The sequence below is a fragment of the Protopterus annectens genome, chromosome 7.part0 (genome assembly GCF_019279795.1).
Source record: "Protopterus annectens isolate FY-2018-M chromosome 7.part0, PAN1.0, whole genome shotgun sequence".
NCBI classification, from domain to species: domain Eukaryota; kingdom Metazoa; phylum Chordata; order Ceratodontiformes; family Protopteridae; genus Protopterus; species Protopterus annectens.
Window position 1 is genome coordinate 1,783,391,257 of NC_056739.1, and position 72,089 is coordinate 1,783,463,345.

Consider the following 72,089-nt stretch of genomic DNA (forward strand, 5'->3'; position numbering starts at 1 on the left):
GGTCTTGGTTTTATTTGGGATCGCATGATCCATGCATTCCTGAAGGTGTTCATAGAATGCGTTTATAAAGGATTCTGCGGTCTGGGCCGTATTTTCCACAGGCCCGGGGGCTTTGAAGGATTCCACCTCGGTTTTGAGGAGTGTGAAATTTGCTTTAGAGAAGATTTTCACTGTGGTTTTCTGGGCAGGGGGTGGGGTCGGGATGTGAATATCCAGTGATATTAGTTTATGGTCTGATCTTACCAGTGAGGGATACACTTCTGGTCTGGAGCATAGAGTCTCCATGTTGGTGATGATCAGGTCCAGTATGTTTTACCCTCTTGTGGGAGTGGTAACAAGTTGTTCCATAGCATTTGAGTTTATAAATTCTAGGAACCTTTGGGCTAGGGTGTTGGAGCTAGAGTAATGCTCCCAGTCTATGTTTGGGTAGTTGAAGTCGTCCAATATAATGGTGTTTGGAGAGACCTTCATATTTTCCAGTGTTCTCAGGAAGGCCGAGTAGGGTTCCTGGGTTTGGGAGGGTAGTCTGTAGCAGGCTATAAACTGGAAGGCAGTTTTACCCACTGTTAGTTGCACATGGATAGTCTCTGATGCTTCGTGCTTTGCCACCAACCTGGAGGTGTGGGTATCTTTGATGAATATCGATACTACCCTCCTTTTGTGGTTCAGTCCAGGTTTTGGGGCCGAAAAGCATGGTATGAGGTATAACCTGGTAGTGCTGGGGTGCTCTCGGGAGCCCTGAACCAGGTTTCTGTTACTGCACAGATATCGATGTTCTCCATGCTAAGGAGAGTTTTGAGTGCGTGCATCTTGAGGTTTAGACTTCTGGCGTTGAGTAGCATTACTCTTAGTTTCTTATCCTTTGTGATACCTATGGAGGTGGGTTTGTCTTTTGAGCCTTGCCTAAATAAGGCACTATGGGGTTAGCAAGAGCCTTTGCCAATATCCGAAAGCCCAGGGGTGACAGGTGCAAGCCGTCCCTAGTGAAGCAGGTGGTTCAACAGAAGGTGAGTATGTGAGGGTGTAGTGCCTGTGATTAGTTAGCACTGGCATATATGACTGCTCACATGGACAAATGCCAGGTAAGTCATATGCAATGTGTCACAGGCAACGTACATGTGAACAGGACAAACAGTGACGTTCTGTCAAGTGAGACATGGACATACATATAGTAAGCTATGCAGATGTCACTAGGAGTCCACAGAAGCTCTGTAACTCTGCATTGCAGTTGGGTCAGTGTTCCAGGGTAACTGCAAGCAAACATGCATGCAAACAAAGCTACAGTAAGCAGGGCTGCATGTAGTCCATTGTACAACAAATAAGATGTACCACTTCCAGTAGGTAACAGTGCAAATATGCAGGCACTATACACATGTATATGGAAATACACAGGTCAGATGGCTAGGGTCCAGTATCAGCGCACACAAGTGTACAGACCATGTACCGTCAGGATGTACAATAACTGGATGGAAACCCAGGTGCTCATACCTGCAGTAATACACATGTCAAATAACAGACACTGAGCCTTCACTCAGTGGTTCCATACTTAGTAGGATGTATGCTGCCTGGCCTGCCACCACAGTATCCCTGACATTTATGGGGACTCTTCCTCCTGTGAAAGTTAGTTTTGTGTGTTGGGGCTGTCTAGCATGGCATGAGATGTGAGCTTGCAGTGCTAGGGTGCTCCTGTGTGTCCTGTACCAGTCGTGTAGTACTGCACACATATCAACATCCTCAAACATCTGCATTGCAGAGTCCAGTGTGGGCAACATGCCACTTGCAGTTTACATGTCCATCATTGCGTATCAATACTTTCATTACCTTATCCCCTGTGCTACCTATGTATGTAGCCTTCTGTTGACATCCTTACCACCAGTATGCCAACATGTGCAGATGATACACTATGGTACTTACCATGGGTGTAGACAACAGTACAAGACAAATCATACACTTACTGCATCAGGCATGCTGGGATATACCCACAATTATATCAGCACACAGTACTGTTAACAACATGATACTATTACTACACATCTATGTAGTCACCCTGTGCATCAGCAACATGTTAACCTGTACCTGCACTGATGTTACAGATTGCAGGAGGTGGCACAGTTTCATCATATGCACAGGGTGTGAACTTGGTATGCCTGAGTCTGCCACTGATACCACCAATTGACATGTATGTGTATGTGTGTTGGTGAGGGACAGCAGTACAAGGTGGGGCAATGTTGGTGCAGTGTGTGCGTGTATGCGGTAGCCCTAGGTGTTGTCAATTTGCATGTGTGTATGGATGCACACAGTTTCACCTCATGGCTGCCATATACTGGTGTTTGTGGACAGCCACAGACTGTACCTGCCAGGTCATACAGATCAGTGTCTCTGGCCAGGGACACAGTACCTGTGCCTTGCAGGGGTGCTACGGACCGTATCCGGTATCAATCCAGACTGGGTACTGTCATCAGAAGCAGGTGTTCGTTGACTGGACACAGATCCCTGTCGGGCCTGTCCAGAGCCACGTGCAGATGGTCTCCTGGGGTGGTCTGATGACAGCACAGACCCAGCATTGCTGGGGCTGCTGCTGGCACTATGGGGCAGACGGCCCTGTTGTCATCCGCGACGACTGCCAGCTGCTGCTGTTGCTGGCATACGCCCACATCGACGCCTCATCTGTCCACCATTGCCCTGGCTCATGGACATGTAGTTGTGGAACCGATCTAATATGTCCCCACAATGTCTGTCTATGACTTCGGTGAAATTACGGATGGCAGCCGCAATGTCACGCATACTGTCAGTCATGGCTGTGTGACATGCTGTCAGCTCCCTCAGACCCTGTCTGGTGTACCATTCCATACGTGACTGTGCCTGCATGACAGCCCGAAACATAGCTGAGGTTGTAAGACCTCTGTGGGCACGTCTGACAGGGGCAGTACGCCCACGGATGCTCCCACGAGAACCCCTGGACATCTGTCTGTGTGGTACCATCTCAGGGCCATGCCCATGGCTGCTGTGTGGGGAAGCATGTGCCACAGATACCACATTACCCTGGTCAATGCCCACTGTATCCTGTCCATCACCTAGGGACATTGGTGACAAAGGGTGTATTGGCAGGATAACTGTGTGCATTGATGGGGTTGACAGCTGTGTACTGTCAATTGGCTGACCAATGATGGACACTGGCATACCTTCCTGTGCCATTACACAGATGTCATCTTTATCAGTACCCGTGGCACCTGATTCAGGTCCCCTGCTGCATGACACCAGAGCAGCACCAGAACCCGTGGGAGGGAAACAGGAAACACAGTTTACAATGACTACACAATGTTACCATTGATGCACACATGCACACATGCACAGGTGCACACATGCACACATGCACACGTGCACACATGCACACATGCACACATGCACACATACGCAGGTGCACACATGCACACATGCACACATGCACACGTGCACACATGCACAGGTGCACACATGTACACATGCACAGGTGCACACATGCACACATGCACACAGTTGCACACTTGCACACTACTCAGTATGCGAGATACCAACACACAGACAAAGACACACCTGCATTCATACACAGAGCACTACTCAGTCAGCCTAATATTACTATTACTATCAAGACTATTAAAGGTATTGTTAATACACACTCACCAGCATGGATAGGCTGCATTGCTGTTACACCAGAGGGACCTGCAGAAGTGAGGAAATTAATGTCAGTGGGCACAACTGTGCCATTGTTACTGAGTATGATACAGGTCAGTAGTACAACAGTCACCTTTCACAGGTCAGCTGCTGATATTGAGAATATCACACTTGCACATTAAATACTATGATGACAGCTACAAACCAAGCACACACCTCACACATGCATTAACTACCAATGTACACAACAGTCAACTATACATATGGCATATTACCTGCACGCTCGTAGTCTTGCTGCTGTGTGGCTCCATCCTCCATCATAATGCAGGTCTGCTGCTGTTGTTGTGTTTGGCGGGCTGGAGCCACAACACTTATGAGTAGTCCCTCCAGTCTGGTGAGTGGGGGATGTGTAGCCACCCCACCACCTGTGGCAACCTGTTGCCTGTGGATATACAACGCACACTGACGGACATTTCTGATTAAATCACTGCAGTGATGTCGTACCTACTCATATGTCCTATTATGCATGCCTATGTCATTTACCCGACGGACCAGGTCTTGTCACAGTGCAGCCCTCTCCTGCTGATTCTGGCTGGTGCAGGAAAAGAGTATTGCATAATCCTGCACCAGGCTCTGGTGTATCTCCTCATCCTCAGCTGCAGAGTACGCTGGATTGCACTGGGGAGCCATGGTCCTGAAAAAGGAAATAACATGATATCAGCAAAATATGTCAGCAGAATTTGGCACACATACTACACATGCTACTCGACTGTTGTGATACAACATATCTCACATATATAGCATCTGTCTGTCTATTGGTGGATACACATGTAAATGGCCAGGTATCAGTGCTCAGCCAACAACTGTGCAACAGTACCTGGCACACTCCATATGACATACTACCAAACCCCAGCAGTCAGAACACTGATTCAGGTCCAAAGCACCCCCTCACTCTGGGGGTTTGTATCGAGGTACTGTATGGGGTACATCATCAACTACTGTGAGCTGACTACAAACTAATTGCTCTGGATATACATATCCCACCTCCACCACCAGCACAAACGACTACAGTGAATAACATTTCAAATGCAAACTTTACACTTCATAACACTGACATGGTATGCTTTAAGCCCACTGGGCCAGTGGAAGACACAACCCACAATGCTGACCCCTTCGCAAATGATTTCTACGGACATCTCCGAGAATGCATGGATCATGCAATCCCATATGAGACCAAGACACTCTCCACAAAGGGACAGTATCCTTTCTGGTGGACCCCAGCCATAGACAGATTGTATAACAAAAGATGGAAGCTACTGCAAGACAGAGCATAATTCCATAAAGGGAAGGCATGTCTGATCAGCACTAGTAAGGAGCTATTTTCTCTCATACAAACATCCATGGGCAACTTTGAGAGGGAAATCAACGGGGACACTACAGATAACCACAAGGCCTTCTTCAGTTATGTTAACAACCTGGTCAGAAACCCTCCAATATGCTCATAGTTAGTACACAACAGCAAATAATTCACTGAACCCACAGATATTGGCAACATTGTGGCAGACAGGTTCAGTGCAGGTTTCCCCCCTCCCTCTCCCCCAAACTAAGACATACTTATCCCAGCTGACTGTAACCTCCCTGTCATCACAGATGTCTAGGTGAGAGCCGTCATCAGAAAAGCAGAAAACACAACATGAATGGGACCTGATGGTATCCCCGGTTGCATGCTACATGAACTCCAAGAGGAGCTAAACACACATATAGAAGTGTTATGTAACACTAGCCTGACTACAGGATATGTACCTGTACATTGGCGTACAACAGCAGTGGTTCCACTCCACGAAGGAGGCACCTCTACATACCAATACAATACAACACAATACAATACATTACAATACAATACAATACAATATGCTATTGCCCCTGGGACTACAGCAGCATACTGTTCTGCTACCCTGACCATTGTGACACGTGATGTGATCGTACCTGCTCCTGTCAAACAGTTACACAGGGAGACTCATATGACATATTACCTATCTGACTAACATTCAGCAGGGGTATGTGTGACATGTACTCATGGGGAGGCTTGCTTCTTAATGCTGTGTGGTTTATTGCAGGGTATGTCTTATCTGTGGGTAGGAACCTGTACCTCCGCCATGTGCTCTCTACTGCAGTGTCACGGACGACACACAGCAGTCCTTTAGGTTGTGGATGGTGTGAGGTGTTACTATGGTTGTTGGACATCTGTCTTGGGTGTGACTTAAGTATGTAAATCCAAGAGTGGTAACCTCTATATGGGTAGTATGTGTGTACTCTGTGGTGTTGTCAGTCACTGTGCATTGGTAATGTGTTTGAGTGCATTGTCACAGTGTTGTACATGTCACTGTGTCCTTCTCCATATCTGTAGCTGTCATGTGAGGTACATACCGTGGCAGCCATTGTGTGGTGTGGAGGGGTACACTGACCTACATGTCCATAGCTGACACACCATGTCTGCTGACACATACCATGTGCAGGTATTCCAGGAATAGTGTGCCACTGTGAATATCATTGGGGGACTATTGTACACATTTATGACCCTGTTCACCCCTGACACATGCAGTGGTGGGCAGCCAATCACATATCTGGTGGTTACTGGTGTAGGTGATTTGAAATGGGGTATGGTACTCCAGTTTTGACACTGGTGTTCACTCCATGCCTTTGTCACCAGGCACCTGTTGCAATACATCTGTACACATGTGCCTCACTCAGAATATATATACATCTCTCTCTCTCTCTCTCTCTATATATATATATATATATATATATATATATATATATATATATATATATATATATATATATATATATATGTCTGTATACATGTACACACATATATATATATATATATATATATATATATATATATATATATATATATATATATATATATATATATATATATATATATATATATTGATGTAAATATATTGCTATAGATATGGAGAGGGGGGTTGTGACAGAGAGGGGGTGAGAGTGACAGAGGGGGTGGGACAGGTGGAGTGTGAGATCGTCATATACAGTCATACCTGTAGATAGTCAGATCTGTCTGTCTATGTATATGTATCTACATATATCTATATCTGTATGTGTGTATTACATATATATGTTTGTACATATTCTATCTATCTACATCTGTCTATGTATTCCTACATCCCTCTCTATGTATGTATACATATATGCATATTATATAAATATATACATACATACATATATTGACATACATACGTATCCATATGATAGATAGGTATATCAACATGTTTGTTTACAAAACTGTATACACACACTAACATACTGCTAAACATACATAACTGTGAAACCTACTTTGTATATTGCACTACAACCTACATTCAACCTACATTGATATGTGCACATAGATGCCCTCACATACATATGTATGTATGTACAGCCTTCACTGATAGTTGCTGTATGTCCCCTGCCCTATGCACATCTTCATATACATATGGATACAGACCAATGACACATATGGAGGGTTCGCAGTATGTAGACTTTTAAAGTATTACTTTACATTACCTGTGTTTGTCACAGCTGCTTGTGTTGCCATCTGGTATGGTGTCCTGCTGCTCCACTTGCCAGTTGTCAGCTTTCAAGTGGTTGTTGCTGACTGGTTTTGTTTGTGTATGTTTATTTATTTATTTCTATCTCTCTCTCTGTCTGTCTCTCCCTACCTCCACAGGGTGCAATGAAAGTATTGCATGTGTGGACTGGGAGTACAGCATGCTTTTGTAGGTATCTGCATATGTCCATGTGATGGCCTCTGCACCAATTGTTAGCCAGCATTTGCTAATTGCATGCAGCCAGTTGTGTACTGATTGCAGTTCTCACTGTGATTCCAGGACAGTGCTATAAAAAAGGTATGTGATATAGGCAAGGCCTTTCAGAGTTTAAGGGCAGGGACCATGCTGGTATGCTGTGGACACTGTTCTTTGAGTGTAAAGGTTAGTATCCCTCTCATATTTCTGGCTGTGTTGTAGATTAACATTTCTCCATTCATTTCTCCAGTTTCCTGTACTAAGTGTGTATGTACACTGACACCTAAGACTACTACTACTGTTAATGTGGGTGTGTGTGCTTTCCTGTGGGATATGTGGTGTAACTGGTATATAGCAATGGCTCTTGCACTTTGTTGCTATGGCTTCAATATTTGCCCTTTACATTCACTACTTATATGCCTGCTAGGTGTCTTGACTGTAGTGTGTTTCTGTGGCTTTCCTAATTTCCATGTACATTCACACCTTGGAATGCTTGCTATATCTGCTAGGGTGTTACTGCATGCAGTGTGGTCTGGCCATGGTGTGGGCCTTGACATCTATTAGGGTATTTGAGTATGCTGCTGAGCAGGCCCCATAGACTCTCAGGTGCATCTTTTATCTGCCTCATGGAATGGTACATATCAGTGGGGTACACCCATTAAATTGTCTGGTATTCTGCAGTTGTGACTGTGGGATAGCATGAGCATATGTATTACTACACTATTTCTGCCGTGCAAGTGGTGCATACTTTCAGTACTTCATAGTTATCATTGCATGTGTTGTAACACCTTTCTGCCTACTGTTTGTACATTTCACAGGGAGTTTGTGGGGCATCCCTGTAACTCAGTCACTGTTGCTATGTCTAGGCTCTTAACTATTCAAATATGGCAGTGTCAGACCTCTCAAGTGTACAGATATTTGCAGGTCGTCCACATTTTTGCCTCATATTTTGGTTAATATATCATAAACAGCTTTTTCTGGCAAATCACTCTGGGCTCAAGTCAGACTATAGTGACAAACATTTAAGTTTCAGACTTCATACCCTTCCAAACATCCAACAAAATGCAGAACCTGTTACTCTCTGAACTAAGTTTGTTGTAGCATTATTTGGAATGTGTCCCTGTTTTTGGGCCTTTGCTCCACATTTTTTATTACTTAGTCTGGATGTGTTCCTGTAAGAGGTTGTGGGGTATGGGCAGTGATTATCCTGCTGTGAGTATGTGTGTGGCTTGCAAGGTGCTACAGTGACATTATTACCTACTAGCTACCAACTAGCATGGTTGTTTCTGTTCACACACTACTATTCTAGAAATCCACTACATTTGACAGTAAATATACATGACATGCTTTGTGTACTACACATCCTATATTCCCTTTACATTCATTCCTACTATTACATGATATATTTATTGTAGCACAATGTTCTTATATAACAGTCATGGCTTAGTGGTAAGTCATGCAGACTACTGTTTCCTGGGTTCGGGACTGACAGTGGGATTTTATTTTGCTTTTGAGCAGACTACAGGAATTGTCATTCAGAGTGACTAAGGCACTTTTAAGCAGTTGTAACCAGGTTAGTGCTGGTTTGCGCGGAGCTCATGCATGCGCACTGGCATTCAGCTCCGCGCACACCCGCTTACAACTGCTTAAAAGTGCTTACTCTTGCACACACATGCGCTATTTTCTTTGAAAGAAATGAAAATGGGGAAATAGGAAAGTGGTGAAAAAGGGGTCACAAAGACGGTAAGACAGTAGGGAAACAAGCTCAGGTTTTGCAGGAGGGATGTAGGTAAGGCCCATAGCTGCCCATTTCTTCATCAGCAACATCTGTGCATATGTTTCTAATTTGGTGTGACATTTGAAACCTTCCACCCCTGAGAGAGGTGTGAGGACAACAATAACACTTGTACAGCCAATTGTAATTGACAGTTTCCATGTCCAGCAAACATGTGTGCGAAATGGGCAGCTATGTATTGGGCGTCATTTTTTTTCAGGTGAGAGTGGTATGTCAGGTACAGGAAGTCGGTATAGCTGGGGAGGTAGGTTGGGTAGGTCAACAGACAAGACAAACAAGACGCATACAGGGGCAGTGTATGACACATGTGGGGGGGGTTACACAATTGACGGGGACGGATGTTTGGATATCTAGAGCCCATGAGCCCACAGATGGCAACAGTGGAACTGATATCCCCACCCATGGGCAGTTGCCAATGTGCCTTCACAGCCCAGGACGAGACTGTGCTGGGGGCTGTGTAGGCCGGGCAGCAGGCACACCCGTTAGTTGTTCCACCTGTGCTTCAAGCTGGCGTAGGGGCCCAAGAACAGCTTCCTGGATCTCCCTACGCACCACAGTCCAGACACTACGGAGGATGAGTGGTTGTTCTCCTCCGGCCACACTTGCAGAGGGGGGATGAGCCTCATCCCCTGCAGCACTTCCACCCGCAGGTGGCACAGGGCCATCGGAGAAGGGTCCGGACTGGGCATTACTGCCAGGTGCACTCGCCAGCTGAGGTGGGAGAGGTGGGGCCACTGGAACCCACCTTCCCTGTCGTCCTATGTTTTGCATTATGTCATGACAGTTTGGGTTAGTAACGTACAATACCATTCACAATTAGTTGTAACAGCATGCATTAGTATTGCCATTAACCAAACACCCAGATATTCAAACCATTGAACAGCAAGCATAACACATGCATATTTTGAACAGCAATACACAGTCCAACAACATGCAGGGTTGATTGATGGCAACAGGCCATCAGGTTTGGATGTATGAACAGGGCAGATGCATCAATGTACATGCAAATATGTATGAACCAACAGGACAAATGTCCAGGGGTGTTAATTGTGATTGCACATACAAATTTCACGTGGAATGGATTATATGTGGTTATAGGGTAGGGTGAAGAAAATTTAATTAACAACTTCAAATACCAATGCATATGCTGTACATTTCTAATTGCTGCAGTTATATACACACTACAGTTCTGCCTACAGTTTCCATTGTGATAACTACTTCAAGTTGGTGATAGGAATGTTACTGCTACATCAATATACATTTTAATTTTTATTCATACACATTCATATCTGGCTTTGTTCAGCTACATCATCCTGCTACATTTGCTTTATATAGCTATAGACAACTGTGGATGTTTGGTATTTTAGGCAACCATACTATCTGCATATTGCAGACTGAGAGCAACATATCCAGATTTTGGGATACACATTCCAGCTGCGGTGACATTTTCAACACATTTTACAGTTTGGTTCTGCTTGTCACATTCATTTCATTCTGTACTGACTGCAGTATACTTTATTCAGGAGTTATTACTACTTTATTGGTGGATTCATAACTCTTTCTCACACTCTTTCACTTGTTTTATTTTTACAATTCAGGATGGTACTTAATTCTAGGCTTTATTGACATGTTTTACCTGTAGTTATTACCATCCTTTCCAACAGTCTCACTTCTGTCATGTTTCTGTATTTCAACAGGGATATATTTCACGCATGTGTTTTACTCAGCTTATGCAGCTGTACTTTTCAGCCTGCTGCAGGTTATGTACTATTATATTACAGGTGGGACATCTTTATTTCAGACTTTATTTCAGACTTTTTCATTTTTCTGTTTGGATTACAGACTGCATCACACTTTTGTAATCAAGCAATACTTGCAAACCCTCTTACACTGTTACTTGCACATTTTATTACTTAGTGACTACACTGTACTCTTTTGCTAACTGTCATACTTTTATATTTATTTACAGTTACAGGGAGAGGATTACTGACCTGCCTGGTGGCGCAACTGCACCAGCCTATCGCCATTGGCTCTACGGTTCACAGAACGGACACCTACAGCTGTAATATAAATAAAGTAATATTGGAATACACATCTCCGTAATATCAGCTAGGTTAATTTCTTACATAAATAATTAGATGTAACTTACTCAGTAGTGGGGCATTGGGCATTTGCCGGGCCTCCTGGATCCAACGGTTCAGTTGGTCCTGCTTCCATCTCTTCAGGTCCACATGGTGGTGATGGACCTGCTCACCAGTCCTTGGTATCCCTGTGGCACTGGTGAGATCATGAGCCAACCGGTCCCACACCTCAGCCCTATATGCTCCCCACAGGACCTGGCCCTGCATGAGTTGGGCCTCATGATTGTGGACAAGGAGCCAAACCATATATTTGGACTCCTCAATGCCCCACCTCTGTGCTCGAAAGCAACTACCCTCACCTACACCTGACATTCTGGCTGCAAGTTGGTTCTACAATTGGTTATGCTGTGTATTCCTGCCTATGGGGCTTATATATGCCGTTTTACCTGCACTTATCTGTGATTGGCCATTTTGGAATTGTATCAGCTTCACAAAACCTGCTTTGTCATGCTCCTCTTTCTATTCATTCCTATATATTTGCTATTACTGCATTCCTAAGTTCAACTGTCATGGCTTAGTGGTTCAGTACCTTGACTATGGTGCATGGTATCCTGGGTTCGAACATGGCCACTGCCTTTTATATTTTATGACTGTCTACACAGGCTAGGAGGTGTGTCTGTGTAAAGGCAGTTTTGTTACAGCTTGCTCAATGTTGCCCGTCGGTTAGCTTGTTGGCGCAATGCGCAGCTCTGCGCAAATGGGTTATGCTGTTTTACGCCTCATTTGGCTGTCAGCATGCATATTACGCTCAGCTCAGCTAGGGGCACACAGTTTCAGCGTGTTAAACCACTGCTCTCCTACAGGCACTCATTTTACACCTGTTAAACCACTGCTCACATTCGGGCACTCATTTTACACTTGTTAAACCACTGCTCACCTACGGGCACTCATTTTACACCTGTTAAACCACTGCTCACCTACGGGTAGATGCACTCAACCTGTTAAACTGTAGCTCAGCTATAGGCACATCTGGCATTTTTTATTATTTTGTTATCTCACATTTCTTCAAAAATAAATGGCCCATTTCATTACATTTTACATAAAATATAATTTTATATGTGTACATATATGTCAGGGACTTGTTTTGTGCTTATTTCACTAAAAATAAAAATTGATGTTGGGGGGGCTTGAACCATGACTGCCTGCTCTTCAGCCGATGTCTCTACCGCTACGCTATTGCTTCTTGGCTTACTTTGCATATGTAGTTCTTATATGCTTTTCCACTGACTGCTAACTGTGGCTAAGCTACGGGCACGCCCGCACAAACAAGCGCACTCACAGGCAAACATCTTTACAATTTAAAAAAAATATATAACATGTTCATTTATATATTTTATGGTCATAGTCTGTGGGGGCATGTGTCGTTTTGTGTTTATTCACATTTACATGGACTCTGCCATGGGGGTTTACTTTCGGGACTTTTACTCTTCTGGGGGTGTCCGTTTGCAGGGCTTGGCCTACGGACACGCCCCCTACTGTCTTCCACGGACCGTGTAAGCCTTAGGTGTGATTCAGCATGCCCTCATGCATATGCATGACATGCTGACATCACACCATTTAACTGCAGCCTCCGTGTAAGCCTTGTAACTCTTACACGGAGGCTTTGTGAATCCTGCCCTTAGTCCTTAAGCCCTGGTGGTTTATGTGCTGCTAATGATATAATCCATCTCAATTCTTTTTGCTTTGTATTATTGGTTATGTCTCCAAGCCTATGGGTCTCCATTACTGTATCAATAATCAAGAAGTTAAAATAATGACTATCACCCTTAAGCAACACATGCTTAGCTATAGCACTGTGTTCCTGTCTTTTTCTAAAGCAATAGTAGTGATCTTGAATCCTATCTCTAAGCCGTCTGTTGGTCTTGCCAACATAAAATGCATCACAGCACATGCAGGAGGCTAAATAAATCACATTCTTGCTCTCACAATTCGCTATCACCTTAAACTTATACAAGCTATGTGTTATAGGATGGACAAAATTATTACTAGTCTCCCCTAAATCAAGCATAGGTTTGTTCACATATTTATCTGTGTAGCAAAGAATTTGTTTGAGAGATTTCTTATTCCCTTCTACTAGAGACAATCTCCTTACTGGATGGACTTGAAAAGTATGGTTTACCTATTTTATCTCGTTGGGTTACAGCTAACTCAGATGCTTTAAGAATCTTTTTGTGTCGATAGCCTCTTCTATGGAAGTCATTTTCTAACAAGTTCAGACTACATTCAAAGTCCTGTTTTCTCACATGTAGCCTGGAAGTACATATAGCTTGATTGGTTATAACATTTTTAAAAATATGGGGTGGGTGCATACTCGTCCTATGAATGTAGCTGTTCCTATAGCAGTCCTTTCTATACAACTAAGTGTATATTTTATTGGTTATGTCAAACAAGTGCTTTGCTACACAGATAAATATGTGGACAAACCTATATTTGATTTAGGGACAAGAAGATGTAACACTTGTTTTTTTTGTCTGTTTATTGAGACTATTAATAATTTTGTCCATGCTATAACACATAGATTGAATAAGTTTAATGTGATAGCAAATTGTGAGAGTAAGAATGTGATTTATTTAGCCTCATGAATGTGCTGTGACACATTTTATTTTGGCAAAACCAACAGACAGCTTAGAGAAAGGATTCCAGATCACTACTATTGCTTTAGAAAAAGACAGGACCACAGTGCTATAGCTAAGCATATGTTGCTTAAGGGTGATAGCCATTATTTTAACTTTTTGGCTATGGATACAGTAATGGAGACCCATATGCTTGGAGACATAACCAATAATATAGAGCACAAAGAACTGAGATGTATTATGTCACTAGCATCACATTAACCACCAGGGCTTAATGACTATACATCCTTGAAACCTGTCCTTAAAGGCAGGAAGCTCAGGAAGAGAATTGCCTAAGCTCCTACCTAACACTACAATTAGTTTTCTATTTTCTATTTATTCAACACTATATATATATATATATATATATATATAAAAAAAAAATATATATATATATATATATATATATATATATATATATATATATATATATATAATATTTTTTACATCGGGCATATATCTAATGTACTTGTATGGCCATTTAATGTTTTGGTATGTGAAGTTAATTATTTTCAAATGCATTTTTATATGTAATTAATATCTTTATATGCCTTTAAGCTAGTTTTGTTCTGAATACTAATCATTGATAGGCTGTTTTTAAATATGAACTGTTTTTTTTTTTTTTTTTCAATAATAATTCTTTATTTTATTTTTTCCAAACAACTAATACAGTACTACCAACTACTTACAATATGTACATGAATGCTTCCAACAGTTACATAGAATCATTATACATACCTATACACTTCTAAAAAAAAAAATAATGAAGAAAAAAGAACTAGTAACCATATAAGACTTATCTCAATAAAATTCAACAGTTATTCAGTTTTTCCCAGCGAATAGTGGAATGGAACTTTAAGCTAATACAATGTTAAAGATTTGTTCCCATATTTTTGTATTGTTTACATTTTTCTTATGATCACTAATTAGAAATTTATGTGCTAGAATATGTTTGGTGGCTACTATCTTGAAATTTTGCCATGATGTCTGTAAAGGGTTCAACCAATTGGAAGCTATATATAACTTCATCAACAAAAAATATTGACTAGTATAATTCTTTGGGTTCTTTCCAAGTTGGGTGGTGGAATATGTAAAATCGTAAATTCCCAGGAGAGTGTGGAATGTTGATATCCCATTTTTGTAGTTGAAGTTTCAAGGAATTCCAGAGTTTGAAAATACATTTACAACTCCAAAACATATGTAGGAGGTCGGCTGTTTGATCTATACAATATGGGCATTTTGGTGAGTTATTTGAGTTAAATTTGTGTAGAGTGAGGCAGCATAATACTGCGTTATTAAATATCATCAATTGGGTAAATAATAGCTTCTGAAGGGACACAGATTTTATGGTTAAGTGAATTGCTTTTAGTATTTTACTTTCTTCAATTGTCAACAATTTCTCTCTCCAGTATTTGGAAATTAATATTTGATTATTATATTTTATTTCTTTAATCAAACCATATGCTGCAGTTATATATTTACATTCCTGTGTAAGGGTTTGCCATAAGTTCAGACACATGTTTAAATCTTCTTCTTTAATTATGTCATTCCCTTTGCTAAGGTAACTTATTGATAGGTCTTTTAATTGTCTTATTATAATTAGATACGATTTGGGGAGATTCAACTCTTCTAAAATATTGTGCATCGGGATACCTAAAATAGGATATAAATCAAGTAGGGTTATATTAATTATAAGTGGGAATTTCTTAAGGTCTATCAGCTGGTTACCAATTTTCAGATTTGGATTTTGTGAAATGGTTGAAGAATTATCATACTTTGCAAAAGATTTAATGAGTTAAAGAGATTTTGTACTGAAACTATATATGTTTTGATATGTTCCAACACGAAGTACACTTTAAGAGTATTTTGTTTAAAAAAGGTAATGCCTTGCAGTTAATATCCAATTCCTTGACATGTTTATGATTAAGAACCAGCCATTTGGGAACCCATTTCGAGTTACACCCATCAAAGTTAATTATTCTTAAAAGTCTATTGGTGTTTATTATTAAATAATATGTTTCGAAATTAGGTAGATCCAACCCTCCCCTATTTTTTGGAGCCATCAATTTATCATACGATATCCTAACTTTTCTAGGTTCCCATAGAAATCTAGCTAGTTCTGTATGAAGCTGTTTGAAGAATTTTTTGGAGATTTGAACTTGTGATGCTCTAAAAATATATAGTAATCTAGGAAGTATATTCATTTTAATAATTGAAGTCTTCGCCATTATTGGTAATTTCAGAAATATGAACTGTTTTAAAGATGGATGTCTTGTCTTGTTGTTTGTTACTTGGTCTGAAGAAGCAACCAGGAAAGGTTGCGAAAGCGCTTACCTTTACAATAAACAGTTTTGGTTTTTGTATTATTACTGCCTCCTCTACTTGATTACAATGCCAGGAATTTACTTATTTCCTTTGATTTGTCTGGTGTATTTTTATTCTGCATCTTTTTCAACTGGGTTTTCTGTTTTGCTGCTTAAAACACCATATGCTCAACTCCAACACTAGTCCCTGCCATGACCCAATGTAAGCACCTTTCACTCTCCTTAAATCACTATTTAAGTTTTTTTTTTCTCACTCTTCTCATTTCACACAACTCCATGCATGATAGCCAATGCCAATTGCTTTTTAGCAATTAAGATGCATAGTTTTCTCTTGTAAATACATTATTGCTTTGTATAAATATTGTATTTTTTTATCATGTAAGCTCTCTATTTTTTTATTCATACTGTATTAAAAAATTTGTTATTTTGATCTTTGTACTATCTCTCATATATGTATGTGCTTAAAAAAGTTTTAACTGCAATATGTTTTTCATGTAACTTGTTTTTTTTTTTTTGGAGCTTATCTCCTCGGGTCTCCACTGAAAATGGACCTCAAGCCCTGTTGGACCAACTCGGTTAACAAATGTCAATAAATAAATAAATATATAAATAAATAAATAAAACATGAAGGCTTTAGTGTAGAAAGTATAATACAGATTATATCACAGCACGATAAAACAATTCCTCCTAGTAAGAAGAAACAGGAGAACCAGGAGACATCTAAAGAATTATGTGATAACATAATTGTCTGTATAAATACAACTTAAGATATGTATGAGTAAAATCTATCTGTCTATCTGTCTATCTATCTATCTATCTATCTATGGATCTCCCATATTCCATTGAAGTACCGTTTTATCGAATCCTGTTTTATCAATTCCATTCCACCGAAAGCTCATTCAGTCGAATCCGCATTTAGTTGACTGTCATTCCATCAAAAATAATCTTCAGAAGCGACTCCTGAACTCCTCACTCTTTATTTAAACGACTTTCAACAAAAGTAACTTCCAGGTGCCAAAGCACGACATTCAATCAGCAGAAGTAAAGCTAAAGTGAAATAGTACAGAGAATTCCCATAAATCATTGTGATTTTAAAGAGATACGGCTCACAAAACAAAATGACACCACTTTCACAATTTTTAACACATTTTAAACAGGTAAAGCAGAATACAATTTTTAGCACTGCAGCTATGTCAGGAGTAAACTCTGCACAAGTGTAATCCCTGTTATGCTGTAAAATGTTTTTAAATTGCTGATGTCTTTGCATTAGATTTCTTTCCTTTGGTGAAGGAAGACAACAGGTATTCATTCGTTAATGCACTTCATCTATCCTATTCTGCTCACATTACAGAAATCCAAGCAGTGTTTCCCAATTAATAATTTCAATCTACGGTGCCACACCTCCACTGTATTTTATGTTCTAGGTAGGAAAAAATAGTTGAGTAGCCACATTCCAGAAGTGAATGGGAAACAGAGGAGGAAACCATGTGACACAAGTGGATCTGGTGGTACACTTTCTCACTTTGCCCAATATACACCACTATGCAAAGTATTTCACCAAAACTTTTCCTTCAGATGGGAAACCATCTTTCATTTCATTAAATGTCATTAATACATCGGACTCTGGCAGAAAGGCTAGAGCAGCAAGCTTCTTAACAGCCATTTGAAATGTCATACTTGAATTCTAAACAGATGTCAACCCAAAACTCTGCACTTTCCTCCACAAGTTTTGACAGAAATGGAAAAAGCAACCTTTAGGTACAGCACTGTTAATTTTAACTTTGTGCACTTTTCACTGTCACGATTCCAAAGTCACACAAAATGAAGTGTACATTACATGCCAATTGATCAAAGATGCAATGCCACATGTAGTTATAACACTTTAATAACTTCTTAGTCATGAAAGAGAACAGCAATGGTACAGACTTCTTGTAACCCCCGTAGTTTACCAGCCCGTATATGCAATATAGTTGTCAGTGGTTTATCTTTATTAATATATGTCCCGTCCACGATCCATACAGTAGCACGACATAAATCAAATAAATTCTGAACCGTGGTTAGCAGTGACACTGCATTCTCACCGCTTGCATCAGTTAATTTCTTGTGAAATCCTTTAAGAGGATACTCTTCCAAATGCACATCTAAGAAATCTACAACTTGTGTACTCTGACTAAGCATGTATGCGTTCCTAATTATGCCCACTCTATGTAACAGTGGCATTCTACTGGGCAAAGTAGCTGCAACCTCAAGGGAAGCAGACACAAGAGCATCATCCGCTATGACACATGGAGTGACACTCGATACAGCTGTCCTTCGCTTCACATCATAGCACACTTTATACTTCTCAACATCTGCTGTATCTGCAGGATGACCATGACCTACAGATTTCAGTAACACCTCTCTGTCTACTACACAGGTTTTCACTGCCATACCCTTACATTTTTCAGTCAGTTTCAACTTACATGCCCAGTATTTCTATTCCCTCACTGTCTTCTCTACATTACACATGTAATTCTCAATAACAAGCATGTCTTTCCCTCTTTGCAAAGGTACCATTTTGTAAACAAGTCCAACACTTCCAGGGGTGTATACTGGTGCATCCACCATTATTCTTCTGTGGTACCTTACACAGTAAAGTCACAACACATTCTACATTTTATACAGGTGCTAATTAAGAACACTACAATGTGCAATCAATGAAATGGCACTCGAATAATCAAGGATTCAATGGAATGAGCTTTTGGTGGATTGGTGTAGATAACAGAAGATTCAATAAAACAGTACATTGATAGAATGAGGTAGATCCATATATATATATATATATATATATATATATATATATATCGTGGGTCTATATTACAACAGCAAAGAGGTGTTTAATCGAATGCTTCTTCGCTGACACATATAGAAAAAAAGCACTAAAGTGTGAAGGCTCAGAACACCAATTTCTTTCCCTGGGAAAGAAATCGCTTGGCCTTCCCCATGAGTTTGCCCCTTTCCCCACCGTAGTGCGATCTTGGAATTGGTATATTTAGTTAGGACACAGCCCCCCACATTGTAATGTTTGAAAGTGTGTGTGTTTGTGTGGTAGTACTACTGATTTCTTTCCCAGGGAATGAAATCGGTGTTGTGAGCATTTGCGCTTTACTGCGTTCATTCTATATGTGTCGGCGAAGAGGCGTTCGATTAAACGCCCCTTCGCTGTTGTAATATAGACCCATATATCGCTATATATATATATATATATATATATATATCTATATATATATATATATATATATATATATATATATATATATATATATATATATATATATATATATATATATATATATATATATATATATATATATATATATAGAGAGAGAGAGGTGTCTGTTAATCACAGATATGCATCTGCCTAAGGATACTTAACAACTATCTTTTTTTCATGTATATAAATTATATATTTACAAAAAAAGCAAAAATAAATGCATTTCCATATAATTTCATTTAATGTTATACTACCTAAGGTAGTAGTTAAAGTTAATGCAGACAGTTTTTGTAAAAAATGGATTTTATTTGTGTAGGCCAGAAAAATATTTATTAGTATAATAACTGTACAAGACAATCATTTCTTCTGCAATATTAACTACGAGTGCAAGGTGACTCAACTCTCATCAGTCAGGCACACATCTTCGCCAGAGTGGAGGTTAGGGGAAGGGGGTGGGAGTTGCAGTGTCATCTGAATGACAAACACTTACTTTAGTGATTAATTACCAGCTGTATTACTTCTGTGAACATTTGTGAATCATCCCCTTATATGATTATAATTAGTAGGCAGAAAAGTAGTAAATCACACATTTTTGTACAGCTAAGGAATTGAAAACTTCCTTGAGTTGCTACATTTTTCTGTGTGTACACTTTCTGCCTGAACACAGTTTACAATTTATAAACTGTTGCATGGAATTCTAATGTTATGTATTAAAACACCGTTTCATCAAAAGTGTAACAGTTTGTTTATAACTTGCAGTAAAGGGAAGATTGGCACACTATGAAAATTCAGACATTAATACATTTTTAAACAAATGCATAGTAAGCAAACACAGCAAATAATGAAGTGCCTTGCATGTTAGCACTAGTCTTATCAGTAATGTTAAGGAAAAAAGAGGTGACATGCAGGTGCTCGATTGTTTAATGTCTTCTCTTTGTAGCTGATGAGGAAATTGAGTATAATTGGTGTCACCAGGGTAGGAGAACAGCTAGGCTGGTTGAAACCTCTTGTAAACATGAATAAATCAGTGAAATTCTATTGTGTGTTAAAATGATGTCATTAATACAGCAAAATAAATAATTTATAAAGGATAATAACCAAAGCACTACAGTGCATTCAGGGCATTACTGCAACCAAGTGTAAGAGCTATGTCAGTATATAAGTGCAGAATTTTGTTTTTAACTGATTTCATTAATGTACATAAATAATTATGTATAAAGGATGGTAAGTAAAGCATTATAGTACATTCAGTACATCACTACACCCAAAAGTAAAAGATATGTCACTATACAACTGCTGTATTCTGTCTTTTACTGATTTCATAAAATTTTAAGTATTTATAAATGTTGTTTTTAGTACAGTATTGCAAACAAATGCATAACAGACACAAATGTGGCCATTTATGTTTGTGTACTAGACTGCAAAATGTAAATCCCACCAAAACTTGATAGCAATACACTCTTTTTCCAAGTACGCCTATGTACTTCCCATATAATTTCATTCAAACTATGCATAAGTACTTCTCCTACCAGTCTTCCCATGTGCGTATGAACACCTCCCAAATCAGTAGTCCCATGGCAACACAAACACTTCCTTTGCATTCTGTTTTACTTAGATAAAGATCTATAATAATAAAAATGTTTTAAAATCAGAAATTGAGTCCTATGTAACATGATGTGAGATTTTGTGTGTATTTTCTCTTATGTCTGTCCCCAACTGCAGTGGTGTTGCTGCAGTAGTGCTGTCGCCTGACAGTAAGACATTGTCCCGTTCGATTCTCAGCTAGAGCATCTTCTGTCTGGAGACATGTGTGAATGGGCGCACCTTCGTTGAAGGTTGTGCATCATGGCTAGCAACTCGGCACATAAAAATCTACTGCCAATCATTAGCTGACCAGAGTTCCGCTGTGGCGACCCCTAACCGGGAAAAGCCGAAAGACACAACAATCAAGCATTCCTTTCTCCTTTTTAGTTTTCTTTCTCTCTGATTTCTGTTCATTTTTTTACAAATTCAAATTCCTCAGGAGAAGCCCATACACATACCTCCCATGATAGGGCACATACCCCATTGCCCAGCTAGAGATGTCCTTACAGGGTTTGGGCAGTGGTACAAATCCTACAGGGACCCTAGCATGCAGCAGCTTGGCAAGCCTCACTAAGTAGGGGTTTCTTCATGCTGGAGCAAGTCATGGACAGGCAGATTCAGCCATTTGAGACCTCTCTTTAGTGGGTTCAAAATCTGCTGTTCTAGAAGCTTTCAACCACTGCACCATCGCAGACTCCTACCCCTTGACATTGGAACTCTCCAGTGCAACATCATCTGACAATATGTGGACTGGGCACTCTTGCTGGTGCCAAACATTTTCATCGCTTCGTTGCTTATCCTTTCTCCTACATCTTCTTACCTTCTTCCCACTGACACTACCCTCTTATATGAAAAATATCTGAAAAAAGCAGGGAGTCTATTCTCTGTCAGAAACATAGTCCCCCTCATTACACACCTCTATAACAACCCTCATGATGTGTTCCTGCTCTGTCTTCCTCTTTGTTGTGTCTTCCCTTCATCAATCTTTCCTACATCCTCCTCCCCTTTCCATTCTTTAAGGTAACCACCAGGGTATCCACACAAGGATACTCCTATATAAAACATTTTAAACCCTTTATTTTTTTTAAATATTAATAATAGAAAATGCACAGTCCATCACTTGCCTTACGTTTTTCATGTATGACTGCATAGCCAGGAGCGTCTGCAATATCTGAATAGATATAATGTAATACGAAGCCTATGCCTGTCACACAATACTTCATATGTACTTACTGGTTAACTTTAGGTACTTTGTACTTTTGCTGTAAATATGCATGTTTTTCAAAAATGCCTTCACGTTTCCTTATTCAGCATGAATAACCTGCACTTAGCTTATTGGCATATAAGCATAGCAGCCCTCTTCACAGTGAACTGCTATATATCTGCAAAGTCCCAGACAATTAATGCCACCCTTTAAACCAAAGTCTTGACTGCTTGCATTGGCTGAAACTCAAGTGGATGTTATAGATCTCAAAGTACTTACCAAAAGGAAAAAAAAAGTACAAAGGTGAGTTCTGGCCAAATAACCCTATTCATTATGAATACCACTTCAGTTCTCCTATGTAATACTCCTGCTGAAGGTAATCCAGACATGACAGTTACTTCTGGATTGCTTGATAACATGGCTGCCTCAATATCTGATACATCTTTATCAAGTATAAAAACTGTATTGATGAAATAGATCACAAACTACTAGAATGTATACCATTTAATGACAGCATATGTCCTTCTGTACAATACTATAAACATATAAAAAATAATATTAACAAAACAAAACAATTAAATACATTGAATGAAAAGTAATTCTGATATCCCGATTCCTTGAAATTATAGCACACTGGTAACTAGACGAAATACTACAGCACTATCAGCCTAAGTATGCATCCACCTCCAGTTACTCAAGTCAAATAAGTATACCTGTTCCAAGCAAAAAACACTAAAATTATTTTTTGTGTGCATTTTCATTCACTGTGGTACATGGCAGTTTGTGTTGCTTAACCATTTTTAGTGAATGCACTATAATTTAAATGTGGCATAATTATAGGTAACCAGAATCGGCCTGCATTGTGTCTTCTGTTACCATGGCAATAAAGAAAACTGTTTTGAACTAGGAAATGGTCACTGCAGGTATCTATCCACTGCTTGAACTGCTTCAATAAATGAAAATTGTGTTTATTAAGGCCAATAACTATATTAAAGAAAATATGCACTTTAAAAATCCTTTAATCTTAATAGGTAAACTAGTTTTCTTAAATCAGAAGCTTAATAACTTGTACAACATGTGAAATTCTGCCTAAAAATAAGTATTTTCCAAAAAGCAATGGCTGTGAAATGAAAGATTTTGCAAAACTGCTTCAAGTATTTCTGGAAGTGTCTGCATGCATGCATGCATGTATGTCTATATGTATGTCTGTATATATGTATCAATTTATTTATCTATATCTGTCCGACTTTTTAACAGTATTAATAACTCCATCTAACAAATGATAAATGTACAGTGCCCCACAAACATGCATTCGTTTCTTTGTAGAAAGATACTCAGCATTTGGAATGACAATCATTTGGATTTTAACAGCAAGGGTTAAGAAAAGGTGCAAGAGGCAATGATGTCAAAAGGACTCTTACTGTGTTTCTTAATGTTTAAAGTAATATAAATGGAGATTTTGGCATTGCTTATCAGTATGATCTAATGCATGGACATATGACTATCAACCAGAAGTTTATTTGTAACCCTGACCTGATAACATTTATCTGAGTCAAAAAAAAATCCTATTCTTGTGACTGCACTAGTCCTGAAACTCCCTGGACAAAAGAAATGTTGTTGGCTGGACTCCCAGCTTTAAATTGGTAATGTCTGAGATCACCGCATGCCCTGAAAACCTGACTGCAGTAACCTTCAATGCTAAACAGTACCTTAGACATGAAAGTATTCTTCGGTTCTGTAATCATGACACAAGGTCTGTCAGAAATCTAATTTTCACTGACCAGAACTAATATTCAAATACACTTGCCACTATATTACAGTTCAAGTGTGAAGTAATAATTTCTATCATGAAAAGAAATGCCAGTATAAGACAGTGCATACAATGAAATGGCTGTCAGTATGCAAAATGAAAGACATAAAGAGAGTGATTACAGACTGAATGCAGTTTCATTTGTACTAGTGAACTGTGCCTTTCTATATAATGCACAATTACAGAAATGTTATCAGTTTCATTTGTGAAACTCTACATTTGATAAAATGTGCTTTTGTAAAGAGGTATGTCTTTTTTCCTAGAAGTTGCAAAGGCTAGGAATCATGGGTTTTATAATGTGGATAAAGAGTTCCTTTTCTTGTTTATTCTCCATGGGGCTATGACATTTAATTGCAGAAGAAAGAAAGCAATTGCAAACAGTGCTTCTTACTGCTAAAAAATAAAACATTTGTCAAAAGTTTACTTTTAAAATATCCAGTCACAGAATGAATGTTGCAGATGGCTAATTTATTCCCAGATGACAGTGCTTGGTAATTCATTTGTTGCTGTTATGTTTGGTCAAACTGATTGTTTTTCAGGACAGATATACATAGACATTGTTACTGGATTAAAGGCATTAAAAGGATGAAAAGGTAAATCATTTGAACATAATTTGACACTGATGATTTAAAATTTGTAGCAAATAAGCTGTTTATTCTTGCTGAACGCTCAGCTTGTATAACTCCATTTGGTGTCTTTCTTCCACAGACTCTTTGTATTCATCTTTCAATATTTGAATTGATCTAATATTTAGAATATTTCTGATAGATGCAGTTTAGCATTTTATTTTCACTGTTTATTAAATATGCATCTATTGGAAACAAACAGTTCAGCTGTAAAATGTGAAAGTTTACGTCAACCTGAGCAGAAATGTCACTGTCACTGTATGGGCAGCATTTATGATTAATGAGATGCTAGCTTTTGTTGTGGCAATTGTAAAAGGACAGATGACTTCCATATTTGCTAATATTACTGAAAACAAGTGATTTTTAAAATAATGCCTAACATTATCTGAGTAATAAATCATGATATACAAAATTGTCATGGATATTTAATGTACACCATCAATGTTTATTGTTGCATTTAAAATATTTTCAGAATTATGTGAACCTTTCAGTATTCTTAAAATTCAGTAATATTTCAAAAATTTTACCATAAGTGTGTAAAAGTACTAAACATACCGACAATGTGTTTTTACTGGGGACCAGACATTCTGAGTGATCTGATTTTGCGGTTCGTGGTCACTGACTGCATAACCATTTAATCAGATGCTTTAGTGCTTTTTTAACTTTTCCCACAATCCATTCAATGTCTGTATTTAATTCTTGGATACTTTATGTGGCACTCAGTGTTCATAATGTCTAATGCTTTTTGACATCTGTGCCTTGCACATTCAGTCACCCCTAATGCTTTATTGTCACATCATCTTTTTTTTAGTTGTAGACAGTGAGGCTTACTATGCATAAACAGCTGCATTGAGTTAACTGGGAAATATATTGCTGGGGTAGATGGGCAAGGCAGTTTCACATCATAAACAATCTTATTCTTGGACTATTTACTGCACCCCGGACTAATGCACTTATGCCGAGTGTTGAGCCATGCCTATAACTACACTTTTCTAATAAATTAATATAATCTGTGGTAGAGTTTAATTTGAACCACTGACAACAAATGACAAAGTAACCTATTTGGAGTCTGTTTTGAAGATTTATATTATATATATATATGAAACTGATAAGAAAGTGTTAAGAACAGTTATGGCTCTTTTCATGCTTTTGCTGTTGACTTTGTCCTCATAGTGCAGACGTGATTGTAATCACTCAATCATCGCAGCAAAAGCAGAAGCATTCCTCTTATTTCTTTAGAGAAGTATTTTTGAGGATTCAGTCATTGATGACTCATTTTATGTAGTTATTCCTGCTGTCTATCAGTAAGTAGCACTGGACTGTACTTAAATAACAGTGGGCATAGGTCTCAACCTCTTAAGAGGCCAATGTAGAACACAGACCCTGGCAATGTGTGACAAACAGTCAAAATGTGGAACACCCTATTTTCTACTGCGCGAAAACCCACCAGTTCCATGGGACCTAGCTGAAGTGAGCTTTCTGCAAGATGTTAAGCTAGTGAATGTATTTATTTGAATACATTGAGTATGCCTATCTATACCACAGAATATCAGGCACTGGATAAAACTGCAGCAATCCAAATATTTCAGCACTGCATCGACTGTGACCAATGTATTTACTATCTGCTGTCCCCTATCTTCATTAAACTAGAGCCCACTTACCTAGACCATTTTAAAACCATCCCTTTACACTCGTATCACTTATAGGAAACAGGCTTGATCAAGAAACAAAGGAAGTCTTAAACAACAAAATCTGGGGACAAAGGTCCAAAATTAGGGACATATTTTAAATATTGCTCTTATAAACTTAGAATGTGACTAGAGTAACAGGGCTTGTTTTAACATACATTTTCTGAAGGATCTGAAGTCTGAAACTCAAATGTATGTCATTATTTAGTGAATTTATTCCTCAGATAATCCCATAGCTCTTAACCTCCTAGCAAGAAAAATCTAGACAAAGCCAAACATAATGGTGGTAAAAGGCTCAGAAAATATAGAAAATTTTAAATACTGCTCTTATAAAAATATCTGGAAAATTACAAATTTTATGAGGAACAGACCAAAAAAAGATACGAAAATCTGGACATTCTGCAAAAGTTTGGACATTTGAGAAGTATGTCATCCCAGTGATTTGCCAGAAAACCAAAAATTTTCTGAGGAACAGACTGAAAATATAAGCCAAAAATATGGAAATGCTGCAAAAATTGGGACAGTTGCGAGATATGCCTTCTAGCACCAGGAGAACACACCACTGGTAATAGATCTGGGTTGAACAGACCCTTGAAATGATCAGAGTGAGCTATGCCAAAAAGTCAGACACTTAGTAAAGCATACAACACTGATTGCATGCTTAGGACATTGTTATTAATGTGATAATTTGTTGGAACGTGGGGATGATGCATTTTTTTGGTATTCAGCTTGAGGCCATGTTTTTGGCACCAGTCATTTATTTCAGTGAGACCCTCTTGGAGGCTGTCCACATCACTAGAGGAATCAATGACAGCGCCCAGCTTGCAACCATCTGCAAACTTGGTCTGCCATACCCCATTGGTTTTGGCTTACACCTCAGAAAATTATATCCCAAATAGCAGAGGTCCCATTGCACCCACAGTTGAGGAATTTTTAAACTATTGTGGAAAATAAGTTAAGACAAGTTGTAAAGAAAAATAAAGTGGTTCCAAATCTAAACAAAGATGAAATTAAATTATTAGAAGAATTGAAGAGTAACCAATCACTAAGGGTTATGAAGCCTGACAAGGAGGGATGGACTATATTTATGGATAGTATAATGTATGAAGGAAAGATGATGGAAATTTTAGAGGACAATATGAAATCTAGGAGAGTGTCTGTCAATGAGATAAACATAGCTTACAAGAAGATTTATTTATGTTTAAATGATTTGCTATTGGAAGGACTCAGTGACTTAGACACTTTTCAATTTTTACACAATTTTTACACAATGAAAGACCTAGAGACCCATCTATATTCGGTATTTTGAAAGCGCACAAAAACCTAAAACCCCACCCTTAGACCAATTGTGGCTGCAGAAGGCTCAGTTACAGCACCCTTAGCAAACTTTTTAGATGTGACACTTAAATTTCAGTGGAAGGTAGAGATACCTTTAAAGATTCTTGGGACCTATTGATGAAAATTAACCCCACACTGTATAGGGAAGAAATTATTTTTGTAACAGTAGATGTGGTGGATGTGTTCACATCCATACCACATTATCAGGGATTGGAATGGTTTGAAGAGGCCCTGGCTGAATATATTGTCTGACAATGATTTTCATACTTGTCTTATGTTAATGGATTTGGTGTTGAAAATTAATTTTGTGTATTATGAAGGGAATTTTTTTCAACAACTGAGGGGGTTGGAATGGGGGAAATATTTGCTGCAACCTCTGCAAAGATTATTTTGTCTCATCGGGAAAGAAAATATATATTTAACTCAATATATGTGAATTGTTGGAGTTTATACAGGTGTTACCTAGATGACATTTGTCTATTCTGGGTAGACACAGAAGAAAAGTTTATAGAATTTTTTAAATACATTTGTGACACCACCGATTTTTTGAAATTTACTTACCAAATTGAACAGGATGGGATGAATTATCTGGATCTTACTATTCAGAAGGTAAATGGGAAATTTACTTCTAGAGTTTCCAGAAAAGAAACCTATTCTAACTCTTACTTACATGTTTCTAGTGGGCACCCCTTTTACCAGAAACAAGGTCTTGTTAAGGGTCAGTTTGTAAGAGGTAGCAGAATGACCTCAGAAGATGAATATTTTAGGTTGGAATGCCAGTTTTTATATATGTTTACAACTAGGGGTTACCCTAGCAATTTGTTGTTAGACATTCAGGACAAGGTTTCAAACGGTAGAAAAAACAGGTTTGCACCTCTGTTGGGTAAAGAAAATTTAATGAGTGACCAAAATAAAGAAGAGGCTGAGGTTGCTAGTAATGTGAGTGAAAGTGCCTTCATTTATAATTATGATGGTGATGCTGGCTTCATAAAAAGGATAGTTGAGGAACATTTGCCAGTATCTCGGGCCTTGATATCATTTTTAAGAAATCTTTTAAATGTATCTGCAAAAAAGGTTACAACATCAAATACATTTTGGAAAATATGGGTTCACAGGTTATGTGTGTTAAATTAGGTAAAGTGGGCACATATAAATGTGGGTCTTGCCTACAATGTCCCTACCTAGTGGAGGGTGATAGTTTAGTTTTGCAAGCAAGGCATAAATGCATAAGAGGTAAATGTTACGCTAATTGTAACACTAGTGGGGTGGTGTACTTAATGGCTTGTAAATGTTGTCAGAGACTTTATATATAGGTAAAACAGAAAGAAAATTTAAGGTCAGAATATATGAACACAGGTACGATTTGAAGAACAAAAACCTTAATGATGCCCTGTATAAGCATTCCAGGTTATGTGTAACAGCTGATTTTAATTTTTTTTTATTTTGAGGTAGTACCTACTGACTTGAGTGGGGGACTGCGGGAGATGAGAAATGAATACCCGAAATGGTATTGGTAAGTATTTCTAGAGGCCAATAGATTCCCAGGTTTAAATGACACAGTGTTCTTGGTCCTATTGCTTAAGCTCAGAGCAGCTAAGCTATAATGTTTTTTAGTAATTTTTTAATATTTTAGGACCACTAGATGGAGATAGTGAACCATTTTCTCTGTCTACACAAAGGTTCCATTTCGTGTAAATTGTGTTTCTAATACAATTTACTATGTTTTATTATTGAAAAGGATGATATTTTATTTAATTAGTTTAATTGACTAATTGGTGGTTCTTATTTATTGGTCAAGTATATAAAGGGTGTGTGGATTATGATATGATGCATCTGATGAAGTTTTGTTTAAAACAAAAAGGTGGTGTATTGTTAAGTGTTCTTGCTGTGCTCCTTTTAATACTTTGTTGTTTCTTATTAAAGATCTACTTCTTCAGGACTGTGGGCCATCTTTCCTGTGCCCTGTTTTGGTTTTCCGTGTACTAGATAGCTTCAAAAATTGGACGTAATGTGGGGGTTCAGAAAAGTGTGAAAAGGGGGTGAATCAAGTTTGAAAATAGGGGCATACCTCCAATAATAGGTGCATCATGTGTAGGGGTAAATTGGGGCTGAAAAAAAGGAATGTTATTAAAAAAAAGGACAGTAGAAAGGTATAAATATCAGCAGTATTTTTAAAACATCTGTATTAATTTTAAAAGAACAAACAATATCATATTATAATTGCATCATATAATACTATATTGTGTGCCACAGTTTCACCCTCTTTCCTACAATCCTGTATTAAGTCAAAATACAGTCTCACTATTAACCTCAGTTACCCATTATTAATTATGCAGACTAAACAGAAGTCTAATCATTCCTCACGCATCTTTTTCTTCCTTTCCACTCTCACTCAGTGACAGTAAATTTAGTTTTCCTTACTTTTCTTAGGGGATTGCTGCAATAATAGATCAGGCTTGCTGCAGGTGTCATTGTATGCATATGTGCACGGAATGGTTCTAGTACTACTCTGGTGTCATCAGTTTCACTTTCCTCCCATTTTCATTTCTCCAATCTTCCCTTGGATCCCCAAATTTATTACACTCTATCCATGCCCACATTCTACCTAAATGCCACATCCTCTTTTTGATACATCTCTAAAGCACAAAGTGCAGATTGTAAAACATCATTCTCCCTGTGCTGCACTGGCAAATAGACAATATGTCCCTCCCTTATTCATGCATTTAGTTGCAGACTAGTGTCTATACCCCTCCAATCCTAACCCTTCTTTATCAGTACTGCTTTACATATTTCTCATAGACCTTCTAATTCCAGTTTGTGTCCTATACTGATATTTCCATTAACTTTCAACCTTACAATAACAATCCAATAACCTTCTTCTGAACACCTAACATGCTTAGTATTATTCACACCTGATACTTTATTTTATCATGCCAGCTGATCACACATTCTGTTGTACCTTGTTTTTACTAATTAATTATTTTACTAATTAGCTCCTTAACTCACTTCCCACACTACTCACACTACTTTATATACCCAACATATCCATGCTTTCTTCAGTGACTATCCTTTACTCACTCTCCACCCACCAGTATTCATTACCATGTCTATGCTGGGCCAATCCATTCTTAAAATCTTCTATTCTTAGTGTTTGCATAATTCCTAGTTACAATTCTCACAATAATATCTCTCCATCTCTACCAATCTTTCATATACAGAAGACATCTCCTAATTTTCCCCAAAAGCTTTATAAATTTACCCCATTATTCTCCTATTTCATTTACAAGTCAATGTTAAGCTCATGTCAGGAATAATCTGTTGCTCTCCTCCTTCCAAATAAATGCACAAAACCTCTGAAATAAAACTGACCACATCAGTGCTTTATTCATACAGTAACATTTTGATTTATTAGCTATAACTGAATGTTGGATTAAAAGTGACACTATTCCGTATACCACTTATTCCTTGGTACAACTCCCATTTAGATGGCAGACCAGGAACTCACAATGGAGGGGGAACTCTTGTACTCTGTCAGTGTCACCTTGACACCTTATAAGGCATGCTTCCTCTACTTCTGACTCCTTTCCAACCTGGGTACTACATAAAGTACTGTTCACCATAAAGTACCCTCTGTCCTTTGTAGTAGCATATCTTCCTCCTCCTTACAAAAATTCATAATATCGATTTATAACATGTTGGCTGAAGCACATAACTCCAAACATCTCAACATCCTAGGAGATTTCAAAATTAGTGTGGGCAACCCAATAAACATGTCTCTGACTTCTTAACAGACCTAATTTCACACAGTTAGGAAATGAATTACTGCATCCCAACCTAAACAGTTCACACTAATCATTACTGGACCTAGTAGTTATAAGCAAAATCAGCCTTCTCTCTCTTATCTCACTCCATCCACCATCTTTCAGTGACCACTGTCCCATCAACATTTCCATTTTACACCCCTGTAACAAACTCACTCCTAAAATCATGTGTTATAGATCTAAATCAAATACCAGTTTTCAAATATTGAAGCAAATGTTTTCTATATTTTATGTTTAGTGATCTTTAATTCATCCAATCTCAACTACTCATCAACAGCATTTCTGTCATAGTTTCAGAATACTTCCTTCCACTTTATCATTAGACTGCACTACCCAATGGCAGAGTAATGGCAGACTCATGTTTTTAAAGCTCTGCTAAAACCAAGAGACAAAACACAGCAGGACTGGAAAGCCAGCCCTTCTTTCCAGTCAAGGAAATTCTTTACACAGCTTGGTAACTTAACTAAGTAGTCAATAACATGCCACAAAACAAAATTTATGAGATCCAATTAACTGCATTAATCAATAACCCAAATTTAACAAACTCACAGATAAAACTAAACACTCTCTCTTGAGAAAATACCCCCTCAACCATCTGCTAATTTTTTCCTTACATACCATAACTCAGTCCCGCATGTAAGTCCTAACAATTGTCAAGAACAACCGTCCACTACATCAGCAGATTCAGATATCTCTTTATTTTACTTTAAAAGAATCAGAATCCTAAAAATGTTTCCATTCTTAGAAAAAAAATACCACTTGATAACACTTCCAGCACAGACAGCTTGCAGTCCTAGTTTTTCTATCACTGTAGACACTACATAAATACTCCACTACAACACATCTACAATGTCTTTATCTCCAAAAACATTCTGCCTAACATATGGAAATCAGCCATAGTGCATCTATTACCTAATAATGAAACCATTCCAAACCCTCACACTACTAACCAATTTCCATACTTCTTACCAGTGGAGACTGGTGACTTCAAATTAAAGGAGGGCTGCAGGAGACAGCTGAATGGGTGGAGCCAATAGGGAGGGGTGTGGTCAACTAGAAATGTGTGGAGCTATGCTCAAAACCACAACAACTGGAACTTTGACTAAATATGCTGCCCTGGGTGCCAAACAGTCATTATGATAGTCCAATCAAGACAAAATGAAGTGTAGAAGAAAAAAATATTTCAATGCATTGGCTACATGACAACTTACTTAATATCCAGATGGAAACAGGTTGTGAGGCATGAAAAAATAAATTACTTTTTAAATACATTACTGGAATGCCAGTCAAAATCAAGTATAAAAAAACAAGCAGCACTCAACTCAAGCCACTACTCCTTGCACTGCAGTTTTAATTATAATTTATATTCAGCTTTATAAAATTACCAAGTAACATGCTGAAAGTAGCAATTTCTGTGATACCCCCACTTGTAAAAATGTTTCTTATCCAAAAAAGACCTCCTGCCTGACACAACTATCTACTTGTTTCATGGGGAAGACATGATCAAAGTAAAAAATGAACAGCAAACAAGAAACTAGCTCAAGATAAATATCTTAAAGTATTCCTGCACAAGTTATGGACCACACATGATAGATTGGCATTCTGTTTAGTTTACGGGTAAAGCCTGCAAAGATGACAGCAAGTCTCCAACAAAAGATGACTGCAAGTCTCCAACAAATGTAATGAGCTTCTGAAAATACTGTAATCCTGTCCTTTTATTACAAATACTGTCATATGCATTTCAATACTCAAAGCTTATACATTATCTAGTTATGTAAATATTCTCTGCATGGCAACAACGAAAAGGCTTTCAATGCTGGTAATTCTTTAACAGTATGCTTATTAAAGCTTACTTGCATCTTACAATCTCTGACAAGCTTACCTGATGGTCATTAAATCATTGCTACTTAAACAGAGCAACAGGGCACCATGACAGCATGCATTTCCTGAATAATAAGAAGCATAAATCAACAGTATAAAAATATGACAGAAAACCAGAACATTCTGCAAAATCGAGGACAGATGAAAAGCCATGGTCATACCTGTGGTCTACCTTGGATGGGGGAATACTCTGCACATTTACACTGCATAAGTGCTCCTTGCCTTCCTTGGACACATCCAGAGCCACTACAGTGGGGAGTGGGGTGCAACAAGTATGTCACAATTTGAAATGTCTCTGGCTGACTGTGATGGCTCTGACACTCATACCTCTCAACTTCAGAGCAAGAAATCTGGACAAAACCATACATAGAACTAGAAGTGGGACACAGGTCCAAACATAAGGACATTTTTTAAATGTTGCTCTTATAAACTTAGATAATAGAACAGTAGTAGGTCTTGCATTAATACGAATTTTCTGAAGGGTATGAAATCTGAAACTCAAATGTCTGCCATTATTTTCTAACTTCAGTCTTTAATGACTTGCCACTAATTTGCCAGAAAACCACAATTTTATGAAAAACAAACCAAAAAAATGTGATGCAAAAATATAAAGTTGCCACACAATACAGCTAGGAACCTGTCAAAAAAGGGACACCTTTTTAATATTAACACTGTTAACTTGAGCAGCTAACAAAATAAGAGCATCTACATGCATTTCTGAAATAAAAGTAATCTATAACTCTGATCATTAAAGTTATATATAATTGTAAACCCTCCACGTTTTCTTCCAAAATTGCCATTTTGAGGAGGGATTATTAGGGGAGAGCAACATTTTGAGCCAAAATTGGGGACACTTGAGAGGTTTGGATATTCCTAACTCTACAAAGTGATTTGCATGTACCTCTCAACCTCTTAATGCAGGAAATCTGGACAAGGCCAAATATATTGGGGGAACATACAAACACTACTAAAAATTGCTCTTGTATAAACTTAAAACAGTAGATAGAATAACAGGTCTTATTTTAGCATGCATTTTTCTGAAGGTTATGACATCTGAAACTCAATGTCTGTCATTTAGTGACTTCATTCCTAAATGATTTGCTAGAAAACCACAAATTTTATGAGGAACAAACCAAAAATAAGAAGCAAATATCTATTCATTCTGCAAAAATATGGACAACTGAGAGGTATAGTTCAACCGGGGCTGTCTGAGTTTGCTACCCTTCCCCCCCTCACAAAATCATGGTAAAATAGAGCCTGCCCCCTGCAGCCATTCCAGTGTCCCATTCCTTGGTTATTTTGCCCCATTTACCATAAACACTGTAATGTGCATACTGCTTTACTTCTGCGATAATTTGGATTTCATTTGAAAGTTTTATTTTGCATTTTATAGCACAAACCCTAATAGATATCTGTTAAACAAAGCAATGCATTCTCAGAATGAAAATAAACTTAGCATTAAAACTTCTCTGCCCTTGAAACTCACGTGCATTGAAACAGCATTGAAACCCACATTCAAAGAAAATACATTTTGCCAGTGGCAGATAAAGATTAACTTTGAGCTGTTTTCAAAATCATAGGCCCCTAGAACATGAAACATACACATGCTCTTTGATACACCTTCCTGATTGTATTACATTATATTCCTTGTACAATACAGTATAGCTGTTAGATGGCATTTTAAATGAATTGTTTTGAACATTTTTCCAGTAAACAATGAAACAAAATGCATGCACCAATGACAAAACTGCCCAATTCAGAAAATTCCCATCATAAAATGTCTACTCAACCTTCTACAGTCCACCAGTATCAGTAAATATGCACAATCTCTGAAGTAGTAAAATCCACATTAAAGAAATCTGTAACTAATAAAGAGGTTGCTGCTAGCAAACAACTTTATATGTCATTGTTTCATCTACAAATAAAGTGCCTGTTGCCCTTGAAGAATAAATTGCCTATGATGCATGCATTAAAAAAATGATAAGCTAGTAATACCGCAATAGGGAATGGATGGCAAACTGATAACAGGTTTATAGTTACTAAGTATCTTTGCCAAAAATGACTGCAGCATCCACCCTCTTTACAACACAGTACAGTATCAGCAATGCATCTAATTACTGTGGAAGTAGAGCCCACAGCCTTCTGCATCAAATGCAAGTACACTACCTGTTGTGCTATTAACGATGAGAGCAGACTTCGCATAAGCAGCACTAAACTTTTGTTCCCCTGCAGCTCTCATCTCCTGGTAAAATCTACTCGACACTCAGCTGTATCTCTGAACTTTGCAGCACAAGGAATCTGGAAAAAGCCAAAATTTATTGGGGGGGGGCAAAAGCCCAAAAACCAGGGACACATTTTAAACATTGCTTGTATAATGTTGGAAAGTTGCTAGAATAAAATGCTGTTACCACCATACATTTCACTGCCACAACTTGAACCCAGGGGACCCTGTGCAAAACAGTCAGAGAAACATACCACTATGCCAAATCAGCTGTTTTGTGAAACACATGAAGACAAACTTAAATGGCTACAATTTAGTGAATTCAGTTCTCACCATAGCTGTCAACCTTTTAGCAAAAACACATGAAAAAAGCCAATAATGTAGGAATACAGCTGCCAAACATATTCAGTGAATTCAGTTATCACCATAGCTCTCAACCTCTTAGCAAAAAACATGTGGACAAAGTCAGTAATGGGGGGAATACAGCCCCCAAACATTCAGTGAATTCAGTTCTCACTATAGCTCTCAACCTTAGCACAAAATGCCTGGACGAGACCAATAATGGGGGAATACAGTCCCAAAAATATGGGCAAATTTCAAATATCCATGTTATAAACTTAGACAATTGCTAGAATAAAAGGTTTTGTGTAACCATGTACTTTCTGAAGAATATGAAGTCTGAAATTTGAATGCCTGTTATTTTTAAACATTTGTTAACCAGGAAACTAGTCTGACTTGGAACAAAACAAAACCAATTTTCAGCAGAGCGAAACACATCTTTGTAAGAGATGGGAGGACATGCAGACTCCACACAGAAGGCACCCCAGCCTAGCATCAAATCAGAGAACCTGTAGCTATCAAGCAACAATGCTACTAGTGCACCACTGCACTACAGACCTTTGCAAGGAAAAATGAAGATACAGAAACCACAGATTTTATGAGGAACAGAACAAATATGAGGAAAAAATCTGCAATTCTTTTTACAAATAGTGGTGGGTAGGGAATTCAGGTCCTTGCCACCTGCATCTAAGGTACAGGGTTCAAGCCTGAGTATCTCTACCCACCACTATGTGTTAACTGGGGCATTTCACACACACACACACACACACACACACACACACACACACACACACACACACACACACACACACACACATCTTCCCTGTATCTGGACTGCTGACTTAAGCAGTCAGAGTTCACACAGATTCCTGGGCATCTGCGGGGCAGTCTGAGTGTGTCCACACATGTGTGGAAGTTCCAGGACTCGTAAAAAATAAGTGTTTTTGTTTTTTTAATGTTATGTTTCACATTTTTATTTCTTTTGTTTCTAGGTGGGAGGGCTGCAGTCCTGCTGTCCTATAGCACGAGCCACCCCTGCTTCTTACCTTAAACAAGGCAATAGGGAAAATAATGTGCAACCAAGTCTCAGATTACATCAGACAGTATCACCTCCAGTCCTACAAATGAAATGAGGTCTAATCAGGATTATAGCACTCTGGACCCTCACTGATGAAAGCCTCAGTGGTGTGGACAGACGTTTATTTAAAGTGGTAATTTTCATATACTGGACCAGAGCACTAAACCAAGTACATCATGTTTTCCTAATGAAGCATCTGCTGGAACACAAATCAGCCTAACACTATGCTTTGGTACGACAATTATCTTTCAAATGGGACACTGAATGTCAAAATTGCTTGTTCAATCTCCATCATCACTGCAAAAAGTGGAGCTTTGAGGTCCCATCCTTGTAAATCCTCTTCTTCTTCTATATTAATAAATTCTCATTTGACCTTCCTAACCTCCCTCTCCTGCTGCCCACTGATGATATGACCTTTACTGCTCCAGCTACTCAGTCCTTACTCTGCAACAAAAAGCCTTCAGATACCTCATCAATTAAATCAATGATACAAAACTCATATGCAACTCTTCCAAATAAAAAAGCAATGCTCTTTCGACCAAGAAGAAAAATCTTAAAATCATATCTCTCTTTATAAATTACAAACCACACTGGAAATTCCATTGACAATGTCCCATTCTTTAAATGTCTTAGAAAGTGGTTAAACCCCTTTCTTAACTTCCAGGTTTATATGGACCACACAATAAAATAGGCAAAAACACTGTTACTCTGAGTTAGAAGACACTCTCCTTGTTCCTCTCACATGCCTCCAAAGCAAGAATAGGTAAAGCTATACTGCTTTTTTCAGTTAGAATATGAGCTTCCTCTTATGGCTTCTCTGAGTAAAAGAGACAACACTATCAAACAACCTATCCCTAACAGAATTTGTTGATCCATCACCCTATTGCCAAAAACGGACACTACTGTTTTACCTTTAAAAAAGCTAACAGGTTGCAAATTTAACAAAGACAGCCAAACTCCTTATTAGCTCGCAACTACTCAAAATGCTTTATAATCAGACAATCCCTCCCTTAATTGCCAAATGTATAAAAGACACACTATCTTATAATCAGAGGAGTCACTCCATCTCAGACCACATCTTCATTTACTTGCTTCCAGACTTCATTGTACAGATGGGACTCTCTCTCTCTTTCTCTCTCTCTGCCTCCCCCTCTCTATTCTTCATCTCACTCTCCCTCTCCCTATCTCTGTGGCACTCTATGTCTCCCTCTCTCCCCTTCTCTCTCTCTCTCTCCCCCCCTTCTCCATCTTCCTCCCCCCTTTCTCTCTCTCTCTCTCTCTCTCTCCTTGTCTCTCTCCGTCTCTGTTTCTCCATTCCTCTCTCGCTCTTTCTCTCTTACTCCCTTTACCTTAAAGAGACCTTCTCCTGTGCTACATTATGCTAAAAGCTAAGGCTGCTCTTCAAGAATAAGCAACATGCAAATTCCCTCAGTCAGGATACATTACTCAGTTATGGTCCTCTCTTCATTTCTTCCCTAGTAATTTCCATTTCTCTTCTTGTACGTATTCCTAAAATAATTGATCTTCTTATGGAATGTTTACTTATTATATACTCAGCTGTAAATGTTGTAAATATACTGCTTCTTTTGTATTGTTGGCTGAATATTTTGTACTGAAATTAGCAATTGTTTTTACTTTATATTTTACCTATTCCACAGGCATTGATGTACGCTGTTTAACAAATACTAATAGAACCTAAAAATAAGCTTAGGCTGCCTAAAATTAAAGTGAATGTTATCTTCCCATTTGTTAATGACTTTCAGAATTTATGGTAGCAGTAATGTCTCTCCAGAGTGCACTCCACAGAACAGTAAAACTAATCTGACATTGGCAGTGCTTGGAAAAACATGCCTTTTGTAGAATGAGGATGCCTAAAATATCATTCATAGAGACTGAGTAAGATTATCTGGTTATATGAGTTACATACACTGTAAATGAAAGAATGACATTAGCAACCTTTATTTACAAGACTTCTTGCAGACAACCCAGAAGACTAACTCCTAGAAGAGGAGTGTATTATTTTCCTATTCTTAGTTATGGAAAAAGCATTCATAGGTTCATAGGTGTGTATTAGGCTAATGGCCTTAGAGCCTTTACAAGCCTAGCCCATAGGATTACCCTAGCATCTTGCCACCTGACCTTAGTTCCCAGTGACTCTGTCGAGTAGAGCCACTGGAGTGATCCCCGGGGTGAATTTTCTATTTCCCATCCAGGCATCAAGATTTCTCTTGAAGATGGCCAGTGAGGTGCTTTGTTTGACATGCATGGGAAGTCTATTCCATAGATGGGCAGTCGCTGGGTTATGAACCTGTCCCTCCAGCATGTTGAATTGATTGTGGTAATAAGGTTGAGGTCTCTGGAGTGTGTGGTGTGGAGGGAATGGGATTTCTTTAGATGTAGCATTTCTAACAGAGCTGGGTCAACATGGCTTTGTAAGTCAAGCAGAGATTGCCTCTAAGTAGGTGATATGAGACAGAGAATAGTTGGGTTTTTTTGAGTCTGTCCATATAGGACAGGTGTTTAAAGCCTAGGATCCTCTTTGTGAGGTACTTTGGTGTCCTCTCTAGTTGTTGCAGGTGCCTAGTGAGGTACATCCCAAATGGGGCATTGTACTCAATGACTGTCCTAATGAGGGAAGAGTAGAGGGAGACAATGACCTCTTTCTTCCTGGATGCAAAACCTTTAGTAATGAGATGTGCCACATAGAAGGACTTTCTGACCACAGTGGCAATGTGGTAGTCAAAAGAAAAGTTGCTGTCAACCTGTGTTCCCAGATCTCTTATAACTCCTTCTGTGTTCAGTGGACTACCATTGATGTGGTAATTCATGGGAACCAGGTTTTTCCTAAAGGGGATGACTACACATTTTTTAGCATTGAGCTTAAGGCCATGGTTCTGACACCAATCGTTGGTGTCAGTGAGGCCTTCCTGTAGGATGTCTGCATCACTTGGGGAGTTAATAATAGCTTCCAACTTGCACTCATCTGTAAACTTTGTCAGCCAGAGTCCCTTCATGTTGGCTTGGACTTCAGAGAAGTAGATATAAAACAGGGGAGGACCCAGGAACGAACCCTGTGGGACTCCACTAGTGACTGGTCAGCAGTCTGACTTGGTGTCAGCTACTTCCACAGTGAGGGTTCTAGCTGAGTTCCAGTTTGCAACCCACCTAATGATATATGTGTTGATGCCTAGCTTACTGAGTTTTTCTATGATTCCTGAGTGGTGAATTGTATCAAATGTCTTGGCCAGATCAAGGTAGGCTGTATGAACCACCTTGCCTTCATGCACAGCTCTGGTGACTGACTAAAAGAAGTCGACCAGGTTGAGCAGGTATGATCTACCCTTCATACAAACAAACTGTGTGGGATCAAGAGTTTGGAGATTCCCTATATCCTTGTTTATTAGGTCCATGATGATGCACTCCATAGCTTTGCATATCAGACTCATCAAACTAATGGGGTGATAGTTCCCAGGGTCTGTAGTTACTCCTCCTTTGTGGAGAGGGATGACTGTGTTAGTGTACCATTCAGTAGTGGCAAAGCCTGAGGTGAGGCTGTGATTGAACAGGGCACACAGGTGAGGTGCCATGCCAATTCATGTAGAACACAGCCAGGGGATATTGTCAGCATTCTTGGCCTTGGACAGTGTGGTTGTAACTTGTGCAGCAGTAATACTAGGTGCCTGGCAATCTACTGGTACTGTAATTGGTCCTTTGGGGGGTTTGAGGGTAAAGTTGGCACTGAATCTGTCGGCCAGTATATTGGCAATATCTGTTGGCTTGGTATAGGGTGTACCATTCTGCAGTAGCTCAGAGCAAATCTGGGTATTGCCATGGAGATTCTTTACATAACTATAGAAGGCCTTGTGGTTGTCCTTACTATCTGCTGCAATTCCTTTTTCATAGCTAGCTTTAGAGGATTTGATGAGGGATCTCAGCTTTTTGTTGAGGCTGATAAGGGAGTTTGTCCAGTCTTGGGACTTTACCTTATTCTGCATCAGTTTCCTCCTTCTGTTGTACAGTTTGCTTATGGCAGGGGACCACCAGATTGGCTTCCATTTTTTGGAGGAGAGCGTCTTGGTTCTATTGGGTATGACGAGATCCATGCATTTGTGTACGTGTTCATACAGTGTATTAGTATATGATTCAGTGGTCATGCAACTATTTTCCATTTGCTTGGGTGCCATGAAGTTAGCCACCTGTGTTTTAAGGAGCTCAAAGTTAGCTTTGGAGAACGTTTTCAATGTGGTCACCTTTGCAAGGGGGGGGGAGCTAACTACTGGTGTAGAGCAACAGTCACCCATGTTAGTAATGACCAGGTCAAGGATGTTGCTACCTCTAGTGGTGGTAAGAATGAGCTGGTCCAGGCATTTGAATTAATGAATTCCTGGAAACGTTGGGCAAGTGTATTGGTACATAAGTAGTTTTCCCAGTTAATGAAGGGGAGGGGTAGTTGAAGTCGTCCAGTATGAGAGTGTTAGGTTGGACCCTAATATTCTCCAGGGTGCTTAGGAATGTGGAGTGTGAGTCTTGGGACATGGTTGAAGACCTATAGCAAGCTATGATCTGAATTGCTGTCTTACCCAGTGTTAACTGCACCTGTAGTATCTTTGATGCATTATGTTGGGCTACCAGACTGGAGGTGTGCGATCCTTTATGAATATGGAAACACCATCACCACTGGAGCTTCGGTCCAAGTTCTGGGGCCAAAAGGTGTAGAATGAGTTATAACCTGGTCATGCAGCAGTGCTTTCTGCTGCTTTGAACCAGGACTCTGTTACAGCACAAATGTTGATGTTCTCCATTTTAAGCAGTGCTTCAAGTGTGTGCATTTTGAGATTTAGACTTTTACCATTGAGCAGCATGACCCTCAGACTGCATTTGTTCATAGCTGTTACGGTGGTAATTTTGTATTTGGAACATTGCCTAAAAAAGGCACTATAGGGGTGGCAAGAACCTTGGCCAGTATCTGGAAGCACAGGGGTGACAGATGCAGGACATCTCTGGCAAAGCATCGAGGCCTGTCAGTCATGTCATCTCAGGCAGACAGATACTGGATCCCCTTAGAATGGCACCAGAAACTTAACCAATTGTTGAAATCAATCATTTTCTGCTTGGAGAGTGGTATCATTTTGGGTGATGGTAGGATGCTGCTCAGGGTTAGGATCATACCCGCCTGGGCCACATAATCCGAGAGCTCCTCCATGTCTCTTTTCATGTAGTGCAGGGAGGTATTTCTCAGGTCATTGACACCCACATGTACAATGACAGAGTCATATTTGTACCTGTTGTTGAGGGACCTGCATGCATTATGTGGAAGATCCTGGCACGTGACAGCCAGCTGACAGTTACTTTTTCCTTATTCCAAGAAGCTGTGTGCAGGACTAGCTTAGAAAGCATTCCCCAAAAATAGGTATTTACTTATTATGTCTACAATCTTAGTGTTTGTGCACAAATGTGTATTGTAATAAAAGTACACTGTTAGGAAATACTGTATCCCTCATCAGTCTCAAACATGCACTCTAATTCTAATATAATGGTTCCTTTTACTTACAGCTACCCTACAGACTACAAGCTGCTCCCTAAACTGAAGTGTACTAAAGGTTGAGCTTTGCTTAAGTTTTCAGTCATTCCTTGATTTGCAAAGACTGCTGAAAAATGCTCTTGTAAACCTCATAGGAGTGAATATTTTTTGTTATTTGCATTGTATGGTTAGTATTGCTCTGGGAAAAAATATTTTTTTGGACAGAAATGGAATCCTTATTATAATTTAAAGAACAACTGTATTCTAAGAACAACTTTTTCACATCTCATAATATATATTTTTTCTTACAAATGTACTACGCATTGCACCATCTAACTAGGGTGAGAATAACTGTTTCTCTGTCTATGGAAAATCTGTTTCATTGTGCCTCATCATTGTCTACCATGTTAAATTTGCATAAAATCTCATATGACTTTCTTTAAAAAACATCCCTCTAACTCTTATATCTTCTTTCCCATTGTATTACAAACACTGCACCTTGGAGGAAAACTGCTTTCCTTTCATCCTACTATAAACATAAAGCAAATCTTTGTTGCATGAAACAGCAAGCATTACTCAGACAGTAAGGTGCCTGTCAAAGACAATAGAAATCAACTTAGACAAGTAACACAGCAAACAAGATGCTTCTGGCTAGTTGTGAGTTATGAGGAGAAGGTTTCCAACTCTAAAAGTATTACATTTTTACAAGACATTTACTTTTCTACTGTCTGTAGGTAAAGCAAAAAAAAACAAAAAACTGAGCAATGAAGGCTGTTTATAGTAAACAACACAAATCAACACAAATGATTAAACAGCACCTTCAGTTACTATAAGCATTCAGAAATCAGAAACTCAGAATGCTTTTATTCCAGGTTAATTAATAGGATATAATGAAGGAAATGCCTTATCAAAACTACATATTTTAGAGAAACAGAGAAAGATGAGCCTTAGCTGAAAACAAATCACATCAATATGATAGCTGGCACCAGACCATTTGTGGATAGAAAAAAATCTGCTTAGAAGACCATGATCAATTCATAAGTAAACTCGTCTGGTGGAAGTTTTACATACAAATACAATAAAAAAGAAGCTTATAGATTTCTATAGAACATTTAATTTTCTTATGGAAGAGACTAAAGCTGGTGAGCAAAATGTTAAATATAATAGAAGAGGGGATATAAAGTTAGTGAGAACTGAGAGTAATCACCAGGGCATACGATAATTAGAAAGTTAGAAGTAATACCTAGCTTTAGACTGAACTTATTTTTAGTGACAAATCCTGCCCTGAATATAAAAACATTTTCAAATATTCTCAGCAATAAATTAATCTCTGACTTCACGCCCTTTCTTTATCACACTATCTCACAATTCATCCATACCTCTCCCTTCCATGATTGCCTTACAGAAGTTTTTATTAACCTTTGCAGAAACCAAAAATACAAGCTCCTTGGATCCTGATGATATATTTAGCTGATATCTAGTAAGTGTTAAGCACCTCTTAGCACAACCCCTTATGAACTTCTTCAGCCTGAGCCTACCCATAGCCTATGTCTTAAAAACATGGAGAACAGTCACATTAATACTGCTGAAAAAGTTAAGCCCCAAGATTACCTTCAATAAATGCAGACCTGGTAGTCTTACCGGTAACCTCTGAATGGTTATGGAATATATTATTGCTGAACAAATTAACAAAACAGAAGTTCTTCAAACACTTGTTTAAAAACAATTTGTATTAAAAAATTGAAGGTCTTGTTAACTCAAATTGTTTTCTTCCTTTAATGGAGTCATTAAAGTCCTAAACAAGGTTTTGACCAACCATAATGCTTATGTTGCCCTTGATAGGACTTTTGACAACATTTTCTCTTGATTATTGTCAGTATCCCTAATTGCAGTCATCCCTATCGGCAGAATCTCCTTTCTCCATTCCCATGTTGGGTTAGTTCTTAGAATACTTTCTGCTACTTTATGAATATAATATTCTGTATGAATATTGTTATTCTTCTTAGATCTACATCCAAAATCCCAGTCTCTCCTAGTTTCTTGAGCTTCCCCCCTTGTTTTGTCATAATCCCTTTCCACTTTGAATTACAGGTTTCTGCTTGTGCTATGTACAGGATCATTAACTGTGTAGCTCTGAAATACCCCTTCAAATCGAGTAATCCCAATCCACCTTGTTCTATTGGAAGGAATTATCTTATCCCACTTGACTTGTGATATCTTCTCCTCCCAGATAAAGCCCTTCAGCTATTTATTAATTGCTATCCACAACTTCTACTCTAGTTGATAAAAATATATCTGACCTGTGTATAAGACTAAAGGGACTAGAAACATTGTAACTGCTTGTCTCTTGCTGTCCATATCCAAATAACAGAGCTTCAAATTTCTCAGTTTTGTATTATCTTTTGTTTAGTGTTTTTCCAGATATCCTTAGCTACCACACCAGAATAATTTTTAATCCATGCTCCTAAGTACTTCCCCACAAATATGGATATCGCTGAACTAATTTGTGTGTGGGTACATAATTTGCAGCTGTAGCCTTTGTTTTATCTTCATTAATTTTGTATCTGAAAAAGATTTGAGACCATTTCAAAATGTTTCACAACACTGAATTGTCATTTTCTGTTTTTATCAGTTATAAAATAATATCATCTAAAAACAGAGCCAGCTTTTCTTGACTACCATGCCAATTATATCTTTGAATTTCTGAGTCTCTTAATTTCTTTGCCAATGGTTCTAAATATAATGCAAATAACAAAGGGGAGAGAGGATACACCTGCCTGGTTCCTATGCTCAAGCAGAAATCATAAGAAAGTAACCCGCTCACTTTTATTTTAGCCCCCAATCTGTCATATAGCCTCCTAATCAACCTTATTATTTTATCAAGGAATGCAAATGCCTCCATTGCTCTGCTCATACAGTCCCAGCTTACTTTGCCAAATGCTTTCTCTGCATCAAGACCCACCAACAGCTGTGGTATTTACTTACATTCTGCTTGACTTTGGATCATCAATGTTCTGGTAAATTTATCAGATGTTTGCCTCCCTCTACAAAACCACATTAGTCCATATTTATCAATTTTAGCATCACTTTTGCCATTCATTTAGCCATTATAGATATAAACATTGTATACTCATGGTTTAGTATTGAAATGGGCCTGTATGAAGTTGGATATGATGGGTCTTTGGCCCATATTTTGTACTCTGGCTCACTGATGTGAAAATAGGAAGCATCTGTTCTTGTCAGAGGACTGACACAAGCAGTGTCCCGTAAGTCTCTGTCCTTGCTCCCCTCTTCTCTGGTATCCACTTTTTATAAGTGAAATCAGATGCCATAGATCTGTAACCAAGTCTGCAGATGACTACAAACTGGGTGTATTTGCCATATAACCTTCTGGCCCTCAGATTGTCAAGCAAGAAGTGACTTGGGCCAACATCTGATACTTCATTCAGAGGCTTAAAAATGTATAGGATACACCCCACACTGATCGACTAAAGAAAAGGAAAGGTCCAAAGAGACAGAGAGAGAGAGAGAGAAAGAGAAAAAATAAAGAGAAATCAAAGGGCAAAACATCTGAGGATTGACTGATCGACTATATTACAGTGACCATGAAACAGTGGCAGACCACTTTGCAATTAAGCCATGATAATGGACAAATTGTTATCCCATGGATAAAAATTCAAAGGGGGATATTCCAGGGTGACTCTCTGTCACCGTTACTATTCTGCCTTGTCCTTAATCCATTAAGCTGTTTACTCAACAGCTTAGGCCATGGATATAATCTGGCTCCTAGAAAACAACAATGTGTAAAGACTTCTCACCTTCTCTTTGTCGATGATTTAAAACTGAATAGCTCATCAGATGAGGAACTGAAAGCACAACTGCAAGATGTCAAAACTTTTTCAGATGATATAAGAACATCATTTGGTCTTGATAAATGTGCAAAAGGACCCTTTAAAGCAGGAAAACTGCAACGCCAGGGAAACATCAGTTTGGGACAAGAATGTGATATAAAAGAACTTGAGCAAGAAGGAGTGTACAAATATTTGGGAAATGATGAAGGATCAACAATAAAACACTAACAAATGCAAATAAAACTTAGTAAGGAATTCTTCAGAAGACTTAAATTAATCCTCAACACCGCATTAACATCTAGGAACAAAATCCAAACTATAAACCAATTTGCTCTTCATGTCCTAGCTTACAGATTTGGAGTGACTGACTGGCCCTAAAATGTGTTGGATAGATTAGATAGAAAACAAGAAGGATGCTTCATGATCACCAAATGATTTATAAAAATCAGTGCATAGCAAGACTATATATTCCCTGTTCCGAAGGAAGGATGGGTCTCCTTGAAACTGATTATATGTATAGATCTGCAATCGTGGGACTCCAGACATATCTGCTGACCTCACAAGACCCAAACATGGTGAAAGTTTTGAAACATGAGGAGACTAAATCTAAAATTACTTCTCTGCTTAATCTAGTAGAAGCTTATCGGCATCAAACAGGAATGGAAATCAAACCAGAACTAGATAAAAATCAGGCAGCAACTGAATGTAAAACAAAAGAAAGAATATAAGGTGAAGGATCAGATGAGAAGGCAAGAAATGTGGAAAAAGCAAAAATATAATTGCAAGTATAGAAAACTTCTGGAAGTACCTCATGTTGTTCAGGAAAAAACACAAGAATGGTTAAGGAGAGGTGAATTCAAACCAAGAGATAAAAGGTTAATATTGTTAGTCCAAGATAGTGGGCTGTGTACACAGTTTATAAAGTCCATTGAACATGTGGGAGAAACAGACAAATGTAGATTTTGTAAAACCAAATTGGAAACAGTTGCACACCTCATTGCTGGTTGCGACATACTAATGGCAGATGGACCATATACTGAAAAGCATAATAATGTGGTAAGACTGTTGTACTGAGAATTGTGCAAATATTATGGTACTGAAGTACCTGAAAAACACTGGAAACATGAGCCACAAAGCATCATAGAAAATGAAGAAGTCTACATCACATGGGATCATCCATTACCAACAGTTAAAAAGACAGACGCTTGAAAACTGGAAACTACGGAAAACAGGCTACAACAGCCAAGAGCACCAAATGTCCACGATAACCCAAATAAACCTGTAGGCTGCAAGAAAAATCACTCAAACACAGTCAGCAATGAAATCCACTTGAAAACTGTATATAGTGGTCCAAGAGAAGAAGACAAGAGTAGCATTGATCATTGAAATCGCCACACCCAGTGACTATAGTGTCTTGCATACAGAGAGACACAAAGCATAAAATAACAGGATCTACAGGCATAAATGAGAGCTATGTGGGAGAAAGATACCCAGACAGTACCAATAGTAGTAGGAGCAATGTGTCTTATAAAAAATAATTTACAATCATATTTAGATGTTACCAGTCCAAGTAACTCCTTGCAACCTGCAGAAGGAGTCATTACTGGCTACATTGCAGGTGCTGCAAAAAGCACTACTGGCTGACATCAAAGATTGAAGCAATACTAATGTCATGAACTTTAATTGTACTTTTATAGGTTCATAGGTTCATAGGTTCATAGGTTGATACTAGGCTATCTGCCCTAGGGCATTTACAAGCCTAGCCAGAGTGTGTTTGGCTTTTTCCACCCTTCTTAGATTAGTTGACTGTGCCTCTGTATAGTAGGTCACAGAAGATAGCCCATTTAAGGTTAGTTTACCGTGCCTCTGTCTAGCAGTGACACAGAAGAGATCCCAGGGGTAAATTTACAGTCTCCCATCCAAACGTCAAGATTCTTCTTGAAGAGGGTCATTGAGGAGCTCTGTCTGACATGGATTGGGATTTTGTTCCAGAGTGAGGGGAGCCTCTGGGATATGAATCTGTCCCTCCAGCATGTTCTATTTATTTCTGTGCTGAGGTTTAAGTCACTGGAGCATGTAGTTCTGATGTATTTGGATTTCTTGAGGTGGAGTATGTCCATTAACTCTGGGTTGGACATGGCTTTATACGTCAGGCACAGATCGCCTCTGAGTAGGCAGTAAGCAACTGAGTAGAGCTGGAGTTTCTTTAGCCTAACTGCGTAGGGCATCTGTTTGAGTCCCTTGATCCTCTTGGTGAGGTACTTTTGGAGTCTTTCTAGTTGTAGCAGGTGTCGGGTAAGGTACATCCCAAATGGGGCATTGTATTCAATTATGGACCTGATGAGTGATGAGTAGAGGGGCACAATGACTTCTCTTGATCTAGATGTGAACCCCTTTGTGATAAGGTGGGCTATATAGAATGTCTTTCTAACCACTTTGGCAATGTGATTGTCAAAGGAGAGATTGCAATCTACTTGGGTCCCCAAATCCCTAATTACTTCTTCCGTACTTAATGGATTACCACCTATGTGGTAATTTGTGGGCACTTTGTTTTTCCCAAAGGGGATGACTATGCACTTTTTGGCATTTAGCTTTAGGCCATGGCTCTGGCACCAGTTATCCGTCTCTGTGAGACCTTTTTGGAGGATGCTTGTGTCAGCAGGTGAGTCAATTATGGCCCCCAGTTTGCAGTCATCTGCAAACTTTGTCAGCCATACTCCTCCTGTGTTAGCCTGTACCTCAGAGAAATATATGCCAAACAAGAGAGGTCCCAGGACTGAGCCTTGTGGGACGCCACTTGTAACTGGTTTAGAGTCTGACATAGCACCTGCAATTCTGACCATGTGGGTTCTATCCCTAAGCCAGTTTGCAACCCATCTTGTGACATAGGGATTGATATTTAAGCTGGTGAGCTTATTTATGATGCCTGAGTGGGGTGTTGTGTCGAAGGCTTTTGCAAGGTCAAGGTAAGCTGTGTGGACTACCTTCCCTTCGTCTATGGCCTTGGTGACTGTTTTAAAGAAATTGACCAGGTTCAAGAGGCAAGATCTGCCCTTAACAAAGCCGAATTGGGTAGGATCCAGTGTTTGGAGGTTCCCAATGTCTTTGTTTATGAGTTCCATGATGATACGCTCCATAGCTTTGCAGACCAGGCTAGTTAGGCTTATGGGGCGATGGTTTCTGCGGTCCGTTGTGGCACCACCTTTGTGGAGTGGGACCACTGTTGCTGTATGCCATTCTTTGGGTACATATCCTGTTGTAATGCTGAGACTGAACAGTGATTTTAAGTGAGGGTTCAGTTCTTCTTGGAGCTCATGTAAAATGCAGCCCGGGACACTGTCAGGTCCCATTGATGCTGTGTTTTTGCTTTGGAGAGGGCAGCTCTCACCTGTGCATCTGTGATATCAGAGAGGCTACACTCTGTTGGGATAGTCATTTGCTCATTTGGGGGGGGGGGAGTTTGCACTGAACCTGTCTGCCAGGATGTTGGCAAGGACTGTGGGTTCAGTGTATTTTTTTGTCATTTTGCACTAACTCACAGCATATCTGGGAGTTTCCACCCAGGTTTCTGACATAACTAAAGAAAGCCTTGTGATTATCTTTAGCGTCTTGTGCAATTTTTCTTTTGAAACTAGCCTTAGATGATTTTATGAGGGATCATAGTTTCTTGCTAGTACTGATCAGAGTTGCCTTCTCTTTCAGGGATTTTGCTCTATCATGTAGTAGTTTCCTCCTTCTGTTGTACAGCTTATTTATGGCTGGGGTCCACCAGACAGGTCTCCTGCCTTTGGAGGAGTGTGTCTTGGTTTTATTTGGGATAGCACGATCCATGCATTCCTGTAGGTATCCATAGAATGCGTTTGTAAAGGATTCTGCAGTTTGGGCCGTATTTTCCACTAGCCCTGGGGCTTTGAAGGATTCCACCTCGGTTTTGAAAAGTGGGAAGTTTGCTTTTGAGAAGTTTTTGACCGTGGTTTCCTTTGCTGGGGCTAGGGATGGGATATGGATGTCCATAGTGATTAATTTATGGTCAGATCTTACCAATGAGGGGTGTACCTCTGGTATGGAACATAGAATCCCCATGTTGGCGATGATCAGGTCCAATATGTTTTCCCCTCTTGTGGGAGTGGTGACCAGTTGTTCCATAGCATTTGAGTTTATAAATTCTAGGAACCATTTGGCTAGGATGTTGGGGCTTGAGTAGCGCTCCCAGTCTATGTTTGGGTAGTTAAAGTCACCCAATATAATGGTGTTTGGAGAGACCTTCATATTCTCCAGTGTCTTCAGGAAAGCCGAGTGGGTTCCTGAGTTTGGGAGGGTGGTCTATAGCAGGGTACAAACTGGAAGGCAGTTTTGCCCACTGTTAGTTGCACATGGATGGTCTCAGATGCTTTGTGCAGTGCCACTAGCCTGGAGGTTTGGTATCTTTGATGAATATGGATACTCCCCCTCCTCTTGTGGTTCGGTCCGAGTTTTGGGGCCGAAAAGCATGATATGAGGTATAGCCTGATAGTGCTGGGGTGCTCTCGGGAGCCTTGAACCAGGTTTCTGTTACTGCACAGATATCGATATTCTCCATACTGAGGAGAGCCTCGAGTACATGCATCTTGAGGTTTAGACTTCTGGCATTGAGCAGCATTACCCTTAGTTTATTTTTCCTTGTGTTGTCTAAGGAGGTGGGTTTGTCTTTTGAGCCTTGCCTAAAAAAGGCACTATGGGGGTGGCAAGAGCCTTGGCCAGTATTCAAAAACCCAGGGGTGACAGGTGCAAGCCATCCCTAGCAAAGCAATGTGGCTTGTCAAGCATGTCATCCTAGGCTGACAGACACTGGATCCCCTTTGAGTGACACCAAAACTTTAGCCAATTGTTGAAATTGATAATTTTGTCTTTATACTGTGGTATCATTCTTTTTGAGGGTAAGATGCTACTCAAGGTCAGTGTCATACTGGCCTGGGCCACATGATCAGAGTGCTCCTCTATGTCTCTTTTCATGTAATTGAGGGAGGTACGTCTCAGGTCATTCACACCAGCATGGACAATGACGGAGTCATATTTGTACTTGCTTTGGAGTGATCTGAGTGCTTGTGTTATGTGGCGGATCCTGGCACCCGACAGGCAGCTTACAGTGACCTTCTCCTTGTTCAGCCTGGTGAGAGGGATGTCAGTGTGTCTGACAATAGAGTCACCTATTACAAGTGTATTAGGTGTGTTGTTTAGCTTTAAGGGCTGTCACTGTGTGGCACACTGACTTTGTGAACTATGTGATACGTGGGTATTGTTGTGGAGTGGCAGTTGCTTGGATGTCTGCTTTGGAGGTCTCTGTTGCTTGGGCAGATTTTTATTTAGAGCCTCCGAGTATGTTTTTGTGTGTTTATGTGTTTGGTTTGCTGTTGCGATAGGTCTATGTGAGACTGGATTTGTGGTGTGTGTGATTACCTTCTCCTCCAGAAAGACCATGCCAGTACTATGTTGAGAGAGCTCAGCCTCCAGTTTGGCTATATAGTTGCATCTCTCACATATATTTGAGCTTGTTAGGAAGAGGAGAGGGTGGTCTGTGTACATAAGGCAGTTGTAACATTGCCTCAAGATTCCCATATTCACCAGCTGGACTGGAGAGTAAACCTGAAACTGACTTTTGGACATACCAGAATTGTATAAGGAATTACTTTTTGACTTGATCAAAAAGGACCAATAGGGAGCCAAGTACTAAAAGGGAGTATAAGAGGGTGTAGTGCTTTAGTTTATTAGTGCTTACTTATAAGACACTTATCCTAGCTACTGCTGGGTTTTAGAAGGAAAATAGAGTGCTTATTTTGAGATTTGGAACAGTTCTAAGGGAAAAAGTGAACAGCAGACTTTGTGGAGCTGGGAATAGTTTAAACCTGATTAAGTGGCACTGCCCGATGCTGTGCTATGCGCAAAAACGTGCAAAAGAGGGGTTTAAGAGAGGGGGATCAAGGAGTTTGGAATTGACCCAAAATGGCCAATAAAACTACAGTTTCTAGGCAGTAACCACTCCCACAGGGGCAGGCAGGCTGTTCAGTGTTTACCACTGCCTCTGATGAACACAGAGACTTCCCTTTAGCCTAAGCAAGCAATGGCCTCCAAGGCTTTACCAGAAAGGCTCATCCAGACTCTGCTACACTTTGCTGTGAAGGAAAGGTTAGTTTGCTGTTATTTTTTGTATTTCTGTATTGCCTTTCTATATTTTGAATACTGTAGTTTGTTTTCTTTACCTTGTGTTTTGCTTGCATTCTGTTTAACAGCATATTAAAACTTCAAAAGAGACCACAGCTCTCTCTGTTCTGAGTCAGGCAGAATTTTTCCCCTCCCTCCCACCTATTTAAGTTGTCTTGTTAAATACCACTGTCTTTCTAGTTGCCCGCCTCTTATGTTAATCTGACCATATATCTCATTTCTCTCTACTTTCACTGGCTTATGTGAGTAATCACAAAACCATCACTTTTGAAATCCCCCCCTTCAATTATTTAAATTTATTGGCCATCCTACAGTATTTCATAGTACCAAAATACAAAAGTAACCACCCCTTTCAGTCCATCTTGCTGTCTTAAAAATAGTAACTCTCCACTAAACCTTAACTTTTTAAACAGGTAAAACTCAAGTTACCTACTTTCATATCTAACTTCTCTAGTGCACACTGCAGAGTGCATTCTTTTCAATCTTACCTTTAAGCATCCCTGATACTAGCACTTTCTCTAATACCTAAAAAGATCATCTCTACTTGACTCCAAGTAGACTTTTCTCCATCTGTTAAACCTAGCACTTGCTACTACAGTACTTATTACCTTGATACGGCACTCTTATACATAGCACCACAAAAAGGCAAACCCCCATTTCTCGGTCACTCACGTCCCCCGGAATCTCTTTTAAAGTTTTTTTGTCTAGTCCTTCTAGCATGTCGAGGGATCAGTTGCTAGTGTCCTCTCCTGCTCAGCTGGTGAACCTGGGAATATTGAGGCAATGTTACAATTGCCTCATGTACACAGACAACCCTCTCCTCCTCCCACAAAACACAAATACATGCGAGAGATGCAACTATACGGCCAAACTGGAGGCTGAGCTCTCTCAACATAGGACTGGCAAGACCAGTCAGGAGGAGAAGGTTACCACACACACTATAGACCCAGTCTCACATAGTACCATCACAACCTCAAATCATACACATAAACACACGAAGACATACTCGGCGGCTCTGATCAAAAATCTACCAAAACAGCAGAGGCCACCAAAGCAGACACCCAAACAACCACCACCTCAGAACACAACACCTGCAACACATAGACCTCACAGTCAGAGTGTCAAACAGTCACAGCCCTTAAGGCCAAACACAATGCCAGACACACTAGTCATTGGTGACTCCATAGTCAGACACACTGACGTCCCGCTCACCAGACTGAGTAAGGAGAAGGTCACAGTAAGCTGCCTGTCGGGCGGTAGAATCCGCCACATAATGCAAACACTCAGGTCTCTCAACAGCAGGTACAAATATGACTCAGTCATTGTCCACGCTGGTGTAAACGACCTGATACGCACTCCTTGGACTACATGAAAAGAGACATTGAGGAGCTCTCTGATTATGTAGCCCAGGCAGGTATGACCCTGACCTTGAGCAGTATCCTACCTTCACCAAGAATGATGCCACAATACAGAGATAAGATGATCAGCTTTAACAATTGGCTTAAACTCTGGTGTCATTCAAAGGGGATCCAATGTCTGTCTGCCTGGGATGACATGCTGGACAAGCCACGCTGCTTCACAAGGGACGGCTTGCACCTGTCACCCCTGGGATTCGGATATTGGCAAAGGCTCTTGCCACCCCCATAGTGCCTTTTTAGGCAAGGCTCAAACTCTAAACCTACCACCCTAGAACACAAAAAGGAAAAAACTAAGGGTAATGCTGCTCAATGCCAGAAGTCTAAATCTCAAAATGCACGCACTCGAGGCCCTTCTCAGTATGGAGAACATCGATGTCTGTGCAGTGACAGAAACCTAGTTCAAGGCTCCTGAGAGCACCCCAGCACTATCAGGTTTTACCTCTTATCATGCTCCGCCCCAAAATCCGGACAATACCAAGAAAGGAGGGGGCTATCCATATTCATCAAAGACACCCACACCTCAAGACTGGTGGCAACGCACGATGCATCGGAGACCATCCAGGTGCAATTAACCATAGGCAAGACTGCTCTGCAAATTGTAGCAAGTTACAGGCCACCCTCACAAACTCAGGAACCTCACATGGCCTTCCTGAAAACACTAGAGGGGATAAATGTATCACCAAACACCATCATACTAGGTGACTTCACTTACCCTAATATAGACTGGGAACACTACTCAAGCCCAAACACCCTAGCCCAAAAGTTCCTGGAATTCATAAACTCAAATGCCATGGAACAACTTGTCACCATCCCCACAAGAGGAGAAAACATACTTGATCTCATCATCACGAACATGGGAGCACAATGTTCAACACCGGAAGTATACCCCTCACTGGTGAGATCAGATCACAAACTAATCTCGCTGGAGGTCCTCATCCCACCCCACCTGAAATAAAAAGACCACAGTAAAGAACTTCGAAAGCCGACTTCACACTTCTAAAGACTAGTGTGGTCTCCTTTAAGGCCCCGAGCTGACGGAAAACAGTACTCAAGCCGCTGAATCACTTACAAATGCCTTCTACCAGCACCTGCAGGACTGCATGGATAAGGCAATCCCAAGCAAAACAAAGACTCTTTGTACCAAAGGCAAGCGCCCACTCTGGTGGACCCCAGCCATAAACAAACTCTACAACAAAAGGAGGAAGCTACTACAAGATAGAGCAAAATCCGTAAAAGGTAAGACAACCTTGATCACTATAAGTAAAAACTAAGAGCTCTCATAAAATCATCCAAAGCAAATTTTGAGAGAAAAATAGCTAAAGACTCAAAAGACAATCATAAGGCCTTCTTTAGCTATGTTAGAAACCTGGGAGGAAACTCCCAGATATGCTCAGAACTAGTTCAAAATGATGTGAAGATTACTGATCCTACAGACATTGCCAACATACTGGCTGACAGGTTCAGTGCAAACTTCTCCCCCAAAAGGAGAGATATCTATACCAAGCGATTGCAGCCCCCAAACATCTCCAACGCCCAAGTGAGAACTGCTCTCTCCAAAGCAAAAACACAGCATCCATGGGACCTGATGGTGTCCCCGGCTGTGTGCTCCACGAACTCAACGAGGAATTAAACCCACAGCTAGGACAGCTGTTTAATCATAGTCTTACCTCTGGATACGCACCCAGGAGTGGCGCACTGCAACTGTGGTCCCACTTCACAAAGGCGGTGCCTCCACCGACCCTGGAAATTACCGCCCATTAGCTTGACAAGCCTTATCTGCAAAGCCATGGAGAGGATCATAATGGACCTCATAAATAAAGACATAGGATATTTGCAGACTTTGGTTCCATCCCAGTTTGGCTTTGTCAAAGGCAGATCATGCCTTCTAAACTTGGTTGACTTTTTCAAACAGTCACCAAAGCCATTGATGAGAGAAAGGCAGTCCATACAGCCTACCTCGATCTGGCGAAGGCCTTTGATACAATACCCCACTCGGGTATCATTGAAAAACTCATCAGCTTAAATGTTAACCCATACATCACAAGATGGGTTGCAAACTGGCTGAGTGACAGAACCCACAGGGTCAGAGTTGCTGGCGCCATGTCAGACTCAAAGCCTGTCACAAGTGGTGTACCACAGGGCTCAGTCCTGGACCCACTCTTGTTTGGCATCTACTTTTCCGAAGTACAAGCAAACACAGGAGGGTTATGGCTGACAAAGTTTGCAGATGACTGCAAACTGGGCCATAGTAGAAAACACATCTGACACAGATATCCTTCAGAAGGGTCTCACAGAAATGGATAACTGGTGCCAGAGCCATGGCCTAAAGTTAAATGCCAAAAAATGCATAGTCATACCCTTCGGGAAAAACAAGGTTACCCCTAGCTACCAAATAGGTGGCAATCCACTGAGTACAGAAGAAGTTATCAGGGACCTGGGGACCCAGGTTGATAGTAGTCTGTCATTCGACACCCATGTAGCTAAAATAGTTAGGAAGACCTTCTACATTGCCCACCTTATCATGAAGGGATTCTCATCTAGATCAAGGGAGGTCATAGTCTCCCTATACTCATCACTCATCAGACCAATGATTGAGTACAATGCCCCATTCGAATGTATCTGACCCGACACTTGCAGCAGCTGGAGAGGCCACAAAAGTTCCTCACCAAAAGGATAAAGGGTCTCAAACATCTGTCCTATGCTGCCCGACTGAAAGAACTCCAGCTCTATTCAGTCGCACCGCTTGCTCAGAGGTGACCTTTGCCTAACATACAAGGCCATGTCAAACCCAGATTTGATGAATATGCTTCACCTCAAAAATCTAGATCCGTCAGAGCCACAAGGGCGGAGACTTAAACCTCGACACGGCTATTAATAGGACATGCTGGAGGGATAGATTCATCACCCAAAGACTCCCTATGCTGTGGAATAAAATCCCGGTATATGTGAGGCAGAGCACCTCGCTGGCCTTGTTCAAGAGAAATCTTGACCAATGGATGGGAGATCGCAGATATACCCCAGGGATTACCTCAGTGTCACTGCTCAACAGAGGCACAGCAAAATAATGGGTATAGTTCCCCATACTAAAGGGGTGGCGTAAGCCACAAAACTATGGGCTAGGCTTGTAAATGCCCTCGGGCAGATAGCCTAGTATGAACCTATGAATCTATAACCTAAGAAACTTACAAACAGTTCAGAACAGCAAATCTGTATCTGAACTTTTTTTTAAATTTCAGAAAGTGGGAAAAAAGCAAGTTTTTTTTGTTTTTTTTTTTTGTTTTGTTTAAAGATAGCAGAGATACACAAGTAGCAACAAGTTAGAACAGTGCAATAAATGACCCCACACTTGAGTGCTAGGCCAGAGACAGGTAAAATGAAAGTTTTAAGAAAAAAACGATTTTAAAATAAGTGCAACACAGGAAATGCAGTAATCAGGCTCTAGATGTGTTCTAAATACAGTTCCTAATATGGGTATCAAGTTCAGCAAGCTGGAAAATGCCAAAAAGTAGGCGGCAATGCAGAAATCTTAACAAATAATCTGGAGAAAAATACTTAAAATCTCAAAGGTGGCTCCTTTCTATTCTCAGCATTTTCTCCTCTTGGTGGGTGCTTCACCAACAGCCAAAAAGTCTGAAAAGATGCCAAAACCATGAGGTAATCGGGTTTTAAGAGATGGGGATCAAGGAGTTTGGAATTGACCCAAAATGGCCAATAAAACTACAGTTTCTAGGCAGTAACCACTCCCACAGGGGCAGGCAGGCTGTTCATTGTTTACCACTACCACTGATGAACACAGAGACTTTACTTTAGCCCAAGCAAGCAATGGCCTCCAAGAAACTTACAAACAGTTCAGAACAGCAAATCTGTAACTGAACTTTTTTTTAAATTTCAGAAAGTGGGAAAAAGCAAGATTTTTTTTGTTTTGTTTAAAGATAGCAGAGATACACAAGTAGCAATAAGTTAGAACAGTGCAATAAATAACCCCACACTTGAGTGCTAGGCCAGAGACAGGTAAAATGCAAGTTTTAAGAAAAAAACGATTTTAAAATAAGTGCAACACAGGAAATGCAGTAAACAGGCTCTAGATGTGTTCTAAATACAGTTCCTAATACGGATATCAAGTTTAGCAAGCTAGAAAATGCCAAAAAGTAGGCGACAATGCAGAAATCTTAACAAATATTCTGAAGAAAAACACTTAAAATCTCAAAAGTGGCTCCTTTCTTCTCTCAGCATTTTCTCCTCTTGGTGGGTGCTTCACCAACAGCCAACAAGTCTGAAAAGATGCCAAAACCAAGAGGCAATTGGGTATGAAGAGAGGGGGATCAAGGAGTTTGGAATTGACCCAAAATGGCGAAAAAAAATACAGTTTCTAGGCAGTAACCACTCCCACAGGGTCAGGCAGGCTGTTCAGTGTTTACCACTGCCACTGATGAACACAGAGACTTCCCTTTAGCCCAAGCAAGCAATGGCCTCCAAGAAACTTACAAACAGTTCAGAACAGCAAATCTGTAACTGAACTTTTTTAAATATCAGAAAGTGGGAAAAAAGCAAGATTTTTTTGTTATTTCTGTTTTGTTTAAAGACAGCAGAGATACACAAGTAGCAACAAGTTAGAACAGTGCAATAAATGACCCCACACTTGAGTGCTAGGCCAGAGACAGGTAAAATGCAAGTTTTAAGAAAGAAACTATTTTAAAATAAGTGCAACACAGGAAATGCAGTAAACAGGCGCTAGATGTGTTCTAAATACAGTTCCTAATACAGATATCAAGTTTAGCAAGCTGGAAAATGCCAAAAGATAGGCGGCAATGCAGAAATCTTAACAAATAATCTGAAGAAAAATACTTAAAATCTCAAAAGTGGCTCCTTTCTTCTCTCAGCATTTTCTTCTCTTGGTGGGTGCTTCACCAACAGCCAACAAGTTTGAAAAGTCGCCAAAACCATGAGGCAATTGGGTTTTAAGAGAGGGGGATCAAGGAGTTTGGAATTGACCCAAAATGGCCAATAAATCTACAGTTTCTAGGCATTAACCACTCCCACAGGGGCAGGCAGGCTGTTCAGTGTTTACCACTGCCACTGATGAACTTTGACTTAGGAATGAGCTCCATTCCCATCATGGTATCAGAAACCCAAAAGACTTGCAGAAATTAAAAAAAGGGTTCACCCAAAAATGCATATAATTACCTTTAGTAAAGACATCGCCACTTCATCATGTTGCATCAATAACACCCCATCAAAACTAATGGAATTAGCCAACGTATGCTCTCTTTTGCTCATTATTTCTTTTTTATGGCTAGAAAGTTCATCTACGTTGCATAGTTTTTCTGTTGGGGCATCTCATCCAGGTCAAAGAACGTCTTAGTTATGCTGCATATGGTCGACATTTTGCATTTTCCTTTGTGAATGTCACACTTCTTATTTCATTTGTTTCCTTTCATTTTTCATTGCAGGCTGTGCCAAAGGCACCAGTACTGGGTATGCAAAATGCCAATGTGAATATGACATTATATGGATATCATGTTAATAAAGGTTGTGAAGAATGTTAATATGCTGCATATTATTTGAGAGATATGGAATGCATGATAAGAAGAAGTTTAATGAAAATTTAATAAAACTGGCATTGGCTAATATTTTAAGAAAAACTAGTATGGGTTTATGACAGAAAGAATAAGGAGAAGTAAATGAATAAGAGTGACTTTTTTCAAATGTTATGACAATGGAAATATATTTGCTGGCAATGTATATGTAAATACAGTATATATATATATATATATATATATATATATATATATATATATATATATATATATACATATATATATATATATATATATATATATATATATATATATATATATATTTATGGGTTCCCTTCACATGTTGACATTTCAGAATGTCGAAGACCATATAGCCGAGACCATATGATCGACATTCGAAATGTCGACCATGCGGAACTTGCATCTCGAAACAGTGTGGAATTTAAAGATTTCCATCTTCCAATCTGTAGAGTTGGCATATTTAAGTTCCAGGGGGTGGGTGGAGCATGAAGGTAAGAGTTTGTTGCTGTTTTTTTTTTTTTTTGTATGGTCGGTAAATTTTACCCTGATTGGGGTGACTAAATGAAGCCTTGCCATTGCAATCATCTGTTGTATAAAGAAAGTATGCATCCACCACATGTCTTCAGAAGTGTGATCAGGAGTCAGACTTTCAGGGCTTCTAGATTAAGTGTGAGAAAATCTGAATTTAACATACAGACTGGGCTACTAAAAGATGCATTAGTATCAAGGGGATACAAACATCATGAGATTAATGAAAACGATGAACAGGTAGTTAGGTTAAGAGATACTTTAGCCATGCCTTATTTTGTAGAGAAGTATGAGAAGAGAACTGGAAATGAATTGGGTAGGAACAGTGGACTTAAAGTCTGCCTGTCCTACTCCACAGATGTCAGACTTTACAAGGAAGTTATAGAGAAACATTGGAGAGTTTTGACTACAGATAGTGATATCACTGACATAGTTAATGTAAGACCATCATTTGTTTATAAAAATATGTGTTCTCTTAAGAGACGGTTATGCTACCCCAAACAGAAACAGTTTAATGTACATGGGGGGTGTACCTCAGCGTGTGGACATTGCCAAGCTTGTAAATATATAGAGAGTAGTGGGGTGTTTAGTCACCCCGATCAGGGTAGAATTTATAGGTTCAGTGTTCAAGCCACATGCAATACTCTCCATGTTGTCTATTTAGCACACTGCATCACATGTAAAAAATTCTACATTGGTAAGACGGATAGAGCATTAAAGGACAGAATTAGGGAACACTACTACCACATAAGTAAGAATGATACAGTGAGCGCTCTCTCTAAACATGTATCTGAGACTGATACAACATATTATTTTAGATTTTTAATAATTGGACAAGTTATAGAAGTAATAGAAAGGTAATAGAAAGCTGTTTTGTGTATGTGTTGAACATTTGTTTGGAAGGACCTTGGTGCTCACTGTGGCTGGTGGTCGTTTTTATTTGTTTGACACATAGTTCATTGCGCATTTCAGAATGGGGATTGTGATAAAATTGCCCCTGTCGTGTATGGCATATTACTTTCAAGGAGTCATCATTGTTATGACATAATTTGGAATATTTTGCTAAATTTATGTAGAGCTTGCAACCTGCAATTATATATATAGACAAGTCACTCTGTGATTTTGACAGGTGTCAGTTTTATAGTATTGGACAGGATATACCTGTCACTGAGGGAACATCATTTCTCAGTGCTATGTAAACAGATTACAACATAAGCATTTGCAGCTGCTGAATGAGTTTCATCAGCATTTGCTGACATAGAAGATGGCACACCAGATTTTGCAAAGCCTTTATGTTTTTCTTTTTTATCTTAAGAAAATTATATGCATAGCTATCCTACATTTGAGAAGATTCCTGAACTGTTTGATATAAGCTTTTGAAATCAGTGGGACACAGTTGCATTAAGCTACACTCATAGTCAAAACGCTGTTGAAAGATGGCATAGATATCCACAGAGTTTATTGGGGAAAAAAAAAACAATATACGCTAGATGTATACAACTTCAGCAGAACCACATGGAGAATTTTAAGTGTAAACTCTTGTGGCATCTGCCTCCTACCACTAAAAGGAAATTTACTGGATAAGGAAGCTGTCTTTTTATGTTTACTTACTAAATGGGAGGAATTCACACCTAGTAGTTTCATTCAGTTAGTAGCACTACACTGTGCTTTTTGAATTTATTTACATGGATTGAGGGAATTCATTTTTAAACTTTAACTGTCATGATAGTTATATGTGCATGCAGGTATATAAGCATGACTGTAGTGTTCGTTTGTTACACTTACTGGTGTACATATCAGAAAATTAAAAAAAAAAAAAAAAAGAATGTTGAACCTTGCATGGACGCTGCTTCATGGTATTCGGTATTCTGACCTTTGGTTTGCCGTGTCACTTTCCTGCCAATCTGGCCATTCAATATCTTGATTGTAAACTATATATATATATATATATATATATATATATATATATATATATATATATATATATATATATATATACACACACAGACACACACACACACACACACACACACACACACACACACACACACACACACATGTGTATGTCTTTAATCTAAAACTCTTTTTATATAACCACAAATGTTCAAAAACATCATCTAAATCACATTTCATCTAAAATGTATTTCATCTGATCACAATTCATTGAAAAGTTCCAATACTGCAAATATTCCTCCAAAAGTATTTTTTTTTTCAGGGAGATAAGCCCCCTCCACACCATTACCCCTTAAATTAAATATACGAATACCAAGATCTCACGTCCACAGAGAAAGAGAAAAATATCTCACACAGTGAATCAATACTACAGCACAAACACAGACATCTTAACATGGGGGTACAACTTGCAGGTGGCCATTATCAATGCACAAATGGTGTACTAGACTAATTTGCTTTGCAATGTCTACCATCCTAACTCTGTAATTCACACCAGCAGTAATTATCTGCAGCCTGCTACACTTTTTACATCAAAGCATCAAATGCAAAAATAATTTGAAACAGAAATCAAACCAATGCTCATTCGAAAAAGAAAACATCTTTTTTTTGCTGGGGAAAATCACTTCCATGTGGGGATGTGCCCCCCCCCCCTGCTAATTATATAGTCCAACTTTGGTATCTCAGAACAGCAAGGAAAGGAGACTCTACTTTTACCAACTGTTTTATGATCTCAAAGCATCTTGTATCAAACATGATTCAATGAATAAAAATGGCATTTGAAATAATGCAAGACATCCTGTACCCATGTGTGCATGTATGTATGTATATTTCTGTGTATAAAAGAAACACAAACAAGAAAGAATGCATTATTTGAACTATACCTTGGATGAAACTTGTACTGATCACTTTACGTACTGTAGTGACAGTGAAAAAATATATATTCTTTTTCAAGAAAAAAAAAGGGAGTGAGATCACACCTCACCCACAGAGCTAGCTTTCCTAGGAATACAGGTGGAATAGGACATGCTTGACAGTAAAGCTTTACTTCCATATCTGCAGAAGTGCTGAACCAGAATACCTTAAGATCAGCTCCAAGTAAACAAAATAGTAGCTGAACTCTAAATTCTTTACTTAAATACATGTTATACATTATACTAAAAGAGAGTGAAATAAACAAAACAGAATATTTAAGTAATGAAAGTCCTACCCAATAGTATTGCACATCTACCACAAATGTTTCAGAAGAGTATTGAAACACACTCTTAAATAGCCTTAACATATCAGTGTCATACACAGTGCTAGTTTTTCATAGTAAACAACTACACTGAATCAATAAATATTGAGAAAATTTCACCTAAGGATATGTTACTGCTCTTGGGTCTCTGTGAACTCTTTCTCTATTTACTTATTCACTGCTACTAAATAAAAAGTGCTGAGCAGGGGCATGTTTTTTTTATCTATACTGATAAAATTCACTCTGTAGGTGAAAACAATTGGCCTTAATGGCATATGGTAAACATGCACAGTTGCCTTGGGTAACAGCCAATGCCTAACACCGTCAAAACTTTTTTTTATACTGTACAGCTACTGATTAAAGCTATATACTCTGATACCTTAGGATTTTGCTGACCTTAGACTGAGCCCAATTTTCTCCCTTTAAATCTTAATAATGGAAACCTTGTGCAAACACACATAACATTTCCAGAAGGTAATTAATGATATCTGTACAGTACCAATGGACTTTTTTTCTAGAATACACTAGAAGAAACAAAACTAAAGCTAGAAGTTACTGTTTAAAACTTAAATTAAGGCAACCTTTACAAATCTGAATGGTGGTAATTAGATCTGAGCAGTAAATGTGCAATAGGAGAAAAACAATGTTCACTACAACAGATCTGATGTGCATGCCCCTTAGCAACAACAAAAAAATAATAAAATAAAGTCAACAGCTATGCACAATTAAAATTGCAATAGTTTGCCCCTTTATTTTAAACAGATAAAATAAAGTATCTCACTTGAAAAATGCATATACAAAGAGGATAAGTCAAAAGTTGGCAACTGAGAAATGGCATGCAGTAAACTCTATCAGCTAGTGTTTTATATGTGATTAGCTTTTAAGATCAGAATAGACTATACAAAGTTCTGAAGCAACCTTTTCCTGCATGCACCAACAGGAAAATCCACCAAATTCATGTCTTTCTCACTTTCTCTCCCCGTCTCACTCTAATTATCTGACTTCCAGGCAAGATTTCCTATTGGCCTTAATTTTTAATTTTGGAAGATGATTTCATGTTTTTGTAGTAACATTCTTATTTTAACAAGAGGGAGAAGCATAGGGTGACTTGCAAGTGTGGAGGAAGATGCACCCAAGTGGATTATATCTTATGTAGGAGGGTCAGTTTAAAGGAGATTGGAGACTGTAAAGTGGTTACTGGGGAAAGTGTAGTTAGGCAGCATAGGATGGTGGTTTGTAGGATGATGTTGGTGATCAAGAAGAGGAGGAGGAGTGTAAGGGCAGCACCAAGGATCAAATGGTGGAAATTGAAAAAGGGTAATTGTGAGATGGATTTCAGGGAAGAGTTAAGACAGGCACTGGGTGGCAGTGAAGAGTTACCAAATAGCTGGGTAACTACAGCAGAGCTAGTAAGGGAGATGGCTAAAAAGGTGCTGGGTATGACATCTAGATAGAGGAAGGATGACAAGGAGACATGGTGGTGGAATGAGAAAGTGCAGGAGAGTATACAGAGAAAGAGGTTGGTGAAGAAGAAGTAGGATTGTCAGAGAGATGAAGAAAGTAGACAGGAGTATAAGGAGACGAGGTGCACGGCAAAGAGAGAGGTGCGGAAGGCTAAGAATAGGGCATATCAAGAGTTGTATGACAGGTTGGACACTAAGAAGGGTGAAAAGGACCTGTACTGATTGGCTAGACAGAGGGACCGAGCTAGGAAAGATGTGCAGCAGGTAAAGGTGATAAAGGATAATGAGGGAAACATACTCACAAGTGAGGAGAGTGTGTTGAGCAGATGGAAAGAGTACTTGAAGGGGTTGATGAATGAAGAGAATGAGAGGGAGAGAAGTATGGATGATGTGGGGATAGTGAATCATGAAGTGTAATGGATTAGCAAGGAGGAAGTAAGGATAGCTATGAAGACGATGAAGAATGGAAAGGCTGCTGGTCCAGATGACATACCTGTGGAAGCATGGAGGTGTTTAGGTGAAATGGCAGTGGAGGTTCTAACCAGATTGTTTAATGAAATCTTGGAAAGTGAGAGGATGCCTGAGGAATGGAGAAAAAAGTGTTTTGGTACCAAATTTTAAGAATAAGGGTGATGTGCAGAGCTGAAGTAACTACAGACTGATTAAATCGATCAGTCACTGCATGAAGTTATGGGAAAGAGTAGTGGAAGTTAGGTTAAGAAGGGAAGTGATGATTAGTGATCAGCAGTATGGTTTCATGCCGGGAAAGAGCACTACAGATGCAATGTTTGCTCTGAGAGTGTTGATGGAGAAGTACAGAGAAGGTCAAAAGGAGTTACATTGTGTTTTTGTAGACTTAGAGAAAGTATATGACAGGGTGCCTAGAGAGGAGTTGTGGTATTGTATGAGGAGAGTGTCAGAGAAGTATGTAAGAGTGGTACAGGATATGTACAAGGGTAGTGTGACAGCGGTGAGGCCTGCGGTGGGAGTGATGGATGTGTTTAAGGTGGGGTGGGATTACATCAAGGATCAGCTCTGAGCCCTTTCTTATTTGCAATGCTGATGGACAGCTTGACAGATGAGATCAGACAGGAGTCCCTGTGGACTATGATGTTTGCAGATGACATTGTGATCTGTAGTGAGAGTAGGGAACAGGTGGAGGAGACCCTGGAGAGATGGAGATATGCTCTAGAGAGACGAGGAATGAAAGTCAGCAGGACTAAGACAGAATATATGTGTGTGAATGAGAGGGAGGATAGTGGAATGGTGAGGATGCAAGGAGTAGTGGTGGTGAAGGTGGATGAGTTTAAATACTTGGATCAACAGTTCAGAGTAATGGTGAGTGTGGAAGAGAGGTAAAGAAGAGAGTACAGGCAGGATGGAGTGGGTGGAGAAGAGTGTCAGGAGTGATTTGTAACAGACAAGTACCAGTAAGAGTGAAAGGGAAGGTCTACAAGAGGGTAGTGAGACCAACTATGTTATATGGGTTGGAGACAGTGGCATTGACAAAAAGAAAGGAGTTAGAGCTGGATGTGGCAGAGTTAAAGATGTTAAGATTTGCACTGCGTGTGACGAGGGTGGACAGGATTAGGAATAAGTATATTAGAGGGTCAGCCCAGGTTGGAAGGTTTTGAGACAAAGCCAGAGAGGCAAGATTACATTGGTTTGGACATGTGCTGAGGAGGGATGCTGAGTATATTGGGAAAAAGATGGTAAGGATGAAGCTACCAGGTAACAGGAAAAGAGGAAGGCCTAAGATCAGGTTTATGGATGTGGTGAGAGAGGACATGCAGGTGGTTGGTGTGACAGAGCATGATACAGAGGACAGGAAGAAATGGAAACAGATGATCCACTGTGGTGACCTCTAATGGGAACAGCCGAAAGAAGATGATGATGATTCTTATGGAGTCAAGCTTCAAGAAAGGTAATATCCTTTGACCTAAAGTAGCTGCTTCAACGAGCATTATGATTCAAGACTGCAGATGTGTGCACAGCAGATACGATTTCAGATCTAAACCTCAGTAGCAAATGAGCAATTGTTCTGTACAGTTTCATACACTTCTTTTAAAGATTATATATTTACTAAAATGACATGCACAGCACAGCTTTTTTACCTTTTAATGAACTGCTTATGTTTTCTTAACACATTTCCCTTCTAAATAAACAGTCTTATCTTGTCAGGTTATTATGGATTTTCGCCTTTCTCTCCCCTTCATAGATTCACAAATGTTTCATTAAGAAACTCTCAAAAAACAAAGCTTTGAGAGTAAAAAACAAAATAAAACAAAAAAATCATCACACTACTTGGTTTCCAGACTAGATACAGTATCTTCATTTGCATTGCTGACTCCACTGTTATGCTGAATGGGATGTTATAGTACTGTAGTCCTAAGCAACATCTGAGAAGCTTGCTATTTTGTTTACTGACTCTTTTTAACCACTTTAAGGGATTATGGATTATCACTCATTTAACTGTTTATCATACAGATAAGGCTGGAGCTTCTGAAGAGCCCACTTTATTTCTAAAAAATATTGTTTTTCCTCACCAGCATATACCTCTTCCTCTGGCTGAACTCTACAACTAAGTATAATATTAGAAGCTGGGTGATCTTTCTTAGTAGAAACTTGGATGAATATAGTTCCCATTTTGAGACATGAAACATCTACCTGCTAGATAAATCCCCAGTTGTATTAAGTACCATCTAATAAAGCAGCTGTATTCAAGACCCCTTTTGTTTCTGGAATTCTTCCTCCCATAATATAGTCTAGACAATTTTGACATGCCTTTTCTTTTAGATAAATATGGTGCCATGAGTGACATGAGTACATTGGCCATGGTGATATAATAAAATGCAAACTTTTTTTAATACACCAAAGTCCTAAAGACCACTATTAACTAATTTTTGGTAACTGGGATAGGGCATATCAGGATAGCTTCCATTTTGGCAATGTAGTGACCATATTTTGCCCCCCCCCCCCCCCAATGATCAAGCTAAGTCGTGGCTGCCATTCCTACTTAGCAGCTGTTTGATTTAATAGTCAACCTAGCCATTTTTAGTTTGCTTTGAACCTCTATGAATTGTCACACATGTTGCTTCTAAGGTTGACTAAAATAGAAAAGTCACCAATATACGAAAGAACAAGGTATTCAGCTTCTGATAGGATGTAATCCATCAGGCCTTTGATAAGTTGGTGGAGCATTCTTCATTACAAAAGCAATTTGATGAAATCATACAATAGAAATGGGGTAAAAATATTTTTTTTCTTTCACTCACTGCAGGAATCAAGTATACCTGTCAGTAATGCTAGGGTAGGTCAGTGGTTATAAACTGCTTAACTCTACTTAGCTGCTCTCATGCTTCATCTGTCCCAGGACTGAGGTATCTATTGCCTTCTGTTTGGTTTAGTTTCCTGTAATTTACAAGGAACATAGTGCTCATAACCTTTCTGCCACAGATACTATATGCTGCCAGGCTATAACTCATTCCACACCTTTCGGCCCCGAAACATGGACCGAAGCTCCAAAGGCGGTGGTGTCTCCATATTTATAAAGGATATGCACACCGCCAGACTTGTTAGCCCAACATAATGCATCTGGAGATACTTCAGGTACAGCTAACACTGGATAAGATAGCGATCCAGGTCACAGCTTGCTATAGGTCCCCAACCACATCCCTTGACTCTCACTCCACGTTCCTAAGCACCCTGGAATATATCAAGGTCCAACCCAACACTTTCATACTAGGAGACTTCAACTACCCCTCCATCAACTGTGAAAACTATTCAAGCACCAATACACTGGCCCAACGCTTCCGGGAATTCATCAGATCCAATGCTCTGGACTAGCTCATTCTGAATCCCGCTAGATGAAGCAACATCCTTGACCTGGTTATTACTAACATGAGTGACTGTTGCTCTACACCAGTAGTCAAGCCCTCCCTGGTCAGATCTGACCATAAACTAATTACCATGGTAATCCACATCTCATCCACACTCCACGCAAAGGTAACCACCTTGAAAAACTTCTCCAAAACTGACTTTGGACTCCTAAAAACAGAGGTAGCTAACTTCACGGCACCCAGGCCAATGGAAAAGAGCTGCATAACTGCCGAATCATACACCAATGCACTGTACAAACATGTACATAAATGCATGGAACTAGCCATACCCAACAAAACCAAGATGTTTTCCTCCAAAAAAAAAGAAGCCAATGTGGTGCTCCTCAGCCATTAATAAACTCTGCAACAGAAGGAAGAAACTGTTGTAGAACAAGGTGAAGTCTCAAGACTGGAAAAACTCCCTTATTAGCCACACAAAAAGTTGAGATCCCTCATCAAATCCTCTAAAATCATCTATGAAGGCAGAATCATGGCAGACACTAAAAACAATCACAAAGCTTTCTATAGTTATATCAACAACCTCCATGGCAATACCCACATTTGCTCTGAGTTACTGCAAATGGTACTTTCTATACTGGGTACCTCCTATACTGAGCCAACAGATATTGCCAACATACTGGCCAACAGATTCAGTGCCAACTTTTCCCCTCTCTATCCCCCTAAAGGACCAATCACAATACTGGAAGAATGCCAGGCACCCAGCATTACTGCAGCACAGGAAAAAGCTGCATTGTCCAAGGCCAAGAATACAGCTTCCATGGGACCCGACAATATCCCTGGATGTGTTCTACATGAACTACAAAGTGAAATGGCAGAACATCTGTGTGCCATGTTCAATTACAGCCTCACCTTAGGCTACAGCGACTATAGACCCTGGGAATTATCGCCCTATTAGCCTGACAAGTCTGACATGTAAAGCTATGGAGTACATCATCATCGACCTGATTAACAAAGATATAGGAAATCTCCAAACTCTGGACCCCATGCAGTTTGGGTTTGTGAAAGGGAGATCATGCCTGCTCAATCTGGTTGACTTCTTTGAGTCAGTCACCATGGCTGTGGATGAAGATAAAGCAGTGCATACAGCCTACCTTGATCTGGCCAAGGCCTTTGATATCATTCCTCACTCAGGAATTATTGATAAACTCACCAAACTAGGCATCAACACCTATATCACTAGGTGGGTTGCAAATTGGCTACCAGATAGAACACAATGTGAAAGTAGTGAACTCCAAGTCAGACTGCCAACCAGTCATGATTGGAGTCCCAAAGGGATCAGTTCTAGGTCCTCTCCTGTTCGGCATCTACTTCTCAGAAGTCCAGGCCAACACAAAGGGACACTGGCTGACCACGTTTACAGATGACTGCAAGCTGGGAGCCATTATTAATTCCCAAAGTGATGCAGACATCCTACAGAAAGACAGTCCAGAATGTTCCCCTGCAAGTTCAACAGTGCACGGCTTAAAGAGACAGTAATGCAAAGACAAAATAGCCAGCACCAAGATGTAAAAAAGTAAATAACTTTAAATATAAAGTTATCACAAACAGACCAGTTTCAGCATTAATTTCAAGCCTTCCTCAGTGTCTTGCTACTTCTATGGTTACACTGAGGAAGGCTTGAAATTAATGGCGAAACCGGTCTGTTTGTGATAACATTATATTAAAAGTTATTTACTTTTTTACACCTTGGTGCTGGCTATTTTGTCTTTGCATCCTACAAAAAGGCCTCACTCTGGCCAATGACTGGTGTTGAAACCATGGCCTTAAGATTAATGCTAAAAAAATGCGTCATCATCCCCTTTAGTAAAAACTCAGTTTACACTAATTACCACATTGATGGGACCCCAATGAACATTGAAGGCTTTATAAGAGATCTGGGGATGCAGGTTGACAGCAACCTCTCTTTCGATTACCACATTGTCACTGTGGTCAGTAAGTCCTTCTATGTGGCACATCTCAGTACCAAGAATTTTGCATCCAGGAGGAAAGAGGTCATTGTCTCTCTCTCTCTCTCTCTACTCTTCTCTCATTAGACCAATCATTGAGTATAATGCCCCATTTGGCATGTACCTCACTAGACACCTGCAACAGCTGGAAACGCCAATGAAGTACTTCATGAAGAGGATCCTAGGCTTTAAACATATGTCCTACATGGACAGACTCAAAAGACTCCATCTATTCTCTGTCTCATATCACCTACTAAGAGGCAATCTTTGCTTGACTTACAAAGCCATGTCTGACCCAGCTCTGTTAGAAATGCTATATTTAAAGAAATCCCAATCCCTTCACACCACACACTCCAGAGACCTCAACCTAATTACCACAATCAACAGAACATGCTGGAGGGACAGGTTCCTCACCCAGAGACTACCCATGCTCTGGAACAGATTTCTCATACATGTCAAGCAGAGCACCTCATTCTCCCTCTTCATGAGAAATCTTGATGAGTAGATGGGTAATAGAAAGTTCACCCTGAGGGATCACTCCAGTGGCTCTACTTGATAGAGGCACTGAGAACTAATGTCAGGTGGCACAATGCCAGGGCACTTCTATGGGCTAAGCTTGTAAAGGCTCCAAGGCCATTAGCCTAATACACACCTATGAACTATCAGTGAGGTCCAAGAGGTATTGGAATTGATGGATTACCTTACCTCCAGGTTTGGCATTTATGACATTTTCTCTTACATGGCTTGCATTAATTGGCCTTGGCAGTTTTGTTCCTTTCTCCAGGTGGTGCTCTTTCATGTGTGCAGGAAACATATACCCAGACTCACTTGACACTGCTTGAATTTCTTGAACCTATGTAGGAGATAGCTGCAGTCGCAATACTACAGATCCACTGAGGTATTATGCCTGTCCTCATTGAAGAGATATACCACCAAATCCCTTTTCATTCCTCTTGCAAACAACTGCATACCATCACCCCCTAACATTACCCTCACAAAAACTACCCCTCTCCACTACCATATTCCACAAAAACACAACTCCTGTTCTTCCATCAACCTGAGAAGCCTTGTAAGTAAAACTGCTGAATTCCTTTCTTGGATCTCACAACACTTACCTGATATCATAACCATTAACAAAACTTGGTTAATCCTCACATCTCAGATAAAGACATCCTTCTCCTTGGCTATAACATACTAAGACTTGACTGAACCAAGAAAAAATGAGATGGGGTTGCTATCATGTACATGGATAACTTCACATTAACACCTATAACATCCCCCTCCCCTCCAAACTCTCCAGCTGATATTCTTTTGGCCAGCTGTAAACTTAATCCCCACACCT